At 41.6% G+C, this 72,089-nt stretch overlaps 1 long non-coding RNA gene across 1 annotated transcript; it reads right to left on the bottom strand.

Annotated features, from left to right (window-relative positions):
* Positions 1-29,576: 29,576 nt before the first annotated feature.
* On the bottom strand, positions 29,577-44,400 carry LOC116665308. The gene is made up of 3 exons (XR_004321858.1): positions 44,156-44,400; positions 33,942-34,159; positions 29,577-29,761 (listed from the first exon to the last, which is right to left on the bottom strand). It is a non-coding gene; the product is annotated as an uncharacterized LOC116665308 (long non-coding RNA).
* Positions 44,401-72,089: the final 27,689 nt, after the last annotated feature.

Below are 72,089 nucleotides of genomic sequence, written 5' to 3'. Positions count from 1 at the left end.
CACATCCTGAATTTCAGTGCCCTGAAAGAGAAAGTCAATTCCCTAAATATGTACATGTGTGAAGATTTATCAACAAGGATATTCTTCACAGCATTGTTTACAATAGCACAAAATAAGTCACTTTAATAAGCATTATATATATTTAAATATGTATTTTAAATTCTGTGGTATGTGCATGTGTATGTAAAACCAAAGTCAAAAAAGAACAAAATGGAAATAGTAGCAATGGGATTCCAGGTGATTTTCATTTTCTTGTTTGTGGTTTTTCTGCATTTCCTAAGTTTTCGCTAAAGAACATGTACTACTTTTACAACTGGGGAAAAAAAGTCATTTAAAATATATTTCCCCATATTTCCATTCTTATATCATAAAGGTTTTTATTCCACATCAGGATGAAGCTAAAGAAGAGATTCACATCAGGCAAAGGAGAAAAAAACCAAAAGAGCAAAAAACAAAAAACCCAAGAGGGACAGCAGTCTATAAACACCTAATTGTGTTTCTCATCTCGTGCCTGTTTGAAGCGCTCACACTTGTTTTGACTCAGCCAGATAAGTCAGCTCCTCTAAAACAGTCACAATTTCCACCAGCTGTTTTGGATGTTTGAGGTTATGTTTTTGTTTTAGTGAACTTCACTGCCTATCCCTTGAGCTAGCTTATGAACAATTGTAAAGGAAGTCTTTGAGGCCGACTCAGAGGAAAGCTGCTAATCTCATGACATCCACAAGGATTTGAAAAGGCAGCTCCATCTGTGCCGTTTCTGTTTTTCTTCCACGGCAGGTCTCTTGATGTCAGAAAGATGGGCCACTTCTCGGGTCCGGTTGTTGGACGGAGCGTCCGTGACCACAGCTGTGCCCAGTGATTCTGACAGACTCCTTAGGCGGCAACAGGCACGTTTAACCAAGAAGATGTGAATGACAGACCCTATGCCGGGTACACTTCTCACCCTTTTGTGGGTTCTATTTCCTGTGGAGTAATCCTACTCTGCGAGTTCAGGGTTGGGGAGCAAGCTGGCAGGAAGCTATTTGTCACCAAAAGCCACCAAAGGAGAGTGGCTGTCGTCTGCGCCTGAGATCTCTGAGACTTTTCTTTGAGTTGGAAGCCAGGGGGTTCTCACTGCATGATGTGGCAGAGTTTCTGGAAACTGATTTGGGGAAGAGGAAGCTGACTTATGTGAGAGTCACCATCTCCGTTGTCATCCTCTGGCACCCCCTCCTCCATAATGGCTTTCTCAAAGGAAAGAAAAGTGGTGAAGCTTCTAGTGGGAGTTGGGATTTAATAAGAAATAGCCTGGAGTGGAGTGAAGGTTTACCTGACTTTGGAAGCTCACCTTTGTGGGTTATTTTCTATTTTGGTTTAGTATTCCTTCCAGTGTGCCTGTCTCCTTGTCCTTTTTTTTTTTTTTTTCTTCATTTCATATTTGGGTGCAGACAAATCCAACCCAAACTTGTTATTTTTCTTTTAAAGGCTGTTTGCAAGCAGTCACTTAGTTGAGCACGTATAAGCCAGCCTCCTTGCATGGCCATCACGAAAGTGGTGTAAAGAGCATATATTCAGGGAGCTCCCAGAGGAGAGGACAAAGGTGAAGGAGCACTGATGAGACAAAGTGCTTTGCTAAAGTCTTGATTTGTTAGGAAAATAAAAATCCATTCAGCAGAATCCCAAGGGGGCTGGCAAAGCTGTGGGCCTGGCAGTGCTGCCTATCTTGAGAGGAATCCTAGAACAGATGGTTACCTAAGCATCCTAGACCAGAGCAATGCTGGGAGAGCTCCATCAGTCAAGACAGAAACTCGGCCCAGCTCAAGGATTTGGTAACTCCAGGCCCTGCTGGATTCAGATGATGTTATCAGGAGGGTATCGCTGTCAGTTCTTACCTGAGTCTTCACTTGTATTGGTGTCCTTCTCTGTCACACTCTTCCAAAGGACCCAGACTTACCTCCTATTAGTCTGGCAACCCCAGAGGAAAAAGAGGGTCTCTCTCAACAGTTTCAACAGCTGTTCGGGGCTGACTCTCACAGATCAACTTGTATTTTGCCAGCGCTGAACCAGTCCTTGGGGGTGTTTTGCCAGCGTTGAACCAGTCCTTGCGGCTTGCTCCCCATGCACACCTATTGGATAGACCTGTGTTTGGGGCCCTTGCCTGTGTCCACTGAGTGACTGTGGGTGGACACTTCCACCATGAGGCCCTTGATGTCCTTTTGCAGAAGTGTTATAATTTGAACTGTCGTAAGTGATTCTAGTAGCCTTCAGTCTCAATACAGAGGGGACTGGAGTTTTGATTTGCTGGTTTCTTATTTCTCAGAGGCTCTCTAATCCCTATGCAAGTTGCCCCACTTCCTGCCCAGCAATGAGATCTTCCTTTCCAGGGGTTTAGCCTACTTCTCTGATGTTTGTATAACTGAGAGGGTGACTCAAATGTTTAGAGCAGTGGTTCTCAAGGTTGTGGTCCCCAGAACAGCAGCATCAGTATCACCTGGAAATTTGTTAGAAATGCAAATTCTCTGGTCCTATCCGAGACCTACTGAATCAGAAACTCTGGGGGTCGGGTTCAGACATCTGTGCTTTAACAAGTGGTCCAGGTGATTCTGATTCAAGTTTTGAAACCACTGATTTAGGAAGCAGTCCAATACAATCTTCTCTGGGAAGACTCTGAGTCCATCTAGACTTTTCTGCTTTATATTAGGCTTTATATTTAGGCTCCTGACACCAAAGGAAAGATCCTTTATTTCTTGATGTCCCTTGTTGGAAGTAAAAAGATTATTCTGTGCTTGGAATAAGAGCCGTGCAGTGATCTGCTGCTGAGAATCCCTCAGTAGACTTCTGTTGGCCACACACCAGGGATGGAATGTTCCTGGAGATGTTGCAGCTGTCAGGTTCATCTTAGATGAAGGAACTTTGAAAATCTTTTTAATTCTCTGAGGGGACATTGTTTGGCGACCTAGCAAAGTTTCGCTGCTGCTCAGAGAGTCTGCTAATCCCATATTTTGTGTAATCATTTAATCGTTCAACGTATATAATATTGGGCTGTGTGCTGGTTGTACAACTGTCCACAAAACAAAGATGCTTCCTGCCCTCATTTAGCTTAAGGTCTAATGGAAGATAAAGACATGGAAATAGACATTAACAGTAGAAGGGGAAAACACAGCGTGTTTGGGAGTTCTCTGCGTGCCACCTAACACAGACTGGACTGGTCAAGGAAGCCTTGTCAGGGAAAGTTTTGTCTAAACTGGGACCTGAAGGATGAATAGTCATTGTTTGATGTTGAAGAGAATGCCAGGCAGCATATTCAAAAGTCTGTAGTTGAGGGAGAACTTGGTAGGCTCATGGAACTAGAGATAACTCAGCATGGCTGGACTGTAAAGAGAGGCAATGGTGAGGGGTAAGAAGATGGGATGGACCAGATGATGCAGATCCTATCGACAAATCTGGACCTTATCCTAAGAGCAACAATAACCCATTGGGGTGCTTCAGGCTGAAGAAGTTAACAGATTAGATTTGTTCCAGAATGAGCGCTTGATAAACAAGATTATACTGTATAGCACAGGGAAATATTTACAAGATCTTGTGGTAGCTCACAGCGAAAAAGAATGTGACAATGAATATACATATGTTCATGTATAACTGAAAAATTGTGCTCTACACTGGGAATTGACACAACATTGTAAACTGACTATAACTCAAAAAAATGTTAAAAAAAAAAAAAAAAAAAGAATGAGCGCCTGAGAATGGAATGGGGCTGGAGTTGGGTAGAATCAAAATCATCGATAGGAAGACAAGTGAGAAGGCTGTTGTGATAATGAAATGAAAGACAGTGGTTCCTTAGTCTCGGATCATGGAAATGGTGTTGGAGAGCAGTGGGTTAATTTAGGCCACTGGTGTGTGGTTGAAGTGTGGGTCAAGAGGAAGAGCATTCAAATATGGACTCCTGGGTGACCAACTTGGGTAACAAGAGAGTGGAGGTGCTATATACTGATAGGGAACAGTAGAGAAGGCCTGAGTCTCCAGGAGTCATGGGTTCAATTTTAGACAAGTTGAGTTTGTAAAATGCCCAGGAAGAGACAGGCAGTACACAGTTGCTATCCAGGTCTGAGGTCAGCATGAGAGGTCTGGGTGGGAGTAAATATTTGGCAGTCATCAATACGTGAATGACTCTAAAGCCAAGAAAGCAGATGAGATCCCCTAAGGAGAGTGTTGGTGTGGGAAGGGGGGGGGCTAGAGCCCAGAAGGTCTCCAGGATTAAGAAACAAACAAAGGATATATGTGGAATCTTAAAAAAAAGACACAAATGAATTTATTTACAAAACAGAAACAGACTCACCAGCATAGAAAACAAATACGGTGTGTGGGGGGGTGGTGGATAAATTGGGAGTTCGAGATTTGCAGATACTAACTACTATGTATAAAATAGACATACAACAAGTTTCTACTCTATAGCACAGGGATCTATATTCAATATCTTGTAGTAACCTATAATGAAAAAGAGTTAAGAAATGGAATATATATATGTATATGCATGACTGAAACATTGTGTTGTACACCACACAACTGACTATACTTCAATAAAAGAAAGAAAGAAAGAAAGAAAGAAAGAAAGAAAGAAAGAAAGAAAGGGAGGGAGGGAGGAAGGAAGGAAGGAAGGAAGGAAGGAAGGAAGGAAGGAAGAAGCAGAGGAAAAGAAATCTGTAAAAGTGAGTTAAGGATGGCTGATCCATGCATGAAATATGATAGATGTCATGGAGGCTGAGGAAAGCAGGTGTCAATGCTTTCTAGAAGGGCATGGTTGTAATGTCTCAGTTCTGTACCCGGCTGAGATCAGACCAGGTCATTTCTGAGAAGTCATGCAGTGCTACCCTCCATCTGCCAGAAACTTCTGTCGCTATTCCAAATGGGCTCATTTCACCGAGACACTTTTCAGGAAACATTGCTTTCCTGTAATTATTTTCTTAGGCAGATAAAATGGCACTTGCTGAGTCATAATTTATTTAAGGAGACCCTGTCCCACACTTTCTTTCAACTGGCTGTCTTTTTCTAAGTGAAATCAGTTAGATTCCTTACATATTTTCCCCTCCTTATCTTATCTCAGTCCGCTTTCAGGTCTATATTCCGCTGTGCCTCTGACCCCAGCGTGCTTGCAGACAGATGGTCACAGACAGATGTTCACTTTGCAATTGTAAGTTACCCAAATGCGGGGGCAGCAGCACCTCTTCTGGTACCCAGCTGTAATAGAGCTCTGTGGCCAACTTGAATCTTCAGCCACTGTTGACTTCCCCAACGACTGAATTACTGTTTTTCTTCTCTTTTTCTCTCTACAGCTGGACACCCTGGGGAGTTATTCTGGCTAGAACTCGGTAGGCACAGCTGACACCTCCAGCTGCGCATCCTTTGGTTCTTTTTGGCTCTACAAAAGCTCTTGGTGTTCTTACAATTTATTGAAGTGGAGAACCATAGGGATAGTGGCCCACCCAGAGATTCTTTAAAAACATTAAAAATGCTCCTTCATTTCTATGGGTCAGTCTTGTCAGTTGAAGTGAGTGGGAGGAATAGTTCAAAATATATTGAGAGTCAAAAGAAATACAGGTACTCTTGGCAGTTCGTATTTTGTGTCTGAATAATTAAAGGATCGAGAAAATGGCTGTGCTGCAGTAGACTTAATTAGGAAACTCACTACATGAAAAAGATGCAGTATATTTTCAAAATATTTCATCCTGAGCTATAATATGCCATGAAGACCAAAGATATCACATGGTCTAACATGGCGCATCTATGGGTCACTCAATTGGCTTAGGTATTACCTGCAGGCTGATAATTCCCAAATCTGCTTTCCTAGGCCTGCCCCTTCCCCTAAGCCTTAATCCAAGGTCTCCAATTATCCAGTGGTTCTTTTTACCTGAAGTTCAGTAGCACTATCTCAGCGTCCATAGATTCCTACTGAGCTCTTTTTCCTCTTCTCCAAGCACGTTTTCTCCTCCATTTTTTCTGTTTCCATCAGCTCTACTGACCTCTCCCTCAGGGCCTCTGAGTCTCTCTTGATGCTTCCTTCACCTGTGTTCTTGATACCCCATCGGCTGCCCAAATCTTCCTGGTTATGCCCCCGAGTTGCCTCTGCCCCTCTTTTCCTCCCACTATGGTCATACCAGCCAAGATTCATATCCTTTTTTTTGTGGGGGTGGGGAGATAGGGAGTTAATTAGGTATATTTATGTTTAGAGGGGGTACTGGGAATTGAACCTAGGACCTTGTGTATGTTAAGCATACACTCTACCACTTAAGCTATACCTTCCCCCCACCTTTTTTTTTCTTTTGATGTAGCTGGGGTTTTTTGTTTTTTTTTTTAATTGAAGTATAGTTAGTTGGCTTACAATGTTGTGTTAGTTTCTGGTGTACAGCATAGTGATTCAGTTATACATATATATATTTTTCAAATTCTTTTCATTATAGGCTATTACAAGATATAAAATGTAGTTCCCTGTGCTATACATTAGAGCCTTGTTGTTTATCTGATTTATATATGGTAGTTTGTATCTGCTAATCCCAAACTCCTAATTTATCCCTGCCCCCCTTTCCCCTTTGGTAACCATAAGCTTATTTTCTATGTCTGTGAGTCTCTGTTTTGTAAATAAGTTCATTTGCATCATTTTTCAGATTCCACATACAAGTGATACAATGTACTATTTGTTTTTCTCTGTCTGAGTTACTTCCCTTAGTATGATGATCTCTGGGTTCATCCATGTTGCCAAATCCATATCCTTCTGTTATTGTGGAATCGCAAACATTTCCTAAGTGCTAAGTGGCCTTTCTTCTTTCTATTTGTTCTCCCTTAATTTCATCACATTAAGATAGATGTTGAATTAATCCTCTAAAACACTGTATTTTATCACAGAGCTCTCCTATTCTAAGTATTCCATTGCTTCCTGTTATTTTCAGAATGAGTCCAACATCTTCCCACGAAAACTATGAGTTCCTTACACCCTCTCTTCAGCTGCCCTATGGGATAAGATTACTCCAGCCACTTACACTTATCTTGCTTCATTATTCCAGCTTGTCAAAATAATTGTGATCCTTTCTGTCATTCAATGTGTCTGTTATCCAGCTCAGTTTTATATCAGAAGATGTGTCATATACAAGTATATATCCTTTGCATGTGATTTGATTGCTGATAAATTCCATTAAATATTACAGAATGAATAGAATAGATAAACAAGTTTATACTGTACAGCACAGGGAAATATATTCAAGATCTTGTAGTAGCTCACAGTGAAAAAGAATATGAAAATGAATATATATATATTCATGTATGACAGAAAAATTATGCTGTACACCAGAAATTGACACAACATGGTAAACTGACTATAAATCAATAAAAAAAATTACAGAATGAGAACGAAAGGATGAGCCCTAGAAATTTCTGGAGGACTGAATATTTTAAACTGGGGGCTAAGGTTGCTGTTGATCTTGGGAAACAATCCTTTGCTTTCTGCTGTACCCTCACCGAAACATTTCATGGTTCTTTGGAGCATTTCTTTATTCATTCATCAAACATTGATCGAGCACTTCCTTTCCCAAACACAATTCTTTTCTCCCTCTGAGTAAGTATCTCTTTGCTTGGAATCTATTCCTTTCATGAAATGCCAGGACCAGCTTTTGTTTACTTGTTTGTTTGGCTGGTTTACATTTGAGAGACTTGTCAAGGGTAAAAGCTAATGATGGGTGTTGACTCCTGTGGAGGAAAGTTAGACACTCATTTTGACATGTCTAAAAAATGACTCTCATTTTTTTATATTGTTCTGGTTACTATTGCTGCATAACAAACACCACACCTAACAGGGTGGTGTAATGCAAGAACTGTGTTGCAGCTTTGGGGGCAGGAATTCAGAAGGGAAACTGGGGGGTGGGGGTGGGGTGACTTGTTTGAGCCTCCCCTCCCCCACGTCTGAGGCCTCAGCTGAGAAGATTCAAAGTCTGAGGTTGACTCAACAGCTTGGGGCTAGAGTCATCTGAGAACTTGTTCACTCACATATTTGGCACCTGGGAGAGGAGGACTTAAAGACTATGCCAACTGGGTCAGCTCCACGCAGCCTCCCTGGTGGCTTGGCTTCCTCACAGTATGGCAGCCTTAGGAGAGTCAGACTTCTTACCTGCTGGCTCAGGGCCCCAGTGATGACAGTTCCTGTGAATAAGGTGGAACTGCCCTGTTGTCTACAACTAAGCCCTGGAAGCAAAGGGTATAGACCCCACCTGTCACTAGGGAAAATGCCAGTAAATTTGAATATATGCTTTAAAATTGCCACATATATAAACTGAGGAATCAGCTGTAGCTACTGCCTTTAGAAATGTGACTCAGTGGCCTGGTATTTGGGGAAATTTGCCAGCTTATCCAGTGTAGGGAACTCAGGGTAAAAATAACTTGAAGAAGAAATGTAATAATCATTTGCTTATACTTATCAAAATTCAGCCAGGGCTAGGTTTTTTTTTTTTTTTTTTTTTTTTAGGGTCTGAGTGTTTTTTTTTTATAAAAAGAAATCTGGTAAGAACAAATCTTTGTTTTCTTTTTCTCTTCTTTAATAGGCTAAAGTTGATTTTTCTTTTAACACTTAAAAAAGGTGCTTCTGAGAGTTTCAGCATTTGGCAGTTGGTAATAACTGGGAAATGTGATTACATAAACCCCAGTTTGGGTGAAGAGGCAGGTGGTATTTTTGGAGAAGTCAGTGTCAACTTGAGGCTGCAGCCACACTGACCACCTCCAACCCATCTGCAGAGACATTTCTGTTTCCAGCAAGTAAAGCCCCCTCCTTCTGCCTGCTTTGACTGCCTTTCCAAGTTCCCCTTTTTTCTGACCTTGAGTTTCAGCTTGATGAATTGTCAAGACGACTAGGTCACTGGATTCTACCTGTGAGCACTTCAGAGGCCGTGGCTGTGGAGAGGGGCAGTTTTCTGCTCTTCTAACATCTGTGTTGACATTTATTAAACAAATACTCATCGAGAGCCTTCCATGTCCCAAGCACTGTGCTAGGGAATATAATTACAAAAAGCCTTCCTGCCTTCATGGAGTGTATGTGTAAGGAAGCCTGAAATCACAACTCGACCAGCTCCTCAGGAGAGATGTGAGGTGCTTTGAAGGCTTACAAGTGGGTTTGATGTGGGGAGATCAGGAAAGGGTCCATGAGGAAGCAACAGTTCAGCTAACGGCTGAGGCATGAGTAAGAGTCAATCAAGTAAAGAAAGGAGAGTGACCTCGACAGGGAGCATAGCCAGCGGAAGGAGCGGACGGGGGAGCTGCACAGACTCAGGATGAGAGAAGGAAGAGAAAAGACCAGCCTGGGTGGAAGACAGGAGTCGGGTGAACACTGTGGCTGATGAGGAGAATGAGCCAGTCTGCATGAAGTCTGGACACTGTGGCCACGGTGTGTCAGTCAGGGCTCTCCAGAGAAAAAGACGCATTCAGAACCATTTATATATATAAACAGAACCAATATATATACATATACACCCACACATGTAACATACATATACACACCTATATAGTATATCCTATATATATAATTTATATTCTACATATATTCTATGTAATTCTATATATGATATTCTATATATAATATAACTTTACATATAAAATATATCTAAATAAAGAAAGCTGATGGAGGACAGTATGGAAGTTCCTTAAAAAGCTAAAAATAGACTTACCACTCCTGGGAATATATATGAAGAAAACTATACTTGAAAAGACACCTGCACCCCTATGTTCACAGCAGCACTATTTACAATAGCCAAGACATGGAAACAACCTAAATGTCCATCAACAGCTGACTTGATAAAGAAGATGTGGTATATATACACAATGGAATACTACTCAGCCATAAAAAAGAATGAAATAATGCCATTTGCAGCAACATGGATGGCCCTAGAGATTATCATATTGAGTGAAGTAAGTCAGACAGAGAAAGACTAATATGATATTGCTTATATGTGGAATCTGAAAAAAAAAGGATACAAATTCTATTTACAAACCAAAAACATTCTCATGGATATAGAAAACAAACTGTGGTTACCAAAAGGGAAAGGGCAGAGGAGGGATAAATTAGGAGTTTGGGATCAACAGATACACGTTACTATGTATAAATTAGATAAACAAGAAAAGCCTACTTTATAGCCCAGGGAATTATATTCAATTTCTTATAATAATATATAATGGAAAAATATGAAAAGAAAAAATATGTATGTGTATATATGTATAACTGAATTGCTTTGTTGTACATCTGAAACTAACATTGTAACTCAACTACACTTCACTAGGAAAAAAAAAAAAAAAAGATTGCTGACAAGTCTGTAGGTCAGCCAGGCAGGTGGCTACAAACTCAGGCAGGAATTGATGCTTTAATCTTGAGGCAGAATTTCTTCTTAGAAAGAATTTCTTTTCTGGGAAACTTTGGCTTTTGCTCTTACGGTCTTTGAGTGGATGAGGCCCACTATATTATCAAGGTTATTTCTTATATTTAAAGTTGACTGACTGTAGGTGTTAAATACATCTAAAAATATCTTCGCAAAAACACCTCAGATAGTGGGTAATTACTGGGTGCTATAACCTAGCTAAGTTGACATGATACACGATGAAGAGCTTGGAGTAACGGAAGGCCCTTGAAGGATTTTAGGAAGAAGTGACGCAATTAAATTTGTATTTCCCAAATGCACTTTTTGCTGACAGAAGGTTGATGTATAATGACCATCACCAGGTCCTTGTGATGGTCATAGGACACATTAGATCATAGCTGGACTCTTCCAGGAGGCCATTTCAGTCCTATATGGTACCTTGTCACTGGATTGGTCAGATGCTCCTTCTGGGTGTGTCCCTACCATGAAATTGCCTCTTCTTAGGACTTACCATGCTGTGTTTTATTTTGTGTTGACTTATCTCTCTCTCTTCAATGAAGCTGGATGTTCTTTGGACATAGGATATGCTTTGGTCTTGTCCACCAGAGCACCCCTAGTGCCTAGGACAGTGCCTGGCACATGGTATGTACCCAACAAGCATTTGCGAATAAATGAATTTGAGTGAATTCAGTTTCCCCCCAAAATACCTTTTGAAGAATTAAAGAATACCTGTTCTATCAGTAGTTCTGAATAACAGAAACTAACATTAATGTGAAAATTGTTCTGCTCTTATTTCTAGCTTCCTTTCACTGGCATGCTATATAATGGCTCTTTTACTTACTTTGCATAGATTGCCTATCTTAGAATATAATAATTTCTTAAATAAACTTTTTATTTTGGAAAAATTTTAGATTAATAGAAAAGTTGCAAAGATAGTAGAGTTTGTTCCTGCATATCCATCACCAGTTTTCTTAATGCTCACATCTTACATTACCACGGTACATTTGTCAAAATGAAGAAACTGACATTGGCACATTACTGCCAGCCTAACTCTAGACTTTATTTCTAGACTTCATTTTGCCTTTTATCAGCTTTATCCGTGAATGCCTGCTTTCTGTTCCAGAATCCAATCGAGGCTACCACACTGTGTTTAGTCATGTCTCCCTGGTCTCCTCTGGTCTCTGGCAGTTTCTCAGTCTTTCCTTGTTGTTCATAACTTTGACAGTCTTACCGTCTTGAGGAGTACTGGCTAGATACTCTATAAAGTAGTCCCCTGTCTGGGTTTGTCTGATGTCTTCTCATGATTAGCCTGGGATTCCGAGTTTTTGGAAAGAATACTACAGAGGTGGAGTGTCCTTCGTGTCCCTCCAAGGGTACGAGAGGGTAAACAATATCCACGTACTATCCCAGAAGATGTTAACCTTCATCACTTAGGCAAGGTGACATTTGTCAGGAAGTTTAGCCACTGTAAAGGTATTATTTTTCCACTTCCCCACTGCATTCTTTGGAAGTGAGTCACCACCAAGTTTAGCCCGTTCCCAGGAAGACAGGGACTACGCTTTACTTCCTGGAGTGAAGAGTGTCTGTATACATTAGAGTTCTTCTATAAGGAAGACTTGTCTCTTTTCACCCATCTATTTGTTTATTTAATCAATTACTTATATCAGTATGGACTCATGTGTATGTATTTTATATTTTGGGTTATAATCCTATAGGATGTTATTTATTTTGTTGCTTAAATTGTTTTGGCTTTGGCCATGGAGAGCTACTTCAGGTTGGTTCTTGTGTCACTTTGATATGCCTACATCCTTTTATTTCTTTGAACATGTCTCTTTTTTCTGGTACTACAAGATGCTCCAAGTACCTCTTATGTTTTTCCTGCCCCACTCCTAGGAATTGCCATTTCTTCAAGGAGCCCTGGTTTCTTTAATTGGAAAATGGTATTTAGAAACCAAGATATTTGTGCTGGGTGTGCTCATTTCTTCTGGGGTTCCATTGCTTCTGGACCCTGTCAGTAGGCAGAGCTGGGAATAATGTGTGTATATTAGCTGTATAAACACATCTATAATTATTTCTGTATCTAACCATCCGTGTGTGTGTGTGTGTGTGTGTGTGTGTGTGTGTGTGTGTGTGTGTGTGTATGCATAGGCTAAACCTGATTTTATAATGGTGTCTCTGATTGGAATACAGCACTGTAGGGTTCAGTTTAGTCTTTCTTGTTTATCTGTAACTCTCTCTTCAATAATAGAAAACCTATCCCCTGCTGTCCACTGTCCATTTAATATTTGTTAAACCACAAAATGACATAAATGTAAATGTAAAGCAGTTTCAAAATTGTTAACCTGAATGTAAAACAGTTTCACAATTGTTAACCTGTATCCCCATGAGAAACAAATTTAGCAACTAGGGTTCAGTGTTTATGTATGTTCCTTTGTTTTTAATATAACTATTTTTATAGGGAAGAGATGTAACATAGTTGTTGAGAACACAGTCTCTAAAGCCAGATTGCCTGGGTTCAAATCCTGGCTCCATCGCTTATTAGCTGAATAAACTTGGATGAATTACTGTCCTCTCAGTTTCCTCATCTGTAAAATGGGTCTACTAATGGTATTTCCTTCATAGGGTTGGTTTGAAGATTAAATGAGTTAATGTATGTAAAGTGTTTAGAATATTGTGTGGCATATGGTAGGCACTATTTCTGCGTTAGCTATTATTTTTGAGGCAGAAATGAACTCTATTTTAACTGCTACCAGTATAATGACACGTATATTGGGGTACCATATACTTTTGAATGATAGTATTGTCTCTGTTTACTAAACTATCTTCTTATAGCACTCAGCAGAGGCATTTCTATATAGCTCTTTCCCTATATCCTCTATTCAGCCATTCATGTTGTCTTCTGTCTGCAGTTAATTTATCATTCATTTCTCCACCAGCTTTTTGTGACTCAGAAAATGTAAAATTTAAGTCCAAAATTTTTCATGCATGAACCCTCTAGACTTCGGCCTTCTTGAGATCATGGACCATAACCTGATCCTGACTGTGTGTCCCCGGCTCCTAGTGCATTGCTAGAACAATGAATGAGGGATGGAATCAAGTGCCTGAACAGTCCAGCAGTCTAAGCCATACGTTCAGTTGCTGGTTTCTTATTCTGTAATTAAGTCTGGTTTCTCTGTGGTTACCACTGCCTGGAAAATCACAGATTTTTGTAAGCCTTGAAATAGAGGTTGGGGGCTTCACTCAGAACATTTATGATAATGTTCTGACTGCTGTTGTTATTAATATTTATTGTACAGGCAAACAGCCTTGGTTTCTGCCTAGTGGTAGTCAGCACTTCTGGGCAGAATCATGTGTTACTGGCATTTGAATTAGGCTCCAATGAACCCAGCTGCAATTGCATCAGCAGTCTCTTAAACTATTTTTCACATTTGGGGTTTGATAAAATACAATATGTATTTCCCCCACCATTTTCCCTTTATACTAAAAAAAACTGAAATCAACCAAAAAACAAAAACAGAAAACCCACATAAACCAAAACCACTACATACAAAGGTGCTTTTGAAGGTAAAATCACTTGATATAGGACCAACTTTTTTCATGGCTAGTGATTTTTGAATCATTAAAATATAAAATCAAACCAAAACTGATGCCTAGTCCTTTAAGTCATCTGAGATGTTTCAGAAAATGTCCCGCCCCTTGAAAATAGGGCAGGCCACGCTGTATTTGGCAAAAGTAGCGGAAAGTGAGAATTCCTAAGACTCAAATGTCCTCTTTTTCTTTAATTATCCAAAGGCATTGTAGTTTCATGATGAGTGTTTGGGATCACAGTCAAATACAAGATGAGATGGTCAAATGAGATGTAGCTCCAAGTGAACCGAAGTCGTTCGGCCACCTGGGAAACCTGCAAAGGGCAGACGGCTGCTCTAAGTAAGCTGAATAGCCTGACGATCGTGGCCACGTTGCCTGTGATGTGATCCTATCATTCAGCAATGATCTATGAATTCCTTTAACTCTTTTGCTGAAGTTTCACTCCTTGCCCACTCTCAGAGGCTCAGACGCCAGGGTCTTCGGCAATAACTATTTTTCTGGAATTAACCTGTATCCCACTCAGGCCTGGATTAAGGAATTTTTTTTTATAGGATACTCCACCTCCTGAGTTCTCCATTTCTTTTCATGAAGAAAATGGTTCTGAATACTTTCCTGGGCTTTCTTTTTTTTTAAATTTAAGTGGAGGTACTGGGGATTGAACCCAGTACCTTGTGCATGCTAAGCATGCACTCTACCACTGAGCTATTTCCACCCCTCTGCTGGGCTTTTTTTCTGCTCCCAAATAGAGTCTTTCCCTATTCTTACAGCTGAGGAGAATGTGAAGGGTAGAAGTACTTTTGATTGTTGTTATTTGAGTAGAACAAAGAAGAAAGCAAGAAAAGGCCGCCTGCCACGGCCCCCTCCTCCTGCCTGGAAAACAGATCCAGCCGAGCCCCCCACTGGGGCCGTTTAGGTGTGACAGGCAGCTCGGTGTGAGCACAGCTGTGCCGCCACAGTGGTTAACCTACCACCGGGGAATTGGTGTGCGGTGGACAGCCTGAGTTACCAGGGGAAGTGATTTGGCCATTTCTGGGGGAATTTGTTGTAAAATAGAACTGGGTATAGAATGGTTTTTATTGAGTTGCTCAACACACTTCATAGAACAAGAAACTTTCCTGTCAAGGAGCAGGTGTCTCCACATTTCCACCCACAGGAAAATGAATTAGGTTTGCTGCAGGCCTCACAGTCAGTCTGAGCGGGGGAAGCTGGAAGAGGGCATGGCCCTCCAGACCTGGCTTGCTGACTGGATCATTTTCCTTTATGATCAGTTACTAACAGGCCTACCTGCCCTCTGACCTCAAGAGGCTGCCGGCACCAATAGCCCTTCTAGACGGTTGTCTGAAACCTCCTTTATCATCTGGTCCAGATTCCCGACTTTCCTCTGGCTTCCATGTCTGCCGCCAGGCTCCTTAGAGACACTTGTTTCCTCTCTGCACTTCACCATGGTTACCAGGTAGTGGCTGCTGCTGTCATGGGGAGAGAAAGCTAATCTTGGCCCATTTCCCCCGTAATAAAATAGTGTTTTATGGAATGAGTTCTCCCTTCCAAGGCCCACAAGTAAATCATAGACAAATTGCTATATGAGTATCATTTGGAGAGAATGGTCTCATTCCAGGATAAATCAGAAGCAGTCAGTTCATAGAGCAGGTGCTGGGGTCACAGTCTGTCAGCTCAGGGGAAGGAAGAACTCGCTAGTCTTGTTGGCCAGATGGCGATTAATCAGCTCCACCCTACCGGGCTACGTGGGCCATGACAAGCCACAGTAGGAGGTGTAAACCTCTAGTCCCAGTGTTCCAGGGCTCTGCTCCTGGTGTCTGCTCTGCTCTAGAGTGTAAAACCTGAAGAGGCAGGAGGCAAGGTGTGATGGAGCAAGACAGGCTTCAGAGTCCGCAGATCTGAGTTCAAAACCCGTGTAAAGTCATCTAATTCGCAGGATGATTGTAAAGATTAGAAATAAGCTATGCATAGCCTGGCCCGTGCTAGCTGTTCAGTTAATAGTCGCCTTTCAATACTAATTATTGGGAATGCACTGCTATACCAGTGACACAGTGTTACAGACCAAAGAGCTTCATGAATCCAGTTCTGTGTCCCTAAAGCCCATTAAAAAACAACTTTCTTTACAATGTTTTTCTACTGCTCCTAAAACTAATGCAAGTTCAATGTCAAGTTTGTAAAATTCAGAGCACTAATTCCATGATTTTTATGTTAGTGCATTTCCTTCTTCTATACATGTATTTACATAAAATTTATTTTATGATTCAGAAGTGGTTTTATATGGTGTTTTTTTAATGGAGGTAGTAAGGATTGAACCCAAGACCTCATGCATGCTAAGCACACATTCTACCATTTAGCTGTACTTTCGCCCCCTGTTTCCCGTTTACTCCCCCTCTTAGTATTTTAATGAGAAAAGCCTCTAAAGTCTCTTATTTTTATGGAACAAGAAACTCCCTAGACTGTTCTCTTCAGTGGAACTGTGCCTAATATTTGTGCTTATCCAACACAGAAGCGAATTCCTAGAAAAGTGTGAGAATTCTTTGCTGGATGGGATGTTCAGCTTTACAACTAAAAGGAAGCCCCAAACCAAAGAGCATGCGTGTAGTGACGGGTAAAGCCAGGGGAAATGATGTGTTAACTTGACTGTTAACTTAGCACATCTAAGAGAGTTTGTTTTGTATTATGGAAAATTTCAAACACATACAAAAATAGAGAGAATAATACACTTAGCCCCGAGCTCAGCCTTCCTCTGGCCTCAACCGTTGTGAGCACGTGGCTGATCTTGTTTTTCCTCCTCCCACTGGTTTCACCACCCACCCCCGCCCCAGGTGACTTTGACAAAGATCTCAGATACCGTTTGGTTTCACGCAGGCACACTCTGGGGCCGGATCCTGTGTCGCTCTGTGGTGTCCGGTTCACGCTCACTGGTGTTATGGGAACCAGCCCAGGATGTAGCATGAGACATACAGGTGTTCAGATCTAAGCCCCGTCACTCATTAGCTGTGGCTTAGGAGAGACTGAGGCTGTGAAATGGAGATACTGCTTCCCAGGTTATTGTGTGAATTAGCGGAACTGACATAAGTAGAGCATCTCCTGGCCTCCTGCAATTGGTAGGTTCTTGACCAGTGTCATATCTCTCCCCTCCCCTCCCCTCCAGCCTCCCACCCTACTCCTGCGAGCTCCTCCCTGGGACTGACCTCCTTGACCTCTGCCCATCCAAGTCCCTGGTGCACACACATTGTCGTCTTCATCCCTCACAGCAGGTTCCCGGTCTCCAACTCCCGCTGCAGCTGAGGATTTCAGCTGCTCTATTCATGAGCCACGCTTGGCAGTGCAGGAAATTAACAGCGTCTCTGCCATCAGTGAGCAAGGCCCAGAGTTACTCTTGCCTCACTTCTGGCGTGTGCGGTCCACTTGAGGACCCTGGATTCTACGGTAGCCTGCACCCTCTCCCTTCCTTTGCCACACTGAACTAAGCTGGTCTCTGGAATAGTTTATCTCCTTTTCCTTCATGGTCTCCACTGGGTCTCCTGGTTGATTCATTGTGTGACTAAGGCAGAATCACCTTCCTGGGGCGTGAGCCCTCGGAGAGGGGCAACTCTGGCAGTCTCTAGGGGCTGCTGGGCTGAGGGCATGAATGCAATGGTGAGTGAAGCCAAGGCTGGAAACTGCTGGCGGGGTGAAGTGGACAAGGGCTGGGCAGGTTCAGGTTCAGGTTAGCAGAGCTTACACTTCCCTTAGAGAAGGTTAATACTCTGGGGAGGACAGGCACTTAGACGGCCCTCAGGCGTGAAGACAGCATGGGGGAGGGGCAAGGGGTTGTGCAACGGGACGGGGCGTGGCTGGCACTTTGGGGAGAGCTGAGGTTGGGCATGTTGGGTCTTGACAGCCAGGAGGCTTTGGCAGGGGTGCCTGGCTCTTTTTCTTCCACCAATCTGGCTCTCGCTCTCTAGATATGACAGTGGGCGAGGTCTGGCGGGCTATACCGTTTGTCCACCATTGCCCTTCCCGCTAACTGCGGCCATCGGACGACGGGGACCCCTGTGGTCCAGTCTCAGAGTGCTGTGTTTAAAGAAGCGTAGCACAGACAGGAATTCTCATCTTTCTCTAAGACTTTGCTAACGTTTGAGAGTTTTCCAGAACATAGCTCACAACAATTCCTTTTTCACGTTCTCTGCCCTCTCCTCTAGTCCTCCCAAATTCTGAGGAGCCTCTCTCTCTCTCTCTCCTGTACCCTCTGCCTCCACCTCTTTACCACGTTCCCTTAGTACCCCATGTCGTGTTCTGTGGTCCCCTCTCCTGTCTGCCTCCTACCCTCCAGCACAAGCCCCCCAGTCTGTCACACTGCCCATCCTCCAGCCAGCTTAGTTCTTGTCTTTCCCTAGAGAACGTATTGGTGTGGCTTTTGTCTTTCTCTCCTCAGATAAAGGAGAGGGAAGCTCAAGAAGAAACAATTTAAGTCTCTGTTAGCCCAGGAAGGAAAAGTCCGTATTTTCTTCCATCACACAATCTTCCCTGCTGTCTGGCCTCCCACTCCCCCGGACTCCTCATTGCCCTTGTCAGGATGAGGCATTCGCTCGCCAGCTGCCCTTGCAGGGTGATGGCTTCAGTGACTTTCACCTGGGTCCATCCAGCCCCACAGTTTCAGTTGCTATAGTCACACTGTGGCTTTTGCTCGAGTCAAACCAATTTATGACAAAGACTTTAAATGCTGACACTGTCTGAAGGAATTGGAGGGGCTCTCTGCCCATCCTCTGGGAGTCACTCATCTTGAGTTTTGGTATCTGAGCTTCTGTCCTGTTCTTTGTACCTAAATCTCTGCCTTTGCAAAGAGCCTGCACCACAGTTCCCTGTTCTGTCTTGAGGGACTGGAATCCTGCTGTGGAATCTTAATGGGGTAACCAAGGCTTGGCTGCCTGCTTCTGTTTCTGGTTTGGTTTTGATTTATTTTTGACAAATAAAACTTGTATATATTTAAGGTGTGCAATGTGATGTTTAAATATAGGTATGCAATGTAAAGCGATTTCCATAATCAGATTCATTAACATAACCATTACCTCCCATAATTATCTTGTTTTTAAATTTTTTATTTTTCGGTGTGGTGAGAATACTTGAGACTTGCTCTCAGAGCCAATTTCAAGTGTATAATACATTATTAACTATAGTCACCATGCTGTACTGTAAGCCTCTAAAGTGTACTTATTTAAGGTCTTAGGCTGAGCTTAAAGCACTTTGTAAGACATGGCTGCAGGTAACTTTCCTATCAGAATTCCAGATAGCCATGGTGGGCTAAAAGCCAGTGGGCTTAGTCCCTCACAGCATCCCAGTAACTGTGGTGGTATTTAAAGGTGAAATAGGCAAGGGAAACAAATACTTCTGCTGTGAGTGTTTTAGGGATAGAAACTCCCAAAATTTTGTAACTAAAGGTACTATGTACAATGGTGAATACAGATATTGGATTTATTTATTTATTTAATTTCCTTCCAGTTTTATTGAAATATAATTGACATACAGCACTGTGTAAGTTTAAGTGTACAGCATAATGATTTGACTTGCATACATCATGAAATGATTATCACAATAAGTTTAGTGACCATCCATCACCTCCTACAGATACAAAATAAAAGAAATAGAAAAAAAATCTTTTGTTTTGTGATAACTCAGGATATACGCGCTTAACAACTTTCCTGTATAACATACAGCAGTGTTAATTCTATTTATCATGTTGTACTTCACATCCTTAGTGCTTATTTATCTTATAACTGGAAGTTTGTACCTTTGGGACTGCCTGCATTCAGTTCCCCCTCCCCCCAACCTCTGATAACCACAAATCTGGTCTTTTCTATGAGTTTGTATGTTTGCTTTTGAAGTATAACTGACCTACAGCATGATGTTAGTTCCTGTTACACAACACCGTGATTTTTTTCTTCTACATTTAAAAATGATCATCACAAGTCTAGTTACGACAAGTCATCACAAAGATATTACTTAGTTATTGACTGTATTTCCACACTGTACATTTCATACCTGTGACTCATTTATTATTTTCAACTGGAGTTTGTACTCTTACTCTCCCTCGCCTACTTCTTTCCTCCCCCTTCCGCCCAGGTATTGGCCTTATTCTATACTTGGATTCTTAACATTAATCAGTCAACATTCATTTAACTGGAAGTTTGTACCTTTTGATCGATTATTGATCTATATCATTATCTCCCTTTTCCTCCCATCCCCCAAGCTCTGGTAATTCTATTGTCTGTTACTATGAGTTTAACCTTTTTTTTCTTTAGATTCCATATATAAATGAGATCAGGTGACATTTGTCATTGTGTCAGGTAGTTCCCTCATATTATCTCATTTATTCTTCACAAAACCCCTAGGGGGTGGATATTAGAAACACTTTAGAGAGAAGGAAATTAAGGCTCAGAGAGGTTTAGTAACTTCCCCAGTGTATGTCCCTAAGTAATGGCAAAGCTGAGAATCTAGCTTAAAAAAAAAGAAAAGAAAAGGAATGCCTAGGAAAGTTTAAAAAAAATATAGATTCTTGGATCTTACCAAAAGAATTCTATTTGTAGGTTTAGTGTGGGGACCATAGAATATAAATTTTGAACAGTTTCATCGCTTTTTAATCAATTGTATCAACTGGTCCAAGGAGTGTCTTTCAGGAACATTCTTCACTGTTCCCAAAGGTCAGTATACCGATGGTATACTGCAGTATAGCATTCTTTACTGAGATAAAGCTACCTGTAGCCTTTGTGAGTCTGATTCCTCCTATTACACAGTGTAGCTCATTTAAGAACACCTAGTTGTGTGTGACACATTAGATCTGTTTCGATTCTGTTTCAGAGATACTTATGGGGCATCTCTGGGCAGTCCGTCTCTCGTGGAGTAGAAGGCTTTGAAGGCAGACTCTCAGAATTTGGGGCCCCAGGGAGAAAACCTGTCCTGGGGAATGCAAGCTGGAAAGGATCAACAGAAAATGTAGGAGACTGCCTTAAGAGATGGTTTGTTAAAGTGCTACGGATGGTGCTAGGATGCTGTAAATGAAAGACGGAACTGTAGCCTGTAAAAGTGTGAGCTCCTCAGCTGCATTTCAGTGTGACTAATTGTTAGGCTGCATAATAGAGGAATGCACTATGTATAAGGCCGAAGAAAAAGCAATCCAAGAAGGAAGAAATCTATCCACTGTATTTAGATAAGAGTATGTTCTATTTCAGGGCAGGCAGCCTCAGTTCTTGGTAGAGAGAGCTTCCTTGGAGGAGAGGAGTGCTCTCTAAGGGTCTTTCCAGCAGCTAGCCCTTAACAATGACCAGTTGCTTCTAATGGGAAGTGGACTTTGCTCAGCAGTTCCCAGCAGTTCCCTTGTGGACCTATGGGATGGCTGACCCAACCAGGAAAGGGAAACCTCCACGGATGCATAGACTCAATCCTCACACCAGGCTAGCTCATTAGTCCCTTTGTGTTCTTTCTGATCAGTTGCTTTTGTGTGGGTCTAGATAGTGAGCCCACTGTCTACAGAAGACCTCCATTGGCTCAGCAGATGGAAGCTGAGTTTCCAAAGAGTAAGCCTAGAACTGACAGTGGCTCTGTCAAGTACTGGTGCCTGTGAGATTCAATCTGGAACTACCAGTCAGACTTTTGAAGCTGAAAAAAAAAATTATTTGTCCAGGCTTAGGGGGCTCAGTGATGGACAAGGGGGCCCTGGGCATCTGTTGCCAGGTGACTGTATTTTTTAGACACTAAGATGATTGGAGAGTTAATTTTTCTCCTAAATAGTAGCTACTTGAAAAATGCTGCTTTTCTATTTGCAATAGCCAAGACATGGAAACAACCTAAATGTCCATTGACAGATGAATAGATAAAGAAGATGGAATACTACTCAGCCATAAAAAAATAAAATAATGCCATTTGCAGCAACATGGATGGACCTGGAGATCGTCATTCTAAGTGAAGTAAGCCAGAAAGAGAAAGAAAAATACCATATAATATTGCTTATATATGGAATCTAAAAAAAGACACAAATGAACTTATTTACAAAACAGAAACAGACTCACAGACATAGAGAACAAACTTACGGTTGCCGGGGGGGGAAGGGGTGGGAAGGGATAAATTGGGAGTTTGAAATTCACAGATACTAACTACTATATATAAACAGATAAACAACAAGTTTCTACTGTATAGCACAGGGAACTATATTCAATATCTTGTAGTAACTTATAATGAAAAATAATATGAAAAGGAATATATGTATGTATATGCATGACTGAAACATTATGCTGTGCACCAGAAATTGACACAACATTGTAAACTGACTATACTTCAACAACAACAAAATTTTTTAAATGTTGCTTTTCATACTAACCGCATATAAAACTTGGTACAAAAAAAGTGGATAACTTTGTATATACTAGATAGGTAGGTGGATAATTTGAATTATGCCATGGAGAGATTGGGGTGAAGGGGAAGTGAACAGCTGCCCATGAGTCAATGGCAAAGTGGGAATCGGATGCCCGTGTCTCTGACTTCTCATCCTGTGCTCAGCCCAGTTAAATCTCAGTTATTCCAATCAGTGTCATTGCTCTGTCTATATTTTCCCTCCATTTCGTTCCCCTAGACACCGTCTTTTTGTTTGTCAGAGATCTTGAGATTTTATTTTGCATGTGGTAAAGAAGAGTGTGTGATGTTCTTGTTATGATCATAGAGAGATCAATAAAGAGCTAGAGATCTCACCTGGGCAGCTCTGAGTCACAGACTGAACAATTTTCTCTCCTTCCTCCCACCACAAAAGATGTCCATGGGCTTTGCTAAGTTGATTCTCTGCAGAATGGAAGGCAGTTTGTGTCAGCAGCAAACCCAGCGATGGTCCCACTGAGCTGTTGGTGAAGCTTAGTGGGGAGGATGGTGGTAAGTGAGTGAAATTGGAGCCCAGGCTGGGGACAGAAAGGACATCTTATGAATGAGAATTGAGGACACGAATTAAACAGACACACAAACAGAACACACACGAGCCCCCAAGCCCTGTAGTTCCTTAAATCTTTACCAAATCCATATAAATTACTCATAATTAATGTAGCCATTATTTTACAGTATTTCTTGCGTCCTTAAAAGTGGTATATCAAATCTTTAACCTTCCTTTCTACCGCAGCACCTGCCCTGCTGATGTGCGGTGAAAGCCCCTTGGAGCAGACTTCCCTCCCACCCCTGCCTCTCATGTCAGTCACAGCAGCACCTGCCCTGGATCTGGACCTGGACCTGCCCACGTGCTTGCTGATGGCTCTTTAAGGACAGGGTCAGTGAAGCCAAAGTGAGCTTTCGCTCCACTCCCTCTGAGCGGCCACCTTGTGAGGTTCTACATACCCAGTGAATGACGTTTCCCGCTTAGACCACAAATAGAAGGGCTACGCCAAACACATGCTCTTCATCTTTGAATTTATCCCCAAACCTAGAATTCACTGGCCAAAACAGATAATATTTACTGGGAAAGCAGTGACTTCTGGCATGTCAGGGATTGCTTTGAAGTTTCTCCATCTAAGAGGAGGACAGCCTTTTATATATCACAGTGGCTTCCACTGGGTACTGGGAGTTTTGGAAAACAAGCCGACAAAAGGCTTTTGCTATTAAGAAGTCACGTGCTCCATGAAGTTGAAAAGTTGCCTGTCTGGCCTGAAAACGTTTTGTCTGTGCGGGCAGAAGGAGAGGTGGTCAGGGAGGAATAAACACAGCTGGTTTCAATATTAGAAGCAAAGATAGGCATTGGGCGCTTTATTGTGGTACCTGCTTCGGGGATCAGATGGAACACTTGAAGGGCATCCGTGAGCGTGGGGGCGTGTGTGTGTGTAGTCTCAGGCTGGGAAGTGAGGCCGGGGCTCGGCTTCCCTTCACCGTGACGCTGCGGTAACATCGCGCCCCCCCCCGCCCCCCGCCCAGCCCCCCGCCCTTCGTGTCAGCACTCTTGGTTTTCACTAATTGTGAAAGTTCCTCTTTTTGCAGAGGGATCCACGTCTTACTTGCCTCGTAAAAATCATCCCGAATTTGAGCTGCAACTATAAAAAACCCCCAGCAAACAAGAAGCCGTCTTTCTGACCTAAGTTATGGGAAAGCGGACTTTTATTTTCTATTTAAGGAAATGTGAGTCTTCGTAATGTCTTAGTAATTTCTAGTTTAAAAAATATTTGCTCTGAACTTGATTTCATAAAAGAAGGCAGTCCTTAAAATGCTTTTCCGTTGCTGCTTAGAAGCATCACTTTCAGTTTTTATGAAAAGTAAAAACAAATTTGGAATTGGAAATGAAGTCACTTGTTACTCTTAAAGTGGTGATTTCCACATAAAGTTTAAGGAAAAGGGAAAAATTGTTTTTGTTTCTGTTTTTTAGCTAGATGAGGTTCACCAAACTTACTAGACAGTGAGAATTTGGTATTTATACTCAAATACAGTAAATTTGAGCAGAAATTTTCTTGTCTAGGACCCTCTTGTCATGTTTAGTATTTCTTTGGCATTCTCATTCTTACAATTTCCACAAGACTCTTCTCTAATTAAAAAATATATCCTGTGTACCTCAGTGCTGAGGCTCTGCCCAATTTTGGAAGAGTTGAGTCTCTGATACATTTACTCAGCATTGATCTCTCTCCTACATTTTAAACTTGAATAAGCCACAGGAACCTAAAACTCCAAATAGTCCAACCTGAAGTCATCATCCAACACACTCACCTCAAGACTTCTCCCCTGTGTTCCTTTTCCAGCACCCAAGAACCTAGGAGTCATTCTAGATGCAGTTCCACCTCCTCATTCCTTAAAGCCCGTCATGATTCAGCCTCAAAAACTTGACTCCTAACCTTGGCTCCAGCCTCCTGTTTTCCCCATTTTCATGGCCACTGGCCCAGCACTGCCCTAGCTCCCATGGCTTTATCTTGAACTTGGGCCATAACCTTCCAGTGCATCTCCCTACTTTCATTCCGTCTAGCCTTGCTCTGATCTACCCTCTCCTCCTCAGCCAGCGTGATCTTCTTCTGAAACACATTTCAGATCAAGTGACTCTGTTGCCCTCCAGCTTTCTGTGGCTCCCCAAGACTATGGGATGGAGTCGAGATTCTTTAGTCTGGTGTTCAAGGGTCCCCATGGCCTGGCTTCCTGCCTCTGCCCACAGCACCACCAGCCATCCCAAAGGCCCCGATGTTGCTGGAGTTCTCCATACTTTTCATGTGCCTGCACCTTTCTGTGGATTGTTCCCACTGCTTAGAATTTTATTTTCTTATTTTTTCCTTGATGAGTTTCTTTTTATTCTATAATTCTTTAGGCTAATGTCACCAAAGCCTAAACAACCCCCCACCCCTGACCATTCTGCTCCCACCTGGGTCAAGGTAATCATTTTCTCCTTTATGCCATCTCTGTACTTTGTATTCTCTTCACATCGTGTTATGATGAGCTTTTATAATATTTTTATTTTTGAATATATTTCCTTGTGTATCTGCTGTACCAGACTCTAAGCAGCTTGAGGCTGAGGGCTTTGTCCAGCTCAACATTTCCATCCCTAGCACTCACCCCAGTGCCTGTTCCTGACTGGTCAGGGTGTTTACTGAGTGAATAAAGCGATGCGTGCTCTGGCTCCCTGGGTACCAGTGATGAGCCTGAAGTACTCCGTCCCTCACCCAAACACGGGATGGCGCGTAGGCAACAGATCCTGCCTTTGGTGTCTCCATATCACCATGCAGGGCCCTGATGACTGACCTTCCTTTAGGTGCTTCCTCTGATGTTCACCTTAACTATATAAAGTCCAAGGGGGATGGGGGGGAGGGTGGGCAGGACGATGTAGACGGGTCTGTCTTTTCTCAGGGACCACCTTGCCCACTTCCTGCCTTTCGAGCCATTTACATAGTCCCCAAACAACTTGGAGCTTTGCGATAAGAGCCCTAAAAATGGAAGTTACTGGTTCTGGATTCCTCAATCCCCTCCTTATCCTGTGCCAGAGAGACTGTTTTGTAGGGGATCCCATAAGACATAATCTCCCCCAATTTGTAGCGTCAACACCCACTTTGAGAGAATGATGTACAAAGATTCAAATGAGTGTGATGGAGAAATTAGAAGTGATTATTCATACCGTCAGAGGATAGTTTTCAAGGGTTCGCTGCCTGTCTCCTCTATGTACTGAGCTCTCCTAGGTGTTAAACATTTGATGCCCTTATAAAGACTCATTTGCCTGCAACTGTTCAGCAGACCATAAACAGCTACTCTTGTGACGTGGAGCTGTTTGCACTGAGCAGGACTTTTCATCTTATAGGAGTTGAGTTTTACTGGTTCAAATGGAAAACCGGTTCCTTTGGGAGTTAATTTGTTCCAACATTTATTTGTAACAGAGAATCAGGAGTTTCAAGGTTTTTTTTTTTTTTTTTTGGCATATGTTGGTGACCCACCAAAAGGCCTGCTCTCAGAAAGGCACATGCATGGGTTTCTTCTATCTCATGACTCCCTCTCCGCAGATTATCGTGGAGCCAGTGGCTAGTGACCCAGACAGTTCACCTGCCACATTCAAGCCTCTAGTCCCCAGCTGACCTGGACAAGAGAATGTGGTGAGTTAGTTCAATTAGTGTGTCACCCAGGAAGAGCTGACAATGAGTGAAGGCGGGTGACCCACACGACAACCAGATTCGAGCCTCAAGGCCTATCACCACTACCAGCCTTGACCGAGGGAACTGACCACAGGTTCTGCATGGTTAGGGTAAAAGCTGGAAGAACATAGGAGAGACTAACCAGTTTCCTCTGAGAATATGAACTCGGTCTTTTTTAAAAGCTTTTTGAGAGCTACGATTGAAATTTCAGACGGCCTGCAGTGGAAGTCACATTTGACCACCTCCAGACTCGATGCTGTTATTTCTGTGAAAGTCTATTTTAACCAAAGGAAATCCTGTTTCCCCAGCAGCACTGGCAACAGCCCTGCGGTGCACGGTCGTCTCAGGAGTGCAGTGAGGATACAGGCTCTCTTTAATCTCTGAATAAAAATATTTGATGTTTACAAGGTGTATTAGCGTAATTGGAATGTGTCTGCCTGTCTGCCGGCCTTCCTTCCACGGGGGGACCTCGTAATTAAAGAGCACTGTGTTCACGTGGCAGCCTGTTTAGCCTTTCATAGCTTCTCGTGAGCAGTTACGGGCAAGACCGTTACCCTGGGCTCTTAGGGGGCCCATCCCCGCAGAGACAGCTGCAGCCAGAACAAAGGGGAGGCCGTACCCCACTTGACATTCTCCAAAGGTCAAAGTGGGAATTGAGTCGAGGATGGCTCAGTGGAGAAGGGATGCCTTGTATCCCAGAGAAAGTGCCCTGCTGATACGTACCTTTATCAAAAGATGGACGGCCCCGAAAGTGGTTTCCCCTTTCTTTAAGTAAAAGGCCAGGAAGAGAAATACCCACTCGCTCTCTTTATGTGTGTCTGTTTTTTAAATTGAAGTATAGTTGATTAACAATGTTATGTTAGTTTCAGGCATACAACATAGTGATTCACCATTTTTATAGATTATATATATATATTACACTTTAAGTTACTACAAAACAATGCCAGATTTCCCTGTGCTGTACAATGCATCCTTGTTGCTTATCTGTTTTATACATAGTGGTTTATACCTCTGAATCCCTGACTCCTCATCGTACCCCTCCCCCTGTTCCTCCCCTCTGGTAACCACTAGTTTGTTCTTTGTACCTGTGAGTCTGTTTCTGTTTTATTATAGACATTTATTTTTTATCTTTTTTTTTTTTTTTTGGTGGGGGAGGTAATTAGGTTGGTTGATTGACTGTTTGATTGATTTTAATAGAAGTACTGGGGACTGAACCCAGGACCTTGTGCACGCTAAGCACACACTCTACCACTGACTATACCCTCCACCCCTTGTTTTATTTTTCAGATTCCATATATACGTGATAACATAGAGTATTTGTCTTCTCTGTCTGACTTATTTCACTAGGCATAAATTTGTTTTGGATCTGAGTGTATCTAATTTGACGTTAACTGTTAAAATTGTCTTCCTCTTGCCTCAGGACTTAACTAGTCAGAGCCCCCGATAGTCAGTCATGTGAGCATTGAGAACATTTCCTAGGCCTGATTCCATGTGTATTCCCACTCTCTCCTGTAACCCCAGAACCTCCAACAGTGCCTGGGAATAGTAGGTGCTCAGTGAACGTGTTTTAGATGAAAGAACGACCCTCCCTGCAGAGTCCTCCCCCTCCCCAGTCAGTCTGGAAGTCCCCAGCAGGCTGTCGGCCATGTGCTCAAGTCGATCTGTCAACCACAGTACCCTTGTGACCTCTGGCTGATCTGATTCCCCTGCCCTGCCTCTATCGGTTGTCTGAGGGTGCCCGGTGGCTGCAGCTGCTGCTGACCCCCTCCCAAATGTCCGAACTGCATCAGCATGCTGGCTTCCCTCCATCTGTCACACTGCCCCATCCCCTGGCCCCCCGGGCCTCTCAGCTTTCCCACCTCTGCCTCTGATGGCTGTGCTCCTGGGAAACCAAGCCATTCCTGGAGCTGGGCAGAGCCATGTCTTCAAACCCTTTTCCATCCCACTCAAGACTGAATGATCTCTGCTACAAAAATCTCTTTCTTGAATCTGAAACTAAAAATGTCCCTGTCTCTGGGTTCTGCAGCCCTGAGTAGATCAGTATGTCTACTTGGGGCCCTCGCCCAGATGCTTTGATTGGATGAACTTGAAGTGGAGCATGGGCATCTGGGCTTTAACGAGGCTCATCGGTGATTCAGAGGAGCATACGTGTCGTGAAGGGCACTGTCCCAGGTTATCAGCTCCTACAAGTGGGTACCCGGGGTGGTCATCAGCTTGGGTCGCTGATGATACTCTGCTAGGAAACGGTATCTTTAGGGAGGCAAGGATAATGTCTTTTAATTGATTGGAACAGGACCATAGTTGGATAAAGATATAATTAATTCTTTTTCATTTGTCAGGCTCACCTCAGGGTAGAAACTGTAGTGGCAGTACTGAGCCCCCATCCCTGGAAGCACCCAGGAGAGGCTGAATGATCACCCAGGCGGGACGCTGCAGAGGGGATGTCCGTACACGATTAGACGGGCTCCAAGATGCTGTGACTCAGTTCACTGATGTAACACATATTCGCTGGATCCCTATTGCAGGTTGCAGAGAATCATTAGACCGGCACCCTGCCCTCAGAGAGCAGAGTCTAGAAGGGTAGATCTGTGGCTCATCCTCCAGTGATTTAGTCATTCAATCTGCCAGGCAGTGGTTAACTCTTTATTGAGCCCTAACTCGGTACCAGGCCTGGTGCTGAGCTCTGGGGCTATGATGTGAAGAAGACATAGACCCTTCTCTCATGCTGCTTGTGTTCTGATGGAGGAGACAGACAGCGACCTGCAAACACAGCACTTCCCTGAAGACAGTGACCTGAAAGGGTAGCCAGGGCCAAAGTCTGGTGAGAGTTCAGACGAAAGATAATGCCTATCTAGGTGGGTTAATCCTTTAAGACAAAAGGAGTAAAATTCAAGTGCTGAATAAAACGCTTAGCTCAGCTAATGGCATTTTAAACATAGATTTTATTTTTTAGAGCAGTATTAGGTTCACAGCAAAATTGAGCTGAAGGTAGAGAGTTCCCCTAAGACCCCACACAGGCGTAGCCTCCCTCGTTATCAACATCCCCGTCTCTTGGCATTTTTTTATGCGTGAAAACAGCAAGCTCATGTGGGCTAAGATAACCAGATTGGCTGCCTTATCCCTGCTTCGTGGGGCACTACATGGTTCTGTGTAGAAGTGAGTCCACTGGAGAGATAGGGGCGGAGGCTGTGTCTTCATATTTTTGGTGTCACTTCAGCCCTGAGAACAGATTTTTACACATGGTTTATGGAGCCGAAATGAATTGAAATAACTTGTCAGCTGATCTGTACCCTACACTTCAGAAAAGACTCAGAGGGACAAGCCACTTGACAATTAGACAGCATTTTCTACTTGAAAGTTGTTTTTAACCACCACAAATCTGGAAGTGTGTCAAAGCAACAGCTGTGTGATTCATTTGAGTCACACTGTCTTTCCTGGAATGAAAGGATTCCTTTTCATATAGAAATTGAAAAAGAAGTACACTCTTATTTTGAACTTACAGTTGACAGAGTTTTCTAAATGAGAACAGTTCCAAGTCACTGAGAAGTTTTCCCAGCCAATTGTCTATGAGAGGGTATAGAGCAAGAAATGATAGTCCTCAAAATGGGTCAAATAAAATGTTTCCTTGGGGGCAACCCACCCTGGCCCCCAGATACCCACTAACCTCCACTCACACTTCTTAGAATGCACTTGGATTGGCCACTCCCTCCATTGCGTTTTATTGGTCAATTGATGTTTCAAGCTTTATTCAATTATTTCATACTACATATCTGATTGGTAGCAAATGTTTGTTGAATTAACAGGAATATAGAATATATATCTGTCACTCTTAGTAGATTGTGAATGTTTGAGAGCAAGAATCTCTCTCTCTCTAATTTAGTTTTTAAAGATACTCACTGCCCCCCCCCACTATGTAGCACAAAGTCCAACATGTGACATTTTTATTTCTTAAGAAATACTAATTTATTATTTTGAGCAAGTGGCTCTTTGTCGATATCTCAATGTCCAGCACTAATTTTCTGATTAGAAAACTCTATGAAAACATCGATTCCTAGATGGTATTTTGTAGAAGTAAAATGTTGGAGAAACAAAGGGGTAAAAAAAAGTCCCAAATATGAAAAATTGTGGACCTGTGTGATTCTATTCTTATTTATGGTTTTTTCCCTTTACCTTTTTCCCCCCTAAGAAGGTGTGAGTACCATTTTTTTTATTACTGTGAGGTTTAAGACATTGCCAAGACATGAATATAAAGTTTTAGTTTAAGAACATATTTTGAAACACATTCAGTTATTTTAAGATTTGCTTGCTGCTTTTTCCTTTAAGTAGAGTTCTGGACTTTCTGACACTTCCCTTTAGAAGTGAGGTTTTTTTGAACAATTGAAGCTTTAAGAAAAGTTACAACACCACTCTCTTCTATCCATCCACAAGACTGTCTTTGCACGCAAACACCCCATTGACGTCAGCAGAACTTGGGTGAAGTTCTTTCTTTTTTTTCTGTCACTGGGAACTGGGGAGTGGAGGTGGTGGGGTGAGGTGTAAGGGACTTGTCTGTGTGCTGAGGATGAGCTGACTGTGATGAAATTTGGAACGTTACGGTTTTCTAATAAAATTTGGTCTTGCGTTGTTTTCCCATAGGACAAGAAAAAAAATATACCCAGAATGACATTTATTCCAGGAACTTTAAAAATTCTTCCATCATGTCTGATGGACTGATGGCTGTTTTATGGTTTATGAGGACTGGCCAGTGTTAAAGGATTTGGCATTTGATTTTGGAAAAGTGTAACTCTGAGCTGAATTTATTAGACTCTGAATCTGTTCCACAAGTGGAGATCATTTGCCTTCTCCTTATAGCCAGTGATTCAATATAGAAGGTGTTGTGTTCATATACACATCTGAAATTCCTGCCTGACTACTTTCAGAAAAATCTATAGCCCCAAACATTTCTGAGATACAAAATAATTCATTACTTTTCCCAAATTTCCCAAGCTTCATCTTTGTTGTCCAGGACTTTAATTCACTTCCCAAACATCCTATCCCACTACATTTGAGCAAATAATCACTTTTCTTTAGTCACTATATCTAGAATTATTCTGTTTGATTGGCAAATTTTTCTTGTGTGCCTATGTGCCTAGCTCCAAATAAATGTACCAAAATTTTAAAAAATATAGTTGGGGTAATAAGACATAAACATAGAGCATTTATGAGAACACACACTTCTTTAAGGTAGAAGAGAGCTTGATGGAAGAGATGGGACTTTTAATGGACTTTGAAGATTTAGCTTAAGATGTATAAACTATCAAGAACACAACAGAGGACAGGAAACTTTAAACTTAATTTTGGGTTTTGGGGTCAACTATGGAGTCATGTGTAGACAAAGTTTCAAGTTGAGTTATTTCTTCTTAGAGATCAACATGTGCCTGTGAATTCTTATTAGACTGTGTTCCTTTTATTTATAGCCCCCATTTGATTGTGCTCATAAGGTTGTTACTAACACTGATGAGATTTGTGGGTACAGAGACACTTTGAAAAGAACCTTTCCTAAATCGTTTTAGTTCTTTAGCTAATTTGAAGGGGAAACTGAACAAAAAAAGACTAACCAAATATTGTGAAACCCCTAAATTTCTTAATCTCAGGCCAGGTGTTCATTGTGAATCTTATTAATTCTAATCATTTTCAGCTTCATTTAAATTAAGTAACATGAAGACTTTTCATATCCTTTTTCATTCAGTGCAAGTGAAGTTTTCCATAGTTGATCAATCAACTATTGAGTATTTACTGGGCAGCTATTACGTGCTCAGAGTTTTCTTGTATCTATAATGTAACTTCTGTCTTTCAGCGCCTTCAGTTTAGAGCAGAAATGTCAAGGCTGAATGTATCAAGGTGTGGGTGAGCAGTGGGATGCTGTTTGGGAGTGCTAGCAGTAGAAGTCCAGGAAACAAAGACAAGAAAGAAGTAAAAAGCACCTTGGGTAATCAGAGATTTGGACGGCCAGTGGACGGCCAGTGAGAAGGGAAAGCCTTATAGGTGACGGGACAAGCAGGGGGAAAGCCCTGAGGCCGGAGAGTGGGACATTTAAAGTAGTGAAGGGATTAGTACTGATACAGTGTTTTCCAGACAATTCTTACTTTCCTTGTTGTTTGATTGTATAGCTAGGAGAGTCCAGAAATAGTTTTATTTCCCATTGTTTGGTAAACAAAGTAGTTTTTCTCTCTCTCTCAATCTCTCTGTCTCTCACCCACCCTCCCACTCGCCCCCATATAAGTATATGTCTCTATAAAGTGCTCATTAATTCCTTTGATTATCTTTATAGTTGAGAGAAAGGAATATATACCTTTAATATAATTGGTAGAAAATTTTGTGATCGTTACATTGTTAATTTTTAAGGATTCAAACTGTGAGGTTTTATTGGTAAGTAAGATTTATGATTATTATTTTAGACAATCTTAATAAATCTGCTAAATACATGAATTCCAAAGTTAAAGTTGTCATAAAGTTTTCAAGAAAATTCACACTAATCGGAGGCTTTTTTCCTTTCAATAGGCCGTTTGGAAGTAAAAGTTAAAAACGAAGTATGAGAAATGCAGAAGTTATAAAGGGAACTTGAAAAGTTATTTTTAAACTATTACCAGACACACTTTTCTTGGCCGACCGAAGACCCATTGAAATAGAGCTCATCCAGAGAAACTGTGATCAAATCCAAATGATTTTTTGGGAAAGAATAAAATATTTGCAGACATATCTTCATGGATAAAAGGTAGCCATTTCTCTTAAAAACTGTTTAAGAGAAAAGTGCTTCTTGAACGTTGACGTGCATGTGAATCACTTGGGAATCAGAGTGCAGAGTCGGAGGGGGCAGGTCTGGGGTGGGACCTGGATTCTGCATTTCTGAAAGCTCCCAGGTGCTGCCGCTGCTGGAACAGGAGTCATGCTTTGAATAGGGAGGTAGCAGAGAGCAGACCCGGCCAGTAAACTGGCATCTATCTTATTATTTTTATTTAAAAACATGAATGCAGTGTCAGGATGGGGAGGAGCTTCTATACCTTAAACTGGACCAGTGGTGTCGGCCGTTAGCTGACTAGGCTGTAGGAAGCTGCACAGGGCCAGGAACTGAGCCACTTGGCTTCTCCACTCATCCGAGGGGCTAGCACAACGTTTGGGGAGTCAATGGACACATTCAGTGGTGGCCTGGGGTTGCCATTTAGGTGGATGCTTTTCTTCACCACACCAGCAGAACCTGACAGGTCACAAACGTCTTCTGGCCTAGAATTAAAGTTTACCTCGGCCGGAAGAATTTATGGTAAGAAAAGCAAGTCAGATCTAGGTTTTCTGGATTGCACAGCACAGCAGAGCCCAGAAGGATGCAGAAGCTCAGAGGAAAAAGAATCAAGCCAAATCCTACCTTTCCAAAGGACTTTCTTGAAGACAGAGTTCTTGCCCTGGGTTAAGGCCTCCCAGGTGCCTTCCTCTCTTATCCTCTGTTCCGTGCAGAATTCTGGCTTGCCCCCGCAACCCCCGCCGCGTGCCTTGGCTTCTGAAGCTTTTAGCCCCACAGCCACCTCTGTGGTCTTCACCGTTTCTCTCGCTTGCCTCGCCTGTGTCTTCTCCCCTGGGGCGTTTCTGACCGAGACAGATGGGTCTTGTTACTTATCAAAGCAGGATGCAGCGCTTTCTTCCTAACTGTTCTTAGCATTACCTTAGCATTTGAAACATTATCTCCTGAGCTCCTTTCTATAGCTTCTTCCCTGAGTACTCCAGCATTACTGGAGTGCTTGGTACTGCTCTACCTGGAGAATCATCTACTGCATACTTTCCCTGTTTTTTTTTCTTTCCCCTCTCATTAGCTTATGACAACAAAGCACTCCTTGTCACCAGTGTGACTGTAAACTAGAAACAAAGACAACCCAGGCATGACTGGCAGTACTGGATCTTAAGGAGGTCAGGAAGTTAGTCCAAAATATGTTTTTATTAATTCCTATAACTATTATTAAAGTAGAAACCCCAAATCAAAAAAATGCTTGTAGAGAACTCAAGGACCCTAGGAATGCTTCTTCAGACCTGTGGGGATTTTTAGAGCCCAATTAGAGAACCTGTCCAGACCTAAGGGCATCACTTTTAGGCAAAGGAAGTCCCCTGGCTTCACTTGGTCCCACTCATTTCACCGGAAGAAAACAGCAGACATTAAGGCAGAAGGCTGATCAACAGGGGTGTGTGTTTGTGCTTGTTCAGGCTTTTCCTTAGCACCCCTCCCACCTCCCGCGTGAACGTCTTGCGGTGGTTGGCTGGGTCGGAATGAGCTGAGCATTTCTAATCCTCGTCACAGCTCAGTCTGCAAAACAACCCCTTAGTCTAAGAGCTGCCACCTTCCACAAAAGACAGGGGCATTCTGCGAGCTGCTTTAGAGGATCTCCAATTGTTTTTGCTCAATTTGCTAACAGCAAACAGGAAGCAGTTTGGATTACACCTGAGAAGTTTCTGAGCGAACTTACAAATAAGTACAGAGTCCAAGCAGAAGGTCCTCTTCTCACCTCTGCCCGATAACCTTCTCAGCAAATTAGTCCAGCCTATCAAATCTGACTCTCTGGTTCTACCCTGAACTCACACCCAGTTGGGAATCTTTCCCCACCTGTCCCTTGGTGACATCCCACTAACACTAATTGTTCTCTTCTGTTCAATTTTCCCTTTGCTTCCTTGCCAGGAGGCCCTATTCTTCAGATGGACCAACATCTAACTTGCCTCTCCCTAGGCCTCTCCCTAGGCTGTAGTCACTTGGTGCCTCTGGTTAACCACATCTCAAGTCCTCTTTCTCCTTAGATGAAATGACTAGGAAACTCACACGTTCCCTGCTACGAGATACTAGAGCACTGAGTCTCCGTTTAACTGTGCTCAAGCCCCCGATGGTATCAGCAGCACCATAACTGTAATGAACAGAAGTCACAGTTTTGAAAAACAAATGAATGTGTCTTTGCTGATTTGGAAGCATCCTTGATCGTACATTGCAAAGTGCGATGTTCTCTTCTGGAACAGTCATCAGGAAACCTGGGAGTCATCTTTAATTTCTCCTTATTTCCCTCTCCGCTTGCTTTCCTTCTTTTTATTTTTTTCATTCCTTTTGCTTCTAATCTGGCTTATGCTGTCATTGCTAGCGCCATGGTCTCCTCACAACCACTGCCCAACCCAACACCCAGTCTCACCCCTCGAAACACAAAGCTGAAAAAATCACTCGCTGGCTTTAAATTCTTCAGTGATTCCCCGTGGTCCACAAAAAGAATTCCAAGCTGCTTAGCTTGACTGACGAGTTTCCACGGTCCAGACTCTGTATCCTTCTCAACAACAAGCCTTGCCACACCCGCACACACTCTGTGCTCTGGCCAATACTGAATTGCTTTCAGTTCACTTCATGCACGATGCCCTTTCCCACAGCGAGTCCTTGGCATGTGCTGGCCCCTCTGCCTGGGACAACAGACTCCTATTTCACCTTCCAGACTCCTATTCCTCCTTCAAGAACTCAGTTTTGACGTCACTTCCTTGGATAAGCCCAGGCTCCTACAGTTTTGGCACTTAGTCCTTTTATAGTCCTGTGCGTTCTGGATTGAATTAATCTATTTAGTGTCTTTCTCACTCAAGATGGTGAGCAACTCGAAGACAGACATTGACTCTTATGTTCATCTTTGTATCTCTTGTGATTCTTCCAAATTTTAGGACTTTCCAACAGCCTGTTTTATGGCCAAGTGATTTTAGCAAGGACAAGGGGAAACCAGTCATTTTGACTTTAGTTCACACCAGAGCACCAACTGTTGAATAATCTAGTCCATGTAAGAACTGAATTCTCCCAGGTTTGATCTAGCACCCTGATAAAATCAATCTATCCTGCTTTCATATAGGTAAGGGTTAACCCACTCCCGGCACATAATACATTTTTAATATACAGTAGCTGCTGGATATTATTGTCAGAACTCTATCTACGGGCAAATTACCATCTAACCAAGGGGTCAGCCAGCCATGCCACTCACTTACTAATTAGCTCACTTCCATTTCAATCTACTCTACAATTGTATTTCCTGTTCTGTTTCATTCTTTGAATTTATTTTGATCCTCAGTATAACTCTCAGTCTGCCTTACACAAAAAGGAAAGCATAAATATTTAGGAGATAAGAAAGTCTGGTGGGAGTAAAGATTTCTTCAAATCTTCTGTTAAACTTTCTGAGCTGAAGGTTCTGAGAGCACCTTCCTGAACAGAGTTTTGGAAGTTTCCATCTGTAACGGTAAACCAAGTGAAACCAAATTCAATTTGTCCTTGCCTAGGAACAACAAGATTCTCACCCTATATCTAAATTTGAAAAGACAGTTAAGAGTAAAACACACATTTTGGCAGTGTGTGCATGTGTGTGTGTGCATGTGTGTTTGTGCCCGCGCAAAATTAGCAAAATGGGAAATGCCAGCTACAACTACCTGAAAGGCCACTGAATTCAACCCCTTACATAGTCAGTGTACTTCTTCAAGCAGTCCAGTCTCAGTAGATCCCAAATGGAATATAATGGGGATGACAGTGATTGAGCACTCATCCTTTCTTTCTTTTTTAAATTTTTTTTTGGGGGGGGTATTAGTTTTACTTATTTATCTGTTTTTTAGAGGAGGTACCGGGAATTGAACCCAGTATCTTGTGAATGCTAAGCATGCGCTCTACCACTTGAGCTATACCCATCCCCCCAACACTCATCCTTCATTTCAACAAATATTTACGGAGCCCTTTCTCTGTGTCACGCATTGCTAGGTGCTGGCACACAGTGGTGAAGGACACTGGCTGTCCTGGCGTAGACTGTCTGCCCGACTGTTTCATGTCAGTGTCACCAGGAAGAAAACTGAGGAACCGGAGTGCCAGCGAGTGTGGAGGAAGAAAGGGATGTCTGTGCGGCTTTCCTGTGACCCAGAGCCAGGAAGCACAGAGCAGGAGACAGAGGCTCCCAACTCAGTTATGGGCAGGAGGTTGAATGCCCGGGTTCAAAAGAACAAAAAAGGGATTTCAGAGGCAGGCTTTTTCCTCAAGTTATGTGTAGCAGTAGTTTATTCATTCTTCCTGTGGCTGGTATCCCACTGTGTGAATATGATACAGCGTATTCATTCTGTTTCTAGTCATTTGGTTGTTTCCAGTTTTTGTCTTTTACAAACAGTACTACTATAAACATTTTTTTAAACATGTGTTTTGGTGCACGTATGACAAATTTCTGATGGATGTAAATAGAAATGAAATTTCTGATCACAGACTATGCTTAAATTCAACTTTAGAAGATGATGGCAACAGACCTAACAAATGGTTGTACCGATGTCTGTTCCTGCATCTCCACATGAAAGTTCTAGTTGTCCTTCCATCCTTCCCGACTCCTGGTAAAATCAGTTGTTTTGGGGGGGGGGTTATTTTAGCCTTCCTGGTGGCTAAAATTGCTCTTTATTGATTACTAATGAAGTTGAGCACATTTTGTATATTTTTTGGCTATTTAGATATTTATACATTTCTTGGATGTCCCCTTTTGTGCCATGACTATTCCATTCTCCTGCCCAATTTTTATTGTTTTGACAGTCTTTTTCTTAGTGTGTGTATGTGAATGGGAGGCAAGAGACAGACTATGAGAGAGAGAGCAGAGCCTTTTCTATTTTCTACACTACTCCTTACATAGGGGTCTAGCCTGACCCTGATTGGCTCTTGCTTGTCTCAGCTTAAATGTCTTGTTCTCAGAGGTTTTTCTGCTCATCCAGTCTAAAGGAGCTACCTTGTCCTTCTATATTACAAAACTCCACTATTGTGTACCCTATGGCTTTGTTGTTGTTGTTTATTTGCTTGTTGTTGAGTGTTGAGCTCCTTGAGGGCAGGACCATGTGTGTTTCCTTCACCACCTCATGGATGAATCTCATGAACACAATGTAGGGGGGGTGGGGGGGAAGAAGCCAGAAACACACATATTGCATGCTTCCATTTCTGTAAAATTCCAACACAGACAAAACAAATGTATGGTGTTGGAAATCATGTTCCTTTGTGGAGAAGAGGGAGTAGTGACCAAAAGGGGGCATGGAGGGAGCTTCTGAGGTTCAGGTAAGGTATGTATTTTTTTAATCTAGGTGATTTAGGTGGTAGTTAATGGGTATATTCATTTTGTGATGTTACATTGAGCTGTACACTAATGATCTATTCATTTTTCTGTACATATTTTATACTTAAATAAAAATTAAAAATCTGATAATACTTATTGAAGATTCATTTTAAGTCACAATTTGTTGTTTGAATTTTCTGTTTCCTCTGGTATCAGTTTTTTTCAGTTTGTATTGGATCTCTGTCTTTTATCCTTCAACTGCCCTTCAATTGCACATTAATTCTCTCCATTTGCATTTGAGTTTGAGGGTATAGGGAGCTTTGTAGGGAGGCTGATTGGCAGTTCTGTGGATTGAGGGGTTTGTCTACTTTGGATAGAAAGGGTGGGAGCCACCTTTTACCCTAAATGTCCCTTAAATATCAGAATGAGGGGGACTTCATCTTACCTTTCCTGGTTCACCTCAGAGAGTTCTTTTAATTTCTTTAGTAAAAAAACCCTAAACTTTGGGAGTGAGGGAAAGCTTAGAGATAATGCTAGCTGTCTGTCAGTCTGGGGACAGGAGTAGGGGCTGGAATGGGGCAGGGTGGGTAACTCTCCCTGAGTAAGAGCTTCAATTAGTCTTAATGTTTGCACCATTTTCCTCATCCCTGTCCCCTATCACACCTGTTCACGCCTGGGATGCCCTGCTTCTTGCTCTGTGGCAACTTCTTCCCCATGAATAATTGATTGAGTTTCCTTTTGTCCTATTTTAACTTATCAGTACTTCAAACTTTTTTTTTTTTCAGAAACATTTGGAAAGCCCTTATGTTCTGATAGTTCTCCAGTTAGTTCTTTCTCTCTCTTTTTTTTTTTTTTAACTTACTTATTTATTTTTTTTTAGTGAGGAGGGTAATTAGGTTTATTCATTATTTTATTTTATTTTTTCAACAGAGGCTCTGGGGATTGAACCAAGGACCCCATGCATGCTCAGAATGAACTCTGCCACTGAGCTATACCCTCCCCCTGCTTAGTTCTCTTTTGATGTGATGGGCTTGTGCCTTTTCAATTTCCTTTGTTTTCTTGCATTTGGGAGGGAAGAGAGGCATGTTCTCCTTTGGCCATTTTGATCAAGAAAACTCACTGTTTCATACCTAGCATCGTCACACTTGAACTTTCTTTCCTGCTTTATCATTTTCTAATGCATGTCACGTCCCCCATGAGGAATCAAGTGCATTTAGCACCTCTCACTTCCCTTTCCTGCTTCAACTTCAGATTTTTATCATTTTGAAATTGTCAAGGTTTATATCATTTACATTTTTTCCTTTAATAAAATTGAGCTCTTCTGTTGCTACTTTAAAGACTTCTAAAAATTTAAGCCCCTGAAAACAGCAAAAAATAAGTTGTGTGACTGGCCCTGTTTTGAAGGAAAGGTAATCCTGTGTCACAGAAAATCTTGTTGCTCAGAATAGACAGTCTTAAGTGTCAAGGTCCAGCGGATCTTTTAAAAATTATTTTCAGCCTCTTTTACTCCTCCTGGGTCATACTAAGATGCCTTGGTTTTTTAATTCTTTTGTCATTTTCTTCCTTTTAAAATCATTTTTGGTGTTGCTATTATACTTCCTTGAAAAATGTATTCATACTGGATTCTTGTATGGTAAGATTTGTCAGTTCTTGCGTGTTTAAAAATGCATTTATTGGCCCTTAATTAGCAATTTGGTAGGGCACAGACATTTTGGAGTCAAATAAGTTTCCCTTAGAAAACTGAAGACATTGCTTCTTTTTCTAGCATTTAATGTGGTGATGAGAATCTGATATCAGTCTGATTCTTATTTTTTACAGGCAATCCATCTATTTTCTTTGGAACCCACTAGAATTTTCTCTTTAAAGAATTTTGAAACTTCACAATGTTGTATTAGGTGTGGATCTTTTTAAAATTTGATCTTGTTCCTCATTTATAGGGCCCTTTTATTCCTAGGACTTACGATTTTCCTCAGCTTGGTGAAATTTATTTTACCTTCTCTTTTGATCATTTGTTACTTATATAGTTTTCCCTTTAAAAAGGACTCCTTAGATGTACTCTCTCATTGATGACCTTTTCTCTCACGTCTGCCTCTTTCAGTTTTTGCTCTGTGTGCTGGGATAATGCCTGAACTTGACTAGATCACCAACTTGGTCTTTGCCCCACTTAATTTACTCTTTAGTCTCTACATATTTATTTTGACAATCAAATTTGTTATTTTGTGATGTTCTATCATGTTTTCTAATTCCTCCTTTTTTATATTAGCTTTTTTTTTTTTTTAAGTGAACCTGACATTAAATGTCTCTGAGGCTGCCAATCACTGTTTCAAAAGCTTCTCACTGGTTCAAAAGGATAGTTCTTTGAACAATCTCTGTTTCTCCTGGGGTCAGTTTTTGTTTGTTTATCTTAGTCCTTGCCTTTCTGTTACTCATTTCCCACAAATATTCAGTACCTCATGGCTCCCAATTCACACCTGTAAATGAATCCGTTTACTGTTGATTAGTATAGCTATGTAGTTGGGTAGGGCTTTCTCTGCATTAGATTATCATTTGTTACAATTTTGAATGGAAAAGCTTTTTCCCATTTATTTTATAAATAGTAATTGCCTGAAGTACATAGGAATCGTAGCAACTTTTTGACAGTTATCTTGTATCCAGCCAGTTTTCTAAACTACCTTATTACTTTTATTTCTTTCCCCTTGATTTTCATAGTAAATTATCATATTGTCTTCAATTTACAATTTTTCTTCTTCCTAGCAGTTTTACCATTTATTCCTATTTCATCTTATTGTTTTGATAAGTAAGTGCCTATGTTTGAGGCTCTGTGTACTCAATAATACAAAATAATAAATTATAATAATTTTATATTATCTATTACTGTAATGTCAACCTTAGTTATGTAAGATCAGACACAACAGAATAAATGAGGTGCCAACTATTTTCAAGGCAAATAAGTATCAAGGATTCAAATGGAATATTCTCCACTGAATTTTGCTTTTCTGGATAGGATTGATATGCAAATAGGCCACAAAAGAGTTTCTTTGTTTATTTTTTTTTAAACTGCTACTACCAGAAAATTTCCTCTTAAAATTTAGGAAGATTTTTAGCTGGGACTCTGGAATGGATCCTTTCCATCTTTGGGGGGCTAGTCACTTATTTTTTCTAGTAGCTACTTATAGTCTACTCAAAATATAAAATGGATAAATGTGCCCCCATAATTACTGTGGAATAATTTGCCTCTATTAAATCTTCACCAGCATTATTGGATGGAGTTGCAATCCTACTCTATCAAATAATTATAGCAAAACCAACCAACCACCACCACCACCAACAAAAACATCCAGCAGCAATTATACCAGCCTGGGGTTTAATGAGGTAAATCTGATTTTTTATTTTATAAAAAGGTTACAGGTTTGATTATTCATATTTAATATCCAGGCTGTGATTTCTTTGGTTCCAAACCACCATGAAAAATATATACTTCTTATTTCATAAAATGAGTTCTTTTTTTTAACAAAGGTGCTGAGGATTGAACCCAGGACCTTCCACATGCTAAGCAGGTGCTCTACCACTGAGCTATACCCTCCTTGCAATGAGTTCTTTGTATCAAATATCTTATACTTCTAACTATATCTATTACTATAAAATATAAAACAGGGATACTTCTTACATGGCAGATGGGAAACCATAGTTTCACTGAAGAACTTAGCCAGTCAGGCAGAGCCTGAGGATTAGAATTAGTTTCCCATTTTCCCAGACCTGACACGAACAATAAAAAAAACAGGTAATTGCATTTCCTTTTTCACTTTGTCTACCAAGAATTTCATGGAAAACTCTGGAGCTTGATTTGTGTAATTGTGAGCTCCTTAGCCAGCATATATGCCTCTTCATTCCCTTTGGCTCAACTTTCCATCCTAATATCTATATATTATCCTTGCCTCTGAATTTCTAACCTAATTTATATTGAAAACTTTTGGGTTTTGGATTGCATTTAAGCCATTTCAGGTCTGTTGGGTGATTCTAAGGGAAAGAGAAGGAAGAGAAAATGCAGCAAGGAAAAGAAAAGGGAGAGAAAAAAGAGGAATGGAAGAGGGCAGGGGAAATAGAGTTGATGTGAAGATTTTATCTTCATGGAAGATTTTCTGCCTTTTGGATGAGAACTGGCTATGGCTCAACACTGATTTGGAACAGCCTATCTCTTCCTCCCCTCTCGCCTCTCTCTCCCCTTCCCTTCTCTTGCTCTTCCTCCTCCAACTGTATCCTGACACTTGCCAGCAGAGGTGGACAGTCCTGACTAGTGCATATTAACTTATTTCAGTAAGTGCTGCTAACAGTTATAACCATTAGATGATCAGCTCCATTTTCTTTGACAGGAAGAGACTCAATCATAGGCCCAAAGACCACTGCATTGTCTACTCAGTTCAAATGACCAAGGGAGCCCTTGTGTGAAGGAGGAAGGAAACTTGCTGTGTCAGAACTCTCAGTTCTACTATTGATGGGAACACTTCTTTACTTTTCTTTGGGGTCTGGGTCTATAATTTCTCATCTGTCTATACAGCCTGGCCCCAGGTACACAAGCATCTGTGTCATCCACTGCAGTCTGCACTGCATCTTTCCCCTGAGAAGCCAGCCTAAGTGACTGCCCCTGTCACTCCTGCGTTTGTTACTCTACAGGCAAACTGGATTTTCAGGCTTGCCCATGAAGCATGTCAACTTCTTGCCTGTGAGTATGTCAACCCAATCTTTAAAAGATAAATTACTAAGATGGGAGATACACACACACACACACACACACACACACACACACACACAGAGGACTATTACTTAACCATAAAAAAGAATGAAATAATGCTATTTGCAGCAACATGGATGGACCTAGAGATTATCATACTAAGGGAAATAAGTCAGACAGAGAAAGACAAATATTATATAATATCACTTATATGTGGAATCTAAAAAGTGATACAAATGAACTTGTTTACAAACCAGAAATACTCACAGACACAGAAAACAAACTATGGTTACCAAACAGGAAAGGGGTGGGAATGAAGGATAAATTAGGAATTTGGGATTAACATACACACACTACTATATATAAAATAAACAACAAGGACCTACTGTATAGCACAGGGAACTATATTCAATATCTTGTAATAACCTATAATGGAAAAGAATCTGAAAAAAAAACATATATATATATATATATATGTATAAATGAATCACTTTTCTATATACCTGAAACTAATGCAACATTGTAAAGCAACTATACTTCAATAAAGAAAATTAATTTAAAAATAACTAAGAGTTGATTACAAAGGAACTGCTTATTCAATAGCTCAAGAAGGGAAAGATAAATGGCTTTAAAATCTTATGTTATCAAAGGGTCTAGTCATGGTTATTATTTGACGCTGTGATATGATCATTTTTTCTTTTTTGCTAAAAAGTTGATGACACTAAATTCATCCGTAATCAATCTGCTTTTATAATTACCTTTAAAGATTTTTGAAAATACGTAAAATGAAAAATGTAGTACCTTTTGCAATTGTATTGTGTAGCCACAGCTTAAGGTCTGCAGTGGAGAATATTTCTTCTCCTATTTTTGCCATGCCGAGTTGATCTTATCTGCAACATTCAATCCAAAGAAGCTCCTACCACCTCCCCCAGCATAACTGTAAGAAGAGAAAATTAACATTTATTGTTATCTTAAGTCCATTGCCATGACCTCTTGGTCTTTGTAACCTTGGATAGGACCTCACCACGCAGACTTCCTATCCTGTCCTGCTAGGTACCTAGACCTGGACATCAGAGCCAGGTATTTGGAACTATCTCAGCTAAGGATATTCTCATGAACAGAACTGTGTGCTCTGAGGCAGAGGCTGGAATCACCAATGGTGCCAGAATGTGCAAAGAGGCTGGTCCTGTGAGGATGTCACCCAGTGCAGCTGGCTATGCTAGAAAGGAAAATGGATTAAAACAGTCTTCATACCACCGTCTCTCCTGGGTTTTGTGTCTGTTGTTGTTCCGAGGGGCAGACCTCCCGCTGGCCAAGTCACGGAGATGGAAGGGGGTTTCTCAGGCCTTGATTCAGCACAAAGGCTGTTTCTGATTTCTGGGTATGACTCCTCACCACCTGTTTCAGGCTGCAGCTGCTGTTGTTTTAGTTTGTGTTATAGGACTTATGACTATTGTTGGTCCATCATTACATAATGTTTTATTTATATTCATGAAAACTTAACAGCATGTTGTTGTTCTTTTGAATAGAATGCAGATTTCTTGGGAGCTCAGCAGATGCACGGAAACCTCTGGGTTCCCCTGGAGAGGGAAGTTCTGAGTTGGGAGAAGGGAGGAGTGATAATTCCGCTTTACCTTCAAGGAGGGGCACACACATGTGCATCAGTGGAGTCAAGTTCCATCCTAATCCTCTTTAAAGATGAGTAAAGTTGAGAACTGGAAGGAAGTCAGAAAAATATAAACTAGTGACATCCAGAATCTATTTGCTAGTGGCCATGTGTACGGGGATGTGGTGTCATATGAAAAACAAGCTGCTTTTAAATTTACTGTGCCTGCTCCTTTCTTTTGGCCTGTGACCACTCTGGAAATGGTTGCCCAGCAATCTTTCTGGAAGAAAAAAATACTTCTTGAAACTTGGTGCTAATGTTAAGACATTTTTTATCAATATATCGTTGATTAGGAGGTCCCAAACGGCTTATCTTGTGGATTGCTCTTTTTTTTTTTGTCTGAATTTTTTAAATCAATATTTGGGGGAGCGGTGTAGTCAGGTTTATTTGCTTTTTTTTCTAAAAAATTTTTTTAATTGAATTTGATTTAAAATGTTAGTTTCAGGTGTATAGCAAAGCGATTCGGTTATACGCATACATACATATATATTTTCTTTTCAGATTCTTTTCCATTATGTTATTACAAGAAGTTGAATATAGTTCCCTGTGCTATATAGTAGATCTTTGTTTATTTTATATATAGTAATGTGTGTCTGTTAATCCCCCAAATATTTGCTTATTTTTACTGGAAGTACTGGGGTTTAGAACCCAGGACCTCGTGCATGCTAAGTATACACTCTACCACTGAACTATACCCTCCTCACCTGCTTATCTCATGTTTTAATGTAAGAAAGTAAAGCTTCTCGCTTCCACATTGCTCTCACTTTTGTCAAAAAGCCTCTTTATAATCTGTAACTACTGAAGGCCCTGGACAGCATCTGGATCCTGCTTCCAATTGCTGTCACTCTAGGACACGTGTGTAGGATAGATAGGATAAGAGCATCACACCAGTGAGCGAGGAGACAGTCAAGTCTTTATATAAAGTCTTTTCTCATCTTTGCAGTGAGTGTTTTATTAGGAGCAGGGCTCAGAGGACAGTACAACATTGCAGTATGTATCACGAAGCCTCATCTTAGGGTCTCCTTTTCTGGGCAGGATGACATTTGTATGCCTCCCCTGCTGCCAGGTACGTTCTCGGCACCACATGTATGAGGTAGCAGTCAAATCTCTGGTCAAGATTGGAAGGTATAGGTCCACTGTGGCCAGCCCAGTAGATAGTTTAATCTGAAGCAGGTATGGAACTGAGGTCTGGCGTCCCGTCCTAAGGCACAGAAGACTTAAAGGGGGCTTGGAAGGACTATGGGGGTGCTCCTCCCCAGGGTCACTGTGGGTGAGCAGACCCTGTTCACCAGCCGCTTTGCATCTACTGGCAGTTTTCTTTTTAACCAAGCCATCTGCTCTTTTCCATATCATCTCCTTGTGGACAAAATGGCCTTTTATTGGGAAAAGATTGGCTCAATTTTCAATAAAATGTAAAGACCTTTTGACATCTAACAATAGTTTCCATAGTGCCCATTATGTGCCAGGCAGGGCTAGAAGCTTTACCCACAGGATCTTTAATCCCCACAATGACCCTGAAAGCCAGAGAGTGTCCTCTAGTTTCATGGGTGATAAGGCAAAGGCTCAGATATGCCACCAAATATGGCCAGTGTCAGAGAAGAAGTAATCAAAGGAACAGAATCTCAATCCAGGCTCGAATGCAAAGCCTGCCATCCTTCTAGACCATTCTGTGCCACTTGATCGCCTCATGCCAGGAGTTTACCAGCTGAATCAGGGAACTCTAACTTCTTTTCCAAGATTTTGCATTAAAAAAAGAAAATCTGAAGATATCCTAACATGGGCTAAAACAAAGAAATTAGAAAATAAACAAAAATCCTACTAAGTCAGCCTCTTATGCTGGATTTTAGGCCAAAGATAATAAGCTTGCTTCCCTTGAGAATTAGGCTGTGGGGAAGAAAGGGTATAGGGCATAGAAAGGGAGCTTAGACAGACATAGACAAAGCGGATTTAACTATTAGAACTTGTGCACCCTATGCGGTGATATCAACAGAAAACACTGTTTAGTGTCTGAATTGAAGGGCCCCTGTCGGCAGCCTTAAGTGAGTAGGCTGTGGGGCCCAGGCCAAAGTTCACAATAGCTTGCACCTGGTAAGAGGTGAATGCACGCATGCGCCAGTAGCATGAGTCAGCATTATGAACAATACGCATGTGCGGACAGAACATATAAAAAAGGATAAGCACGCCATGCTGGGGGCACGCCATTTTGTTGTACTAGGATGAAGGTCTATTTTGCGGCACGTCAGCTCCTCGCGCATTTTTCTAATTGGGCAGCTCACCTCCTCGAATCCCTCTCCAGCCCTCCTCTGCTGACAGACCCCCAGGCAGGCTTGTGTATTAAGATTTAGGGCACATTGGCTAGTCTGCAGGACCCACAAAAACAGAGGGGACTCATTAAATCAATTCAGGACATGGACGTGACCCTCTCTTACCTGGTGCAGATCAAAAGTGTGTCTTACGGGTGATGGGCTTGAGTAAAATGCATAGCTGGGGAGGAGAGTGGAGAGGGTGGGCACATATTTCTAGAATACTTTGAGAATTCCCGTGGCCACCACCACAATCTAAGTTGCCGCCCAGATAAATGTGTGGACCAGTCAGTAGGGAAAAGGGTCTTCCAAGGATAACGGCCAGACTCCTGGATTCTTGGTGGGCTTGATATATAGTTCGTGTCATTTTCCATCATCAGGTTTATTTACCTGATATCAAAAATGACTCAAGTTTTTCCCTGAAGGTTCTTGTGGAAATGAATTTTCTAACCCTGTCCGCTGTGCATGGTCCCACCACTTAGGAGCCCACGTGTGTTGCTTTGGGGAAGCCCTTTGTCAGCATCTCCCCTGTCCCCTCAGAGTTGCAGCACAGAGGTGAAGGAACCGGCAAAGCCAGACAGCTGGGGATCGTTAGCAACAATCAAGGAGCAGCATTAAAAGGCAGCAGGGTTGAGTGTCTTGGTTCTTACTTTGGCCTGCCCGAGGAAGCCATCTGGACAGAGGAAATTTGCCTTAAACCTTGGCAAGAGAACTTCGTTCTGTTTGAACTTTGTTTAAAGCCTCAGAGTGGGTGATCATTTTGTTTAAACTTTCCTTAAAACAAAGAGTGGGAGATCCCCCGCAATTAACAACAGGAACCTCCTTCCCCTCTTAACGGATTTGATGGGAAAAAAACGCCAGGACTGTTCTGACATCCATTAACTGGTTCAGTTAGCAGGATGGAAAGGAAGACACGAAGGAGGAGGATTTGCAGTCTCAGGAGAGGTAAGTTAATGTACTAAAGTTATAATCATATCATGCTTTATCCTGGATTGAACCTTCTTCCCGGTGGGGACTATCCCCGTTGATTGCAGAGGGCTTCCGCCTGTGGCTACCGTAAAACAGCCATTTAATTTTCAGCATCATATCCTGTGTTCACAATTCGTATTTGCCCATGAACTGAAATTGACTCAACGCTCATAAATAGTGGGGTTTGCCATTCTGCCTTAAAGTGATTCAGTAGGGAAATGCATCTACTCAGTTGTGGGCCAGAGTTACGAAGGCAGCTGCTTTTTTCCGGGAACTCTATTTCACGCAGTTCGAATATTGGACTTGGGCCACATTCATAGAGGGATAGTAGCGAAGGCAAACGTTTTGTCTGTAAACGCAAATTACATCTGCGTCTGTTGATATTACCTAGAGCACATATTTATACATAGGAATGCATACTTACTGAGCCCCCAAAGGAAAGCTCACTGAGAAAACTGCCAGCACCTGGGCGGTGGAGGGGCAGAAGCTTCTGGAGCTTCCTTCTTGCTCAGCTGCCCTCTCGTTTTTCTGACTGTCAGTGGGAGTTGGGAACACAGCGCGGGCGCTGGGCCAGTCGCACAGCCAGCAGTGGCTGGTGCTGCCCCCTAGCACGTGCCCCCTCCCTGCCGAGACCATTTCCTCGCCGCCTCTCTTGCTGCCCGGCGGCTCCGTGCTCTAGCCGGGTCACTTCTGTTCTAGAATCGCCCAGTGGCCCCTGCTTAGCCTCTCCTCCCCTAGAAGCCTCGGCTTCCCCACGCTGGCTCCGTAGCAGTGTCACGGCCCTGCTGTCCCTCTGTGTCGTCACGGCTTGTTGAGTTAGTTGCCTGTCTCTTTGATTAGACTGGAAGCTCTCTGGGGGCGGGGCATTCACCGTGCTGACTGTTGAGTCCTCCCTGCCGAGCACAGTAGCAACTGCATGCTGGTAATAGTATCCAATAAACAGATTTTGGATCAAAGAACAAGTTGAGACCTGAAGTGGGTGAATGCGCTGTTCCCTCATACAAAAGCATTCCTCGGAGGTGGGTATAGGGAGTCCCAAACGCGGAGATTGCGGCTTCCCCACGGGCCTGGCATACTAAGCTTGCGCGGGACTTCCACGAACGTTTCACAATAGCCGCTTGATTGCCTCCACGTGCGTTAAGCGCAAAAGGTTGGGGGTTCTGTGGACAGAGATGGAAGCTGCGTGGACGTCCTTTGGCAAATGTCTTGGACATTCTAAAGGAGGAGAACCTTCCCTTCACCAGAAGAGGGGCTGTGGATAGGAGGGGTTCTCTGGAAGCCATGGGGACCCACAGGCGGAAGACCGCCATGTGTCCTGGCCTAGTGGCCCTTCTCCATCTGGAAGGAGGAAGCTGGCTTGTTCCCTCCTCTCCTGTCAACACATCCTACACATCACGAGCTGGGTGAGTGGACACCCGTTTCACCAGGTGGTGCAGAGACCAGAACGCTGTTCATAGGATAAACAGACATAGGGGTTCCTGCTTGTCTCCTCCCTGTCTTTCAACCTGATCCACTTCATCCCTTAATCCCACCTTAGAAAGGCAAGTGTGACCCTGTATGTATGCTATGGGTTAGAAACAAACACTTAAGTTGTTCATATGCTCTGCCTCAATAATTTGGTGTCTGGAAGTATGTTCTAAGGAAATAGTTTAAAATGCTGGTAGAAATATAGGCATAAAGATATTCAACACAGTATTGCTTATAAGGACAGAAAACCTGGACACAGCCTAAAAGTCCAACTTTAAGGAGAATGGATAAGTACATAATAGACTGATCCTTAATGAAAAGGAATAAATCTATACAAATGATCTTCACAGATGACTTTTAATGATATTTAGTGCTGAAGATATAATAATAAGTACAAGAGCAGTACACAGAGGTGTGTGTGTGGTTTCAGCGACTCAGAGCAATATGCACAAATGAATGAAAACAACCAAGATGTTGACAGTGGCTGTCTGGGTAGCAGGATTATAAATTTTAGTCTATCATACTCTCCAAACTTTCTGCAGTGACCCAGGATGACCTTTAAAGTAATTACTTTTATCATAAGAATAAACATTTATAAAACAACATATGTGCCGTTGGGATATAAGACAGATCATCACTCTTTGTCAAGAGTCATGACTTCTTTTCAGAGCTGCCAGGGGCATCACAAATGACAAACAAGCCTTTGTAAAACATATCTAACACAGAACTTGCCTATTAAAAGTGAGGGTATTATCATCACACAATTCTTGCTGGAAATTTCTGAATGAATTGTGCTCTCTGAGCAAGCTTTGCCTTGGGATCCATAGCTAATAAATGTTTTCAGAGTTCAAGTAACTGGGGTGGATTGCTAGTTAGTAGAATGTCTTGTAGAGAGCCTGCAGTCTGCATCAATGAAAGTTGACTTCATTGTTTACACTGCATCCCCACACGCCAGAAATAAGGTGATTCATGTCTTGCGTTACCTATTTGGGAGCATTAAATAGCATTGACCTTGGTCCTTTTGGCCAATCTGGGATTGCGCTGTTCTTTTGCAAACATTACTTATGCAGGCATTAGCCAGACAATTTTAAATTAGTGGCGGCCTCCTTTAGGACGGCAAAGCTGTATAATTAAAGGTCTAGGTCCCAGCACATTTAGTTTGATGCAATATTCTTTTTTCCTCTGAAGAGGCTAGGTCAAACACAGGCTTCAGGTCTTGTGTGGACATGATTGTGGTCTCTGTATCCCATTTTATCTGCATTTCAAAACTGCCCACAATATTCCACAATAGGGGCCTCTTTATAAGAGGGGAAAGATTGCAGTATAGAAATCACTCTACCTAGGGTTAGATCATAAAATTCCTGACTCTTCTTGTCTAGGTTGAATCCAATTTTATTCATTTAATTTTTCCATTTGCTTCTCTAATATTTGGAGCAGTGTAGCTCTCTCGCTAATCTCAGTGGAATGAACAAATTTTAAGAGGAGTCAGTATGGGATGAGAAGGGCTGGGTATGAGTTGAGAAAGAGCGATAGGGGCAAAGGGAAGAAAGGAAATATTCCGTCTTCTGCATCATCCCTGTATTGCCCACTGCAGCTCAGGAATATTCTCCATCTCAACTAGTCCCACCAGGCACTTACAGTGATTGAGCCCTGCAACTGCTGCTTTGGGCATTATCTCATTGAATCCTTACAGCCACCATTTGAACTTGGGTATTATTATTATTTAAATGCCCAACTCACGAGGAAAAGGAAGGGCTTGGGGCTAAAGTGGAAGGTGATTTCCCCTGTCCCCCAGGCCAGGATTTCAAATTATGGACCTTCCAGAAAGGATTTGGCATTTCTAGGAATCACCTGACAACCGCCATATTATCCATGAGCATGGTAACTCCCCAGAATGCCTCTGCATCTCCCCGTGTGTCAGATTAGAGCCTGTCTTAGTGCTCAGGGTGTCCAGGCCCCTAGGGTCACTGACAGTTTAGACAGTCCTGGTGAAATCAGGACTTTAGGCATTTTTCTACCTTTCCCTCATGATGGCTTAAACCAAGCCAAAGATGAACAATGAAGGAAAAACCCCCAGTTTTGCTGCAGTGTGTCTTCTCCCCATGTGCTCAAGAAACAGGCTATGGTGGGCAAATCCAGATGGGAGCTGTGAGGTGCCCAGGAGTGCCAGCCTTGCTCCTCTTCCCTTGTGGCGGGTGACCCCAGTCATTCTGCTCCTGCCTTTAAACACGTCAACTTTACTAGGTTCCAGTGGATCCCTTGGCTTTTGGTCAAGATTAAAGTATCGTAAGTGAACACAGAGAGTCTTCTGGGGCCAGAAACATTCATTGTAGAAAGGTAAGGAGAAGTTTATGAACAGAATTGTAAAGCTTCCAGAAATGATGAGGTGACGGGGAATCACTAGTCATTGAATTGATTCAGCCCCTGATTCCAGCAAAATTATCAACAAGTTATTTGGAGAGGAAAGAGTTTTATTGTTATTGGAAACTTCGTACCAATTTTTTTGTATGAAAAAAAATGAAGTTTCTCTTTCACCAGGGAGAAGTTGGTAATTACTATTGGTAATTTACACAAGAGACACCTGCCCAAGTATGCAGCTCTGCCCTAGGCTATTACATGGGAATTCAGGTACCTTTGTGGGGACAAAGACCTCCTGGCAAAGTACTCCTGAGAAAATATAGGCTGCTTATTTCATGCCCTCAGCTACGTTGTCTACATTCTCCACTGACTTTCCAGCCAATTCATAATCTAGTGCAAAGTGAGTGCTTGTACCGTCCTTTAGATCACCTGGATGCTCACCAATATTGTTTTCCTTGGGCACGTGGGACACAACATTTCCCAGGTACTTCCGGCCAGCGGTCCATGAGCAGAAACGATGTGTGTGGCACCTGCTTCACAGGCATTGTGTGTCCCTCATGCCTTTTTCTTTTCATGTCACTCTCATCTAATTAACCTTTGTGAAATAGTATGTTATAAAAATTATGGAAAACATTCAGCTATGTTTCACATAAGATCTATATAATTTTTCTATGTTAGCTGAAAAGTGGTCAATATTTGCATAAGATATTTTGATCATGCACATTTCACTGGACTGATCTCAGTAAAAGAAAAATGAACAGTTTCAACCTTAACATTTAGGAAGAGCACAGGGACCCAAAGCAGTCTACTCACTGATTTTAAATCAATGTATTTTGCTTAGTATTGAGTAACAAGTTTAACATAAGATAATTAAAAAGTGAAGCTCTGTGGAGTTGCTGTTTTAAGAGGTGATAGTTCTTCCTGCCTACTTGTCCTTAATTCTTTTAGGAACTTAAAAACCCAGTTTAGCTAACAGCCATGGTGATGACGGGGCTGTCAGAACTCAATATGGAACTCCCTGAATGAAGAATTCTGCAAGGATGATTTAAGTTCAGTTCCAAACTTAACTAGCCCATTTTTTTCAGATTCAGAGTAGAATGCTATGTGTAATCCAAGAACTGTAGTTGATGACAAAAGGAAAAGCCTCTCTCCTCCAAAGCAGGGCGTCAGCCATCATGTTCGCTCCTGGCAAGACGCAGGAGGATGTGATGGCACCTAAATCCAAGTTTACCTGCCAGCACTTGTCATCTGTGAGGAAGTGTTATGTAAACGACAACTGCTCGTGTAGCGTTTCTCCTGCTGTTGGCTTTAAATGTTCCCAATCAATTCACGTCTTTTTTCCCGCCCGTATTATCAGTTCCTTTTCTTCATGTCCCAGCTGTCCCATGGATTTTGAGCCCAACATCTGGCAGCCTCACGGCCCCATGATTCAAAAGCACAAACTTTGGGGAGAATGGCCAGATGTTTGAATAACAAGAGGGTGAGGAGAGAGCCTTGGCCTGGATGCCAGGAGGCTTGGGGGCCCCACCTTGTTCCAGGGCACATTGATTGACTTCCAGGGAGTTGAGGGGATTGGTTTTATCATTTCCAAAACGAGGCATTGCCCCCCACAACGTGGTCTAAGATTTCTTCTATAGAGTCATATGAATGAAATTTGACTTTCTGATGTTGTAGAATTCCAGCTGATTTTCACATCTTTCTTCATATAATTCAACTGCTCAGCCCCCTTATTTTCATCATCCTTTGTTTTTTTGTTATTTTTGATGTGATTTTTGTACTTTTGTTCCAGTTTCCATGGTCAACTACTTCCCTTTCTCCTCTTTCTTTTTACTGCCTCCTTTTCTCACGCTCTTGGTGTTATTTCCTTTTTACCTCCTCCATAAATATGTCCACCTCCCTTCCCATCCTTTCTTAGACTGACCCCTGCTAGCTCGCTGCTAAAAATGCCCAAGCACACTAGGGTAAGGTTGGGGAGGCGGACGGACTTTGACGCATCTGTACTGGGTTTCTTGGCAGTGCTTACTCCCGAGGTAGCACCCTCCTCTGAGGGCTCAGCCAACTTCCAAAATGGCGCATGCCTGTGTTGTAGTCCCTAAGTTGGGCTGAATCCTAAGCGCCACCCCTCTTCTTCCCTGCCTTCCTTTCTGCCATTGTTAACATGTCATTATTAATTGTTACGTCTCAAAATGGGAATCCTGGTATCAAAGAAGCTTCCTTGCCTGTTTCTGCTTGCTACAATGGTTGTTCATTTCATTCTTCAGTGTGCCCTTGGCTGAGTCATCTTATCTCACTGCCTCTTGGGTGTTCTTATCTTCAAATCCTATCTCATTGCATTCCCCCAGACTGTTTGCTACAATGGAAAGTTTCCCCCTTCCTATTCAAAAAGCCAGATTCCGTTTTTTTTCTTTTACCTTCCTCCTCAAAATATTCTCCATGAATAGGGGGGTATAAACAGGACTATAAATGTCCACTAATGTTAGTAGATCTTCACCTGGGCTGGTCTTCCTGCCTGTCCCCCCACCCCACCCCCCCATCCTGGCTGCTGACCACGTGGTTGCTCTGGGGCACCTGCCAGCGGGAATCCTGTCCCGTGGCCTGACTGTTGGTGGTCTCTAGGAGCCCAGACAGGGTTTGCCTCACACTGATTCATGCTTGCAGGGCTCTGCTCATTGCAACCAGTGGTTTTCTGCAGTGTGTACATGTACAAGCTGCTTTCTAGGCCAGGGTCTTGCAACCTATCAGGGGAAATCCCTGTCGGGAAAAAATTATGAGCATGTACCTCCAGTGTATGCCTGCTTATTTATGGGTAAATATATACGCATGGTCCACTATATCAAAATATATATATTTTATAAAGCCTACACAGGATGTAACTTTTAAAGGGATGAACTACAGCTGGAACAGTGTTTTAAGCATAATGTTTATTTTATTTAGTCCAGTGGTACAAAAGGCCTTTTTGTTCTTGCTGAGAAAAATATTGTTCATATTCTTAATGAGAGAAGTGTGATTTAATATGTCAATTCCGATGTGCTCATTATAGTTTTAATCTCAAAATGTGGGTGATGAAGAGCCCTTAACTTGGAGGACGAGAAGCGTTGGTTTTGCTAGTTTCTTGTTGTTTGCTGATAATACTCATTATGAGCATTATCTTCAATCCAGTTTCTTTAGAGGAAAGTTTTGGGGCCAGTTGACTGTTTTGAGAAGGTTAGTTAAAACTGGACTACATGGGCTGTAAGCTCACTTAACAGGCACTTGAATACATTGCAAGCTCCCAGCCCCACTGTTCATCAAGGGAACGCTGTCCCTTGGGTCCCCTCCTGCACAGTCACTGGGGCCTTCACCTCTTGATATATGGAAAAGCTGAGGAGGCCAGTGCTAACCTATATAGCAAATATTGGTAAAGGTTAATTTTTTAAAAAAATCTCTTCTTTTGAGGTTAAAAACCCTGAGTAGAGACGTAAATGCTTTCTTCCTACATCCCAGTGGATGTTCATGCACTTTGGAGACTGCTGACCTTGTCACTGCTTCCTGACATACTCTATCATCTCCTAGGACCAACTCTGTCCCCCTTTTCCTGGCTCTTTCCAGTGGGCCCCCTGGCAACCCTCCTTAGGCACAGCTGTTCCCAAGAAAACGTCTACAGCAGTTATCTCAGAACCTCCCAGTCTTCCCCTCTGCTGTTCTCAGAACCTTTCCTCAAGAGTTCTAAAGTAAAATTTAATTGTATGTGGTTGATTTCCCCCACTCCCCACCCCAGCTTGATTGTCTTGAATTTACCTTAGAAAATGGATGGGTGGAAAGGGAGTTAGCATGTACCTGGTGCCTTACAGGGCCCATCTCGTGCCATCCTCAGCCACCTGAGGACACAGGTGAAATACAAGGTCCTGAGGCCCAGAGATGGAAAGTAGTAGAGCTCTAAACAGGAGACCCGGAATTTGAACTCTGGGCTCTTTGATGTGTGTTGACTTCGATCACACACGTCACTTGTGTTGACTTCTGTTGGGAGTTTACTGAGGGGGAAAAATCTGCCAGGGGTTTCTCACTTGGAGCCTGCATGGAGACAGTAGTCTCAGAAAGACCAGGAGCCTCAGGTCAGGAATTTTTTCAGGGAAGTTCATCCATCCATCCATCCAAAAAAATTTTTACTATGAGTCAGGCTCTGGCGATATAACAGTGAAGGGAACATGGAGGGGCCTGAGATGAAGAGGCTAGGGGTGAGGGAGTGGGGTGGCTGTTTGGGTAGGAGGCTGTATATCCACTAGTAGAGGCATACAAGGAGGGAGATGGGGGGATCAGGGTGTCAGAGCGTGGAATGACAATGTTGTCGGGTTGGTGTGTGTGGTTTAAGGTAGAAGCTGTGGGCAACTTTTGGAAGTTGGGGATCTACCCTAATGTCTTGCTGTTACGGGGTACACATGTAGGTCAAGGGCATGTGATGCTGGGCAACATATGAAGCTATTCTTTAGGTCCTGCGATCTTTCTCCCGATCCTCATAGCACCTCTCTTGATCTGGAAGTAAATAAAATGCTATCTGGGTACTTGCCCTGTTGAACTGGTTTCTGCTGGTTAAAGACCTGTGCTTTGCTGGGTTGTGTCATCTATAGCTGATTAAAATGAGACCCTTGAAAAGGACCATAACTTTTCTTTCATAACATCAGCTTCTCTCCGAAAATCAAATCAGTTGAGCTCATTTCATTCACAACCTCTTTGCTAGAAAGCCAACCCAAGTAAGCTTGAAGCCTGCCTATCATAAATCCACTTGGGGCCCTCTGGGACCTCTTATTCCTCCCTCTTCCCAGATGTTCAGGACAGACACGAAGTTAGTCATCCAGACTTCTAAATCCAAGTTTTTGACAGTAGCTAAAGAATTGTTTCACAATAGTAGCAAGACAGGGAAGGTTTCCTGTCATGGTAAATCCAAAAAATACAGAGCCTTATCTGTTATATTTTCTCTCGAGTACCCTGAGCTCAAAACAGTGCTTGACATATAGTAGGTGCTCAGTAAGTATTTGTTGCAAAAGTGAATAAATGAACTTCTTAAGGTAGAGAATTTTTAAGGTAGAGAATAATGTATTCTGTTTTACTTTGTCCATTGCTGTTGGTATCTTTTATTCTTTAAGGAAAATGTTAAGCAGTGAGGAAGTTGGTTACCATTTTAAGTTAAGGGGGGAAGAGTATGTACTTTTGTGCTTAATTGGTTTGGGTCATAGGAGGTGAGTCCCTGAAAGTAGTGATGCAGGACCAGAGACAGTGGAGATAAATGCCCTTGCTCTCAGATCAATCTTGTCCAAATCCCTTTCTTCTGCTGCAGCTATTGAATTACTTCCTTTTAAATGTTGACAAGCAATATACCAAATGTATTGTGTTGCGGACTTTTTTTTCTCATTCATTTCTTTTTAAAAATCTGTGTGTATTTTCAGGGAAATGAAAGCCATACGTTTCTGATTCATTTACACTTAACTCATCAAAATGTGGTTTTGGGAGCACTCTTTGATAATCCAAGAAGCCTTGTGATCCTTTTTATTAGACTGGTCCAGCCTTTTCCCTTCTTAGAAATGGGAAGTTGCATTTGGTTGAGGATTTATACAATCATGCATGAAAATACCTAAGATGGACCCCAGCTCCAATATTTGAGAAGGCTTTAAACTTGAGAAAATCTTGTCTCCACTCACTACCTTTTCCTCCATCATTTAGTGCTCCAAACCCCCGACAGGACAAGGGAACAGTGTGCTGGCCATGGCTTGGGAAGCTTTTTGGTTCTTCTGACAGTTCCTGGAAATTTTTTTAAAAGGAAGTGAATGTATATGGTTTCCAATGGATATTAGTTGTCAATGGGACAGTCAAGTAGCAGTATTTCCCCCCTCATACTTGAATATCACTAATAGTTTTTTTCACGTGGGAGCAGATAGTAACATGATATATACAGGCTGAGCACTTGTGAAATTTTACTATTTGAAGAAATGAACACAGTATGTGTATTTTCCCTTTCTTTCCCATTATCTGGGCATAAATTTTCAGCCTTCAAACCAGGTGTACAGGATTGCTGAGCTGCCTGTGAGTCCCATGAATCACTACAAACACAGAAGAAAAATATTTTAAAATAGCCCTGTACATAGCTAATATGAAAGTTGCTTCTTTTCAGAAAAATTTTTCTGAAGTTCAGTCATTATTAGAATATCTTGTTATTCTATTTTCCAAAGAAAAACAAAACAGCAAATGAGACACTGAGACACATCTAGAAATGGAACATTCTAAATCTCACAGCTCTAACTTTACAATACTCTTGACTGATGAAAGTATTACACACCTTATTTGGTGGCACATAGCATGTAGTTAGGCCTTTATGCTAATCTTTAGAACTTGGTAAACACACATTAACCCCATTTTCTGTAACAAATTAGCCTGAATGCTGAGCTGGCGAACAGCTGCCCTGAGTTGCATGAGAAAAATAACTCGAGAAATGAGAAAATGTTATTGGTTCCTTAAATACTGGAGGTCAGGACTTTGAGAAGACAGGAAACCCGAGCGCTTTGGGGTTTTGCCAGGAGGCCTCATCAGTTTCAGCTGTGAATAAAGGCCTTCCCCTAACCCCAGGGTTTTTTTCCTGCCTCTGTGTGTGTGATCATGGACAGATTTCTCCTAAGGAAGCCACTGGAAAGACATCAGAAGATGACAACAACTCTAACTGTCCCACCTTCTGTCACTCTGGGGGTGTCTTCTTCCTGGTTACCTGCAGTTAACTGGTCTTTCCCAACATATCAGTCATTAGCTAGATCTGGATTAGCTTTTCAGATTTAGATAGAGGGGCTCATAGGAAGACAAGAGGAGGCTATGTTCCCAGATCTACAAATGGTGTCCATGGCAGTGAGTGCATCTACTTTTGTTCAAGAACTTCTCTTGGAAGGACAGTAAGACTATAGAATGACTATACCTCACCCAAAGGATCACACATGACAAATTCAAGGGATTCAGAGTACAAAGTCTTTTTCAATCAGATAATACCAATACTTGAAGCAAACAAGTGTCTTATGACTGATTTAGGCTGTTTTGTGTAGCACCACATTTTTCTCTAATTACTTGCTTCAACTGAGATTCAAATTCTGTTTTTGAAGCTAAAGACCAGTAGAACATCTCAACCAAGAAATACTGTACAGACCTTGCCAAAGATGGACATCTTCACGAGTATTCAGGAAAGATCTTTTTCTGGCCATCTTTTCCTACCATTTCCAGATGATAACAAAATATCTCTAATGCCATGACATATTTATTATGACTCAATCATCCAGTCAAATTCATTGGTGGATAATGCCTAGAAATTTGGGAAGGTTGCCATTATTTGATTTACCTTCCTTTGACTGCTGTCATTCTTGAGTTCTTGATGTAGAGAAATCAGGGAACAAAGAGAAACGAATATTCCGATTGATGGAACCATTTCAGAAATGCAGTGGTGGGTCCTTTGGGGAGTTCAACTTGGAAGAAAGGAGGTTAGCTGTTAGGCATAAATTAAAATTGTAATTTCCTGAATGATGAGAGTTATGGGGAGAAGTGGAATTTCTCAAAAATGGTGCGTTTCATCCCTCCTCAGTCCCCAACTCTTTTCCCATCCTGTCCCATAGCACAAAGTCACCGGAACTTAGGCAGAATCTGGAAAAAGAAGTCCATCTCGGAGGCAGAGCTGAGCTTTCTCCTACATGGAGCAACGGTGATTCATGCCTTCCTTTGCTGTCACACTGTCAGCATCCGCTAATCATAGCCCCATGATCACAGGACTTGCACACATAAACAATTTCCAGGAGGTACAGAACAGCCCAGGGACCTCTCGGGCAGAAACAGTGGTTATTCTGTAATTCATTACACCCCCTCCTCATCCTCTTGACATATGCTTGAAATAACAGCTTTCCTCAAAATGTTTGAACATGTCAGTGGCCTCGATCCTTTCACTGTCCTTGGTGCATAAAATTTTTTCACTAAGTCTGCTTTTAAATGAAAATCTTTGGTTGTTCTGCTGAAGCTCCTTGGATTTGTTTCTTGAAGACTATGGAGAGGATACAGTGATGGGATTTCAAATGCAAGCTAGTTCCTCTTGTGATTTGCATTGATATCTTGTGACAGGCCCAGGGCACTAGAGTGAGGCCCTTTAATGGTATTGTGAAGCTGACTGCATATATTTGGTGTTTAAATTTGTGTATATATATATTTTTTAACACTAGTAAGTCAGATCATTTAACTCCCACTCCTCCTCAAACAGATGTCTTGCGCAAACTAAGTATCTTCAGTCAGCTTGTTTATTCGACCTGAGGCAGGAGTCAATAACTTGCAGTTACGCTGCTATAGTTCACTTCTGTATTCAGTAAATGCATATTTATTGACTGCCTACTGTGTCATGCCTTGCAACAAGCATTGGAGACTTGACCGTTTCTGCTCCCATGTGAATCTAGAACTAGGAAGAAACATTTACTGTTTGAGACTGGAGTTGTCCAGAACCTACAATCTCTGTTGGGATACTACAATAAAGGCTGGTAGGTTTTATAGTCTCTTAATAATAGTTTTTTAAATTGAAGTTTAGTTGATTTACAATGTTGTGTTAGTTTTAGGCGTACAGCAAAGTGATTCAGTTATACATACATACATATATTCTTTTTCATTCTAGGTTATATCATTTCTTAATTAGTATTGAACTTGAAACATAGAAGATGAAAATATCTGTTCCTTGTATGTCTCCACTGTGTGTCCGCAATGATTAGAAAAGGAGAAGGTTGCATCTGTGTTGGCACGTCTAGTGTTGTGTTATGTTTACTAGGGATTCCTAGTTCTTTAGGTTGTGCTTCAGAACAAAGACAACATTGCTAATTTCTCACATGTTAATACACATATGTAAACCTGTCTCCCCAGTAATCCCAACAGACTTAATATTATTCCTTTTTATAAGTGAAGACACAAGATCAGCATGTTTACCTGATTTACCTCAAGTAAGCTCACTCGTTGGTGTGGAGTATGTGGGGCCTGGCTTTGGTCCTGTGATGTAGCACCTTTACTTTTTTGTGCTCATCAATGAGACTAGCAGTCAAGTGTAAAGACAGGGCAAGGGTTTTAGGTTAGGATCATTTAGGGACATTGATGTGATTTTAACTGTGCTTCACATGTCACATGCATGAATCAAACTTTGATACATTATGTGAGAGGAACACCAGGGAGAAGAACTTCCAAATCATTTAACCAGGACTTTAGAAGTTGTGCTTTTTCTAATTATTCTTCCGCCACCATGCTCTGGGACCTACTAATAGTTTTAACTGTTCAGTGAAACAGTACTGTCAAAATCTAATTGTCATGAGCAGATCATTCACAAAAGGAATAGATGAAGAGAAGAAAAATGTTGAAATGTATTAATAATTGGCATATACAAATTTAAATAATAAAGTAACAAACAAATAAAATAGCAAAAAGTGAAACACAACAATTATCCTAGTGAAATGAATCTCTTGTTTTGATGGTGGCAGTTTAAATTAGGACAAATCCTTAGGAACGTGGTTTGGCACGATTGTGAGCCAGAAAAATGTCTGTGCCCTTTGACCCTGTAATCCCACTTCTGGGAATCTACCCTGAGGAGCAGTCCAAAATATGGAGGGAGCCATACCCATGAAACAGCAGAAATAGCGTGTATGTCCGACAGTAGGGTTATGGTTAATTAATTCCACTGTATTTGCTTGATAGAATGAATGGCCACTAAAAAGAATAGTGTAGTGATTAGCTAAACACCTTGGGATACAGTTACTAACTGAAACTGCCAAATTAAAGTGTATAGAGATTTGTCTTATCATTACAAATAGGAGAAAAGCAGATACACAGGGGAAAAAAAAGAGCTAGAGGAAACTTACCCTCATACTAACAGAGGCTGAGTTAGGGTCATGGGACTTCTTGGTGGTTTTTTCTTTTTCTATTTTCCAAAATTTCAGTAATGTTATTTATATGGCTTTTATTCAAATTATCAATAAAAATATGTCTGATTGAGTTGTTCTCCACAGCTGTGTCGAGGCTGGCCGCGGGGGTTTGGAAGTGAGTGGGAGGAAGGGGAGGAGTTAGAGCCAGCAAGCAGAACGTGCCCCCAGAGCCCTGGCCTGTCCTCCTCACACAGCTGCCCACCCAGAGGGGCAGTTACTGGGGGAGCGAGCCCTGCCCCAAGCCCCGCAGAGGTACTTGTTAGCAGACCTACTGACAAAGGTGATCTTCGTCTGTCTGTTTCTTCATCTGAAATACTGGAATAAGAGAATTTGTCCGACTCCCCTGCCATGTGCTTGTCATTCCACTTGTGGTAATGCCTATGAAATGACATTGTGCACCCAAGACCCCATTCCTGGTTAGTTACTATGGTTTTAAAATAAGCATCATATTAACATTTGAATTTGGGCTTCCTCATCTGAAGACTAGCAATCAGTTTTTGTCATGTTTACCTCACAGGATTATTGTTAGAATCAAATAAAATAATGTATGTAAATGAGTTTTGTTGACGCTCAGTGTTCTAGAAATGAAAGCAGTTATTTTTGACTGCACACCTGGTTCCCAAAATTATCATGCATTTTGGAGTAATGCCAGGGCCTAGCTTTACAAGATGGTGCCAGTTTCCAACTTTTGGGCTCACACTTTCTCTGTGGCCGTGCTAGACATGCTCTGAGAAGATTTCTATTTCCTGCCGGGCTGGGGTAAGAAGATCCTGTTTATGTCAGTGAGGTAAGTTTTTTAAGCAGAAGAGTTTACAGCTGTAAAGAGAATTTGCAGTCAAGATGACGTGTCACAGCGTGAGCCGTCCATCTGAAGACAGTCGGCTTGGTGGTGTTGGCTGATGTAGGAACAAGGTCTCACTCTTTTCCTCCGGACACAGAAAGCAGCGCTGTGAATGTCCCAGCAAAGATGTGGGACAGAAAGAAGGCCCTGGCATGCCAGCTTCTAGAATTTCCAAGATGTTTTTCAATCAGAAACCCAGAATATTCAATAGGAAAAAAATCAGCTTAAAATAAATCCCATCCCAATAGATCACATTCAGCCAGTTTCTCCCTTCAAAGATCAAGTCTGTAAGAGAAAGCTCTCAACGTTCCTGTTACTCTATGAATAGCAGATTAGAAAGAAAAGTGTGAGGGAGAAAAAGCAATCTTCCCAAGGCTTTAGCACCAATGTCATTTGTTTTCAAGCCATGGCTTTAGTGCCAAGAGCGATTCACATAGAAAAAATATCGACGTTTGAGGCCAATAGTTGGTGGCCCTCTGTTTGCTTATAGCTTTAAATAAAGCTGGGAAGACAACAATTTGGAGGTCACCATTTGTATTAATCGCCTTTGTAGAATGACATTCCATCTCCTTGATCACTTAATGTTCAATAAGCGAGCTAGAGTGAAGGTCAAATCCTTTTATAATTTCACTTAGAAAAGAAAACAATATTCATAACTGTCTGCATGAACTAAAGAGAGGGAGGACTGGGGATGCACCAGCACACGTGTGTGAGAAAATTGCTTCTCGGGACTTACCGAGGTGGGCTACCTCCCCTCACCAGCAGCTCCACACCCTCAAATACGACCTGCCTGTTCCAGTTAGGAAGCTCTTTGTCCCTCTAGTTTTACATGAACACACTTCCTAAGAAGTCTGTTTAGTATCAAACCCAGCCACAGAAAAGAAAAGAAAAGAAAAAAAAAAGAAATTACAATTGAAAGGAGTTGGGGGAGGGAAAGGAGGAAAAAAAGGAACTCAAACCAAAGATCTGTTTTAACGGAACAAATATACTTGACCAGATCTCTTTTTGTGACAGTAAAAGCTCACTGGAACTAGACTCTATGAAACAGAGTTCGTGTAAATGCTTGTATCAGACAGACTCATGTGGGGCTCAAACAGCAGTCACTCAGTTGATCTTCAGTTTTCTCATCTGTAAATTCCAAGATACAAAGGTTAAATTGGACAATGTCTGTGAAATGCCTAGAACATCAATATGTCTGATATATTTTTATTAATGGATCAAATGTATATATAAAGGGACCATACTGAAGCGGTATAGGGGCTTCTGAATATTTACATTCATCAATTCTTGTGAATTGGATGTATTTTGTGAACTGGATCACATTTTGAGAGATCCTGCTTGCACTGGTTATGACAAGGACCCTCATGGTAAAATGCCTTAAAACATTTGAATTTACCTCGTATTTTATTGGCTTGTAAGTTGGGAATTTTTTTGTCTTAGTAGGGTACATCTTAATTTCAATATTAAAAACACTTTTCATTTATGTTTATTCTTAGCATGATAAGATATAATTACATTATCTAACTCATTTATTTCATGGTAGGAAGATACTGAGGCCCAGAGAGTTTAAATGGCTAGATAGTGGCAGATTCCAAATCAATTTTATTAAAAGATTTTTTTTTCATTAAAGTGTCTTATAAATAAGCTCCACACAGATGGTTTTGTCTAGATTCTTTGTACATGCCTACAACATGAATTGAAGAGTAGAATTTTTGCTCTAGGAGAACTTCACTATTGGATTCATCTAACTTCCAAAAAAAAACTCCCTTTCAAAAAAAGTTCTGTAGCAAGTAATCTAGAAGTGATTTTTTTTTTCTTCAGAGAAAATTCCCTTTAGAAAAGGAAGTACACCAACCAGGACAAAGGCAGCCAGCTGAGATTAGTGACTCAGTCTGTTCCATAAATCATAGCTCTGAAGTCAGTTTGAGCGCTCTCATTAAAAAAAAAAAAAAAAAAAGCGCAATGGCACCTAAGGGAGTAGAAACAGCCTCGGAGGCAATTAGTTTTATACAACAGAAATAATTATTAAGTATATGAACCCCAAGTTACATGCAAGTCTGAGAAAAACATACTAAAACAGGGGCTTGCCTAAGGACCTTTGGTGCCCCGAGGAATCGTTGCCCTGCAGTGGAGAGAGTTGTCTGTGGAATGTATAGATCAGAGGAGCTGGCCTGCATGTTCTTCTGTGCCTTAGGTTGGTCAGAGAGAGTAGGAACAGCACAGAAAGACCAGACGCATGTGCTCATCAGCCATAGGAGTATAATGGGTCCAAATAGTCTCTTCCTACAGGAGCTGCTTCTCTGGCTTTTTTTTTTTTTTTTTTTTTAAGGCCACAGACCATAATCCCTTTGGAAGCTCTCACTTCAGTGGGTGCTTTTGAAGATGATGGGTGAGAATCTGAAAGGTGATCTGGACGATCTGCACAGAAAGCGTAGTTACATCGGTGCAGATGTATTCCCTCTAGACATCTAATCACATACATTCTTTTGTCACTATGTTCCTTAAGCTTTCCACTTGGCCACACACACAAAAAAAGTGTGTTAGAACACTCAGAAGTCCTTGGCCAATTCTGTGGGTATATTTTCAGAGAAGTCCTATCAGTTTCACTCTCTCTCACGCTGTGGACTGTTTCTTGTGGTTCTCTCGGCTCAGCTACCCCAGTCCACACCACGGCTGTCTGACCCCTCCCATGCTCAGCTTTCCTAGAGGCATTTTTCCTAATACCTGCTGTCTTTAATTCTGTCAGTGCATTAGGTGCAGAACTTGCCCCTTCAATTACTTTTTCTGCAGATGAGGAGAAAAGCACAGTCATTTCTGCTTCATTCTCCACCTTGCTATCATTTTTGGAGCAGAGCTGTTTGGAGAAGGCAACTGAGAGCCTTCTAAGAAAAGTCCATTTGAGTCTACTTGAACTCCTATATAATTCCAGTGTGTGGTTTTTTTTCCTTTCTCCTATATTATTCCACAGTAGTTTCATTTGGAAATGCTTGTTAGTGTAAAGTTCTGTCTTGACTCCCAAACAAGTGCAGGCCCTTTGGGATTGGTGCCACCTTTTACATGCCATGAATCACATGGAATCTGCAGAGCAGAAGGCGCATGCTCAGATTGTCCTTTGCAGCTGGTGGGAGGACCCCGAGACCATAATCAACTATTTCCTCTTAAAGCCTAAGTGAGGCCCCGCCCCCAGATCATTTCCTATGTAATTATTTTAGATATATGATAAAAATTAACAGGTTCACTACCTTTAAAACATAATCAGTAAATGAACTGCTCTAGTTTGGCTGTTCCCTCCTCTTCCGAGAAACACGCTGGGGGTGATGATGGTGGTTTATAACATCAGCCTCTAAACATTTCAGGGTGCTGTTTTGGAAATGCCAGTGTTGTTTTACAAAACATTCAGGCCTCTATTCAGATCAAACGAGACTTCTTGGCATCATGGGTGTTATTTTATATTCTAGGTTAATCTCTAGCAGGTTTCCATTCCTCACCTGCCCCCCCACCCCCATAAACCCCAAAAGATTTTAAAGCTGCTTGCAAACATTTCAATAACCATAGACATGTCAGCTGTTTGAAGAGGAAGTTCAGTTGAAAAACACTTGCAAGTAGATGGAGTGGATTTCTTCCACATCGCGTGAGAAACTTAATGGAGCAAGCTGAATTGCTTCTACTAATTAAGATGAAAGACGTAATTGGCTGAGTTTTCCTGAGACTATTTCTGTTTGTGCTTCTTGGTAACCTTCTTTGGTTGCTTGTTTCTATCAGACCATTAACTTCAGGTTCAATCTAATCACGAGGAGCAGGAAAGTCTCAGTGAGCACGTTTCCAGCCCAAATCAGGGTGTGTGTCCTCTGATCAAGAATTTTGTCTTTGCTAGATGCAGGAGGGAACCTTGAAAGCTTAAGTACTGGCATTACATGCTTAAAAGTTAGAATATGGTATGGCAGAACATTTAAAGTAAGGATTGTCCCACAAAACCCAGTATCAGAAGTTGCTTTTGTCCTGTCTAATGATACTGCATTTGGATTATACAGAGTACATTATGAAAGGTGAAGCTTTCAAATTACAGGATGGTGGTGACCATACTGTATATAATGCAGGGATTGGCAAACATTTTCTTGCAAAGGACCAGAAAATAAATATTTTAGGCTTTTCAGGTCATATGGTCTCTGACAGAACTAGTCAGCTTGGCCATTGTCGCTCAAAAGCAGGTGATAAGTCAATGAATGAGTGTAGCTGTGTTTTAAGAGAACTTTATTTAAGGCTACTGAAATTTGAATTTCATATAATTTGTATCACAAATTTTTGCATCACAAAAAGATTCTTCTTTTGATTTTTTTTTTTCCAACTGTTTAAAAATGTAAAGCCATTTTCAGCTTGTGGGCTGAATTTGGCCTGTGGGGCCCTGGTTTGCTGACCTGACAGTGAATTAGTAAATTAAGGATCTGATCCCAGGAGAAGAAAGAGGTAAGATGTCATATATATTTCTTGGACAGACTGACTTTCTCTATACAGCTCCTAGCTCTTGTGATTATCATACTTGGTTGTGGTTTGAGTGCTTGTTCCTGGTGGGAGCCAGCAAGTATCCTAGGGAGCAGCTATGAGAGGATTTATTTAAAATAAAAATTTACTCCTGATTACAGAACTTTAAATCTGTGAAGAACTCAGCTCCATGGGCAACGGTGTTATACATGGGGGTTACAGAAAACTGCAGTTGCTGAAGTTTCAGCCTTTAAAGATTCCGGAGATGAGGAAATCATGTAAATGGAGGGACGCTTTTGTTCTTCTTCAAATGGTAATCTTCTTAAATGTTTTGGCCCTGACTACTGCTATAATAACCAAGTCATGACTCAGAAAGAAAATACTGCTAGTGAGAAGCTATCAGACCAAACCTTGTCCTGCAGAATGACTCTCCAGGAATCCCCATTAAGTCTGCAGCTTCACTTCAGCACTTGGTATGGAATAGCAATCCCTCGCTCTGCATCGTGTTTCTTTTGAGTGAAATGCTTCATTTGTTCTCTTTTTTATTCTTGGGTTCTTAGTTGCATCGGCATTGTTTCTTCCCTTTTTCTCCCTTTCTCAATACATCAAAAACTGGCCTCTACTCTACGTTCTCATCTCTGAGTTCCTTGTCCATGTCTGGTGGCCTGTCCTTGTCTGCAGAGTGCTGGTGCAGGAAGGGGAAGGGAGGCCCCCCTCCCCTCCTGCCTAGGGCTAGAAGAGCTGGAGTGTGGGAAGGGAGCACTGTCTTCTGATGTGCATTGTCCCTCAGTGGCATCTTCACAGCATTGCAACACAATTATGACTTTCAGAAAGGGAGTTTTTTTTTTTTTTTTAATATTGTCAGATGTGTGTCTGTGCTGATGTCTGATTCATAGCTGCACAGCTTTTCCAGGAGAACCCAGTGTAGCTGGCGATCAGATTCTGTTTGGGGTTAGTCAAGTCTGCAAATTCTTGGATGGTACAGTCTCTCAGTATACACAAAGGACCTCAGCAGAATCAAGAAAGTTATTTAATAAATAAATACACATATATTTTCTTATTTTAAAAAATTGGGGGAGGAGGTAATTAGGTTTGTTTGTTTTGTTTGTTTATTTTAATGGAGGTAGTGGGGATTGAACCCAGGACCTCGTGCATGCTAAGCATGCACTCTACCACTAAGCTACACCCTCCTCTCTACATATATATTTTTTAAATTGTATAGGACTTGTATCTAATTTCCTCATGTATACATGTACATTTTGAACATTTTAAATGTATTAGTGAGTATCAACTGATAAGTTTGTAAAAGAGTTCATTTCTTTTACTTTCCATGAGATGTGATTCTTAGGTAGGTTGAAATATTTCTGTCAGCCTCTGGGTTCTGCCAAAGGAGTGACTTAAGGAATAGGAAGTCAGAGTGATTAAAGACTCTCTGCCTCAGTGAGGAAGATGCTGCTGATTTTCCAAATCCTTTAATGGGGTATTAATGTTGATGCTGTGGGTAGAAAAATTACTTAGTATCAATCACCTCCCTGAAAGAAAAAGATAGAAAACAATTGATCTTAATGACAGGTTTCATAAGATAGGAAATATCTCTTTAGTATCAAGTTTCTCTTTTGTCCACTGATCCAGAGAGTGACAAAATCTGGTCCATACGAAAATGCCTATTGACCCTGCACTTGGTAAGAAGAGACAAAAAATGCCCAGATCATTTATCTGAAGCCCGGAACCGGCACTGGTTCCTTGACGCTTGCGTGTGGATGTGAAGTACAGGGCCTTTGGGACTCCATTTGTCTCTTCTGCTTGGTTTGTGATGAGTGTATGCTTATGCTTATCCTCCCCCTTGTCCGTGTTCTGGGAATTCCCTGGATTCTGCTGCTCTGAGCTCCAGCCCTTCTGGTCTTTATTTTCCATACCCAAAAGAAAAGGATAAGAAAATTAATTTACTATTTTAAACATATTTTCCCACAAGGTAGACATACAGTGAAAGCAAAGAAAGCGAAACATGAGAGAAAGATTGAAACGGAACGGGAGAACACAAATGTGAAATTAGAAGCATTCCCAGAAAAGAAAATGGTATCAATTATCACTACTAATATTCAGCAGTGAACTGGAAGGCTAATGCAATAAATTAAGAAAAATGAGGTATAAAGATTAGAAAGAAGGAGGCAGAACTGTCATCTGTTGTTATTTTTGGATTATAGGACCATCTACCTAAAAAAAAAAGAGAGAGAGAGAGAGAATCGATCATTAGAATTAATGATAGTTCTGCAGGTGGCCAGACCCAAAGAAACACATTTAGAAAAGAAGGTGAGCAAGTAAATATATTAATGACATGAGTAGATTAATGACATGACACACCTGTTTCATAAGAATTGTATAGTAATAATTTTTTAGAACCACTGGAGAAAATTTGTCTAGAAATAAGATACATTTTTATTTTGTCAGTCCTCTTCAGGTTCAAAAGTGGCTAAAAATTATACTGACTTGCAATCATCTTTAAAGAGTTGAAATTCTTTGTGTCTTCTTTCCACATGCTTTACTTTTCTGAAAAATCTACTATGTGTAACAGTCTTCACCAAGCTTCCCATACAGAATGCAAGCTTTGCTTCCATGGTCTGGGTCCTTTCTCCTTTTTCACCTTCCTCCTTCACAGGTCTTTCTTGTGTCCTCACCTTGGAATGTGGGGACCCTGATAGAGTTTGCCACTTGGTCATATTGCTTCCTGGGCAACATTTATTTATCAAGTTAGGTTTATTGAAAAGATCACTCAGATACATATAGTAAGTTATTTAACCTCTTTGAGTCTCAGTTTCCTCATCTGTGAAGTGAGAATGATAACTATTTCATTGAATTTCTGTGATAATTAAATATGATGGATGTATTGTAAGTGACTAGTACAGAAGATGTGAATTCAGACTGTCAGGGCCAACCACTCCCACCCTCACCTCCCCCCACCCAACCCGCACCTCCCGCCACCCAACCTGTTCTTGTCTAAAGAATTATGCAAGATAAAGTTAAAATGAAGATAACAGTTTGGTATGACTAGTTACAGCCTCAGGTCAGGCAATTTAGGGTAAACATTTTAAAATCAAATAATATTTATGTCCAGGTTTATTTTATTTTTGGTGAAATATGACATATACAAAGTACACAAATCCTAAGTGTACAGTTCCATTACATTTTATGTGTGTCCACCACTCTCTCCCATCCCTTGCCAGTCAGTAAGTACTCCACCTCAACATATGTTCTTATTCTAACTTTTGTTTGTATTTCTGGGGAACACAAAGGAGAATAAAGCATAGGCTTTGCCCTGCCAGATAGTCTCTGCTCTCAAAACCTACCCGACCTGTGCTGTTTTGTCCAAGTCATTACAGCTGTCTGTGCCAGTCCTTTGTGGGTATAGAGTAGATCTGACATGAAGTAATATGCAACAGACCAGATGGGAATGTTAGAAGCAATTGTTAAAAGGAACTTTGTGAATCCAAAGCAGTAACTTATCCGTTGTGACAGTTACAACTTTTACTTGGTTTCCATTATCTACACGTGTACTATGTTGTGTTAAGCCTCATCTAACAAGGTTGAGGATGAGTTATATTTGACATTACTTGGTGCTTTTCTCCTATGACATGGTTTTAAAGCTAAGACATTTGTATTTGTTATCCTTGCCAACACTGAGAAAGGAGCTTTCCATTGCTGTCCAAAAATCTGAGCCACCTGACAGGGACTTGGAAGAGAGATTAGGAGATGGAGGCTTTGCAGGTCATTGACTACACAGAGAAAATGTGGTCCAATATCTCTTTTTATATGATTAGATTTTAATTGCTGCATCAATCCTTAGGAGATATTGGCATCTCCAAAACTGACAAAATCTAACAGGGCAGAATCACTTTTTTTCCTGAACAAAATTATGACAATTTTTCTAGCTTCAGCACATTCCTAACCAAGATTCCTGCTTATTGCTACATCTCTTACAAAGTGGTGACTGTGACTGGAGTTCTACCCTGGGAGTAGAGATCTTGACCACTTCTTTCTGGAAACATTTCCTTCTATTGGATTTGTGATGCCCTGTTCTCTTGGTTTTCCACAACCTCTCTAGTCTTTCTTCTCCATCATCTCTGAGAGAAGTTTCTCATATACTCAACTACATGTATTTCCTGAAGAATTTGTTTCAGACCCTTTTCCACCATCTTCATTGAGATATAAGTGACACATAACATTGTGTAAATTTAAGGCACACAAAGTGATTTGATATGCGTATATATTGTGAAATGATTACCACAATAAGGTTAGTTAACACATCCATTCCCTCACATAATCGTCGTGTGTGATGAGAGCATTGAAGATTTACTTTCTTAACAACTTTCAGGTATACAGTACTGTATTGTTAACTACAGTCATGTTGTGCATTAGATCCCTAGATGTTTTGCATCTTATAAGTGCAAGTTTGTACCCTTTGACCAACATCTCGCCCATCCCCTACTCTGGCAACTACCCATTTTTACTCTCTGTCTATGAGTTCAACTTTTTTATATTCCATGTATAAATGAGCTTATCCAGGATTTGTCTTTCTCTGTCAGACTTTCTTCTTTGTCTCTGTATATACTCTCCGAGGGTAATTTCCTCTGAACCTGTAGATTTAATCATCATCTCTGTGCCTACGAATATCAGTGTTATACATCCAGCTTTAGTCTTTCTTGTGCACTCCAGAGGA

The sequence above is a fragment of the Camelus ferus genome, chromosome 8 (genome assembly GCF_009834535.1).
Source record: "Camelus ferus isolate YT-003-E chromosome 8, BCGSAC_Cfer_1.0, whole genome shotgun sequence".
Lineage (NCBI taxonomy): Eukaryota > Metazoa > Chordata > Mammalia > Artiodactyla > Camelidae > Camelus > Camelus ferus.
The sequence above is the reverse complement of the archived record's forward strand: the minus strand, read 5'-3'. Positions and strand labels throughout refer to the sequence as shown.